We start from the raw sequence: 72089 nt of genomic DNA, 5'->3' as shown, positions 1-72089 counted from the left end.
CATTAGAGTGTACAAATCACCTAAGGATCTTGTTTAAATGCAGGTTCTGATTCAATAGGCATGGGATAGTGCCTTACTTTTTTTCCTTTGGAATTTCCAATGAGCACCCAGATGATGCGGATGATGTTGGTTTCTGCACGTTCCATTGGATAACCATAGTTTATTTCATGTAAGGATTTTTTTCTGACTTAAACTATCAATATCGTAGGTACCAATTAATTTTCATTGATTTTACTTACATAAAAATATCCCCACCTACCATAAAAACTTACATAATTTATACACACCACTCTAGCTGAGTTACTTATTTTTAATGAGAACAGTGTCCTTGGATAGCCATTCCCTAGCCCACTACAACTTGATGATGTCTATACATTTCTAACCTGCTTGCTTATATTTTTTTTCTTCTTAAAAAATCCCTGTGTTTTGATACCTTCTGGGTTATATTTAAATTAAGAAATAGATGTTACCATTTTTTTCTTGGAGAAGATGGCATGAAAAAGATGCTAGGGAAGACAATTACTGATTGCAATATTTCAATGTCTATGTGAAAAAGAAATGTTTATTCTATATACGTCTCAGGAACACTTGAGAATCCATAGTTCTTATAAGGCCCCATAGGGCTTTATTGATACCTAGTTAATTTTTTATTGATGCCAGATAAAGGCTTTCTAACATAAATCCTTTACCTCTGACACTAGCAAGACTCTTTCTTGGTGTTTTCATCAGAACATAAATCTTCTTACATATCAAAAAATGATGTAGTACTTACATTTGGCAGAACCAGATAACAAAAGTAGTTAATGTAGATGGGTGTTACATTAACTATAAATATGATTTGATTCTAGTTTATAGAATTGAATTTCTTTTATAATTTGAGCATGTTATGCACATGAAGAAAGATTGTCCTGAATCTTTTTTGCAACACTTAAGTTTTTGGTCTACCTTTGATGATGACTTCTGAGTACAAATTAATGCCAACTGATTATGAATACTTCTACTGATATCAGGTTATAAATACTTGTATTGATATGATTTACTTACTCTTGGTTCTGTTAAATTTTCTGTGGGGGGCATATTTTTTTTCATTTTTTTTGGCCAGATTAACAATGTCTTCTTTTGGATGTGACAAAATAGGACACATATATACTAAGTTACTTACTTTGAAAGTATAGGTATTTTACTTTAGGCTATCACAACAATTATAATCCATAATTTAAGCCTTGACATAATAAGAATACTTTACACTTATGTAGTGTTTATATTTCCCAAGTCAGCTTTTCTTAATCTATTATGTTATTTAACATAGGCATTCAGTATAGATTTACAAAAGCTTAAAAGGGTTTATATTGTTTCCTCTCACACTAAAGGTATTTCACCCACCCATTAGTGAAACATCAGGCAAAGAAGTTTTAAAAAGGATTATCCTATTGTCTAAACCTGTCCTATGTTACCAAAATACCAAAGATCCTGTTTCTTTCCTTAGTTTTATTTACATCCTTAAAGAAAAGATGCAAAGGTTAAAAGGGCAGTTATTACTGTTCTCACATTAAGAACATTGATATCTATCTGCTTTTGTTTTTACAAAGGGGAGTCACTGTCATAGACCAATAGTAAATAAAATAACTAGTTAATAGCAGAAAACAATTAAAGAAAAATTGTCTAACATCTCAGGCAATCAGTAGTCTCATCATTTTTACCCAATCATCTCTGGTTGTTGTTTTAAGTTTTTGCTTTACTTTCATTTATTGATTTAGTGAAAAATAAAATATATATGTATCATATGCAGCATGTTGTCTTGAAATATGTAGACATTGTGGAATGGCTAAATTAAGGTAATTAACGTATGTGTTACCTTACTTATTTTTTGTGATGAAAACATTTAGAATCTATGCTCTTAGCTTCACGTTTCAAGAATGCAATGCATTGTTATTAACTATGGTCATCATATTTTACAACACATCTCTTGAACTTATTCCTTCTAACTGAAATTTTGTGTCTTTTAATCAAAATCTCCCCAATCCTCTCCAAACCCCTTACCCCTAGTAACTTCCATTCTACTCTCTACTTATATGAGTTTAACTTTTTAAGATAATACATGGTGAGATCATGCAATATTTATCTTTCTGTGTCTGGCTTATTTCGTTTAACATATATCCTTCATGTTCACCATGGTTTAGCAAATGACATATTTCCTTCTTTTTAAGGGCTGAATAGTATTCCTTTGTGTATATATACACATTTTCTTTATCCATTCTTCCATTAATGGACACTTTGAGTAATTCCATATTTTGGCTATTGTGAATAATGTTGCAATGAACATGGGAATGCAGATATATCTTTCACATACTGTTTTGATTTCCTTTAGATATAAATCCAGTAGCAGGATTCCTGGCTCATATGGTAGTTCTATTTTTAACTTTTTGAGGAACCTCCATACTCTTTTCCACCATGGCTGCACTAGTTAGCATTCCCAGCAACAATATGCAAGTATTCCCTTTTCTCCACATCCTCTCTAAAACTTATTATCTTAGCCATCCTGACAAGTGTAAAGTGATATCTCATTATAGTTTTAATTTGCATTTCCCTGATGACTAGTGATATTGAGTATATTTTCATATGCCTGTTGTCCATTTGTATGTCCTCTTTTGAGAAATAGCTGTTCAAGCCCTTTGCCCATTTAAAAAATGGGGTTATTTGTTTTAATGCTATTGAATTGTTTGAGTTATATATTTTAGATATTAACTCCTTGTATATTTTGGGTATTAACCCTTTATGAAATGTATGGTTTGCAGATGTTTTCTCCCATACCATAAGTTGTCTCATCACTCTGTTATTTCCTTGGAAGTGAAGAAGCATTTTAGTTTGATACAATGCTATTTGTCTATTTTTGTTCCTGTCAACTATACTTTTTGGGTCACATTCAGACAGATTATTACCCAAACCAATGTCATGCAGCTTTCCCCTGTTTTCTTTTAGTAATTTTTGTGGTTTCAGATCTTTTTATGTTTATGTCTCTAATTCATTTTTAGTTGAGTCTTATGTGTGGTGTGAGAAAATGGACTAATTTAATTCTTTTGCATGTGAATATCCATTTGTTTCAATGCCATTTGTTGAAGAGACTGTCCATCCCCATTGTTTGTTCTTGTCACCTTTGTTGAAAATCAATTGACTGTAACTGCATGCATTTATTTCTGGGCTCTCTCTTCTGTTTCATTAATCCATAGGTCTGTTTTTAAACCAGTGCAATGCTGCATTGATTACTATGGCATATTTTTAAACCAGTGCAATGCTGTATTGATTACTCTCTAGCATATTTTGAAGTCAGATAGTGTGATATCTCTAGTTTTTTTATTTTGGGTCAAGATTGTTTTGGGTATTTGGAGTCTTTTGGGTTTCCATGTGAATTTTAGAATTTTTTTTTCTATTTCTGTAAAAGATATCATTGGTACTTTGATAGGGATTGCATTGAATCTGTACATAGCTTTGGGTAGTATGATCATTTTAACAATGTTACTTCTTCCAATCCACAAACATAGGATATCTTCCATTTATTTGTATCTTCTATTTCTTCCATCAATATTTTATAGTTTTCAATGCACAGGTCTTTCAATCCTTTGGTTAAATTCATTTCAAAGTATTTTTTGGCTGCTATAGTAAATGAAATTGTTTTCTATATTTTTAAGATTGTTTGTTGTTATCATATAGAAATGCTACTGATTTTTGTATCTGCTGTTGTTGTTTTAATGGGAATCTTTAGCTTAACATAAAGAAAAAAAACCTTTTATGCCATTTGCTAATTTTTAATATTATTACATAGCAAATCTGGCAAAGTAAAATAGTCCATTAAGCCTTGTTTTGACTTGTCATCTCAACTGATTTTTCCTATCTGAAAATATTGTCTATTAACATTTCATCTGTTTTATTTTCCTAAAAAAATCATTCATTAGCTCTTTTCCAAAATTTGTTCCCCAGAGTAAATTTCTCCTCTGTAGTCCTTATTTTTTCACCTCTGCTTCAAATTTTATTCTCTATCCTTTAGTGTTAGGACCAAATTTAAAACCTAGAAGAATAAGCTGAGTACAGTGGTTGCACTTGTAATCCCTACTTGGGAGACTGACACAGGAGCATTGCTTGAGCCCAGGAGTTTGATGCTGCAGTGAGCTATGATTGCACCACTACACTCTAGCATGGGCAGCAGAGTGAGACCTCAACTCTAAAACAAAAGAAAACAAAAATAGAAAATTTATCTAATGTTTTCAAATCTATTTTGATATAAAACACAATATATGATAAAAGACCTTTTGGAGATGGAATGTAACTTAGATTCTGTAACTAGGTCAAAACAGGAAATAAAGGCAAATCTAATAACATCTTAGCCTCACATTGGTTACCCAATCTTCTTAATAACCTAGAAAACTTGTTTAGGTGATTTTATTACAGTATTTCTAGGATTATAATAAAAATTATATCTAAAATTTAATAAAATTATTGTCATAATTGAAGTGAGAAAATAACCACTACATAATAATTATTCATTTAGAGATTTTTAAATGCTCCCAGGAATCAACTTTCAAGGGTTTATACCAGAAACTGTTCAATAGCAAATAGGAACCAAAAATGATACAGTTTTGATACGGCTGATAAAATGCAATGTATCAGATCAAGGAAGCAGCTAATAAGCTCTGAACTTCAACTCTGATCTTCTCCACAATAATCATTGTGAAGGCTTCTACTTCTGCTACTCTTTGGCCAGGCTGAGACTCTCGAAAATTTTATAACCAATGATAGATGTTTCTCTCTGTCTACAATTAGAATGCATAGCAGAGAACTGAGACAATTTTAAGTCTAATTTAAGCCTACTTTCCCCCCTATTAGGTTACTGATATCTAAAATAATTCCAATGAGTGATAATCCAGGGCATTTATAGATGCTTCAGATCAAACAAATCCTGAGCTATGCAAAGCAAGATCAACTTCCTCTTGGCTGGATTTGAATCTTTTAGAAAAGGGCTATATGCTGTTTGGAGTTATATATTCCTTTGCTAATCTGATAAAATCTGTAGGTCCTAAATGCAAATGCTCCCCAAACTGAAAATTGAACATAATTCAGTAAGAGTTTCTACACATCCCAAACCTACAATGCACAGACAGTGGTTTGAGAACAGCAGAGAACGGAAAGGAAATAAGTGATTCACTTAAATATCTCTGATATTTAACTTATGAATATATTTTCCTTAAATACAACTTTTTACTTAGATATGGTACACTTTATGGTTTCTCTAGATAAAAATTTCTCTATAAAACACATGGTCCATGCACAAGTCTCACTTTTTCCTACCACAGAAACAGGCCTTAGACTGATCCTGCTGGGAGACTTACTATGTGGAAAATTGAAGTTCAGTTCCGCAGGGATTTTTGTTGTGTTTTTTTAGTTGTTTTTGTTCTGTTTTGTTTTGACTACTTAATTCCTTCTGGTAAGAAAACAAACATAATCTAGAATTTTAAAGTAGGAAGCTTGTGGTTATTAAAAAATAAAACATACCTTTATAAGATTACAGAAGAAAAATTATATAACTTTGAATAGATACAAATCAGTATTTTATTATATCCCACATTTATTCATGGTTTTCAAAACCTCTCAGCAAACCAAGAATGGAACTTAATCTGAAAAAATGTACAGTGAACATCATATTTAATGGTGAACTGTTAAAATGTCTAAAATTTTTAATTTCAAAAATTGGAAATCAGACAAGGTATGCGTGTACTTTGTTTCTATTACATTTGACACTGTCTGTGTGGGTCCACTTAATGAAATGAGGCAAGAAAAAGAAATAAAAGACATAAATATCACAAAAACGAAGCTAAACTACTTTTATTCATAGATTATGTGACAGCATATGTACTATACAAGGGAATCTGTCCAACAAACAAACATACTTCTCACTAGATCCAGTGAGTGAATTCATGAAGGTCTCAGGATACATGATCAAATATAGTTACAAGTCGCTTAACAACAAGTGAATGTTCTGAGAAATGCATTGTTAGATTATTTCATCATTATGCAAACATCAAAGAGTGTACTTAACGTAAACCTAGATAATATAGCATGCTACATACCTAAGCTATGTGGTATAGCCTAGTGCTCCTAGGCTACAACCTGTAGAGCAAGCATATTATGCTAGATACTGCAAGCAATTGTAACACAATGGTATTTGTGTATGTAAACACTTGTAAACATAGAAAAGATGCAATTAAAATACTATATTAGAATCTTACGTGATCAGTCTCTTAGGTGTGGTCTGTCCTTGACCAAAATATGGTTATGTGGCACATGCTGTAGAAAAATTATTATTATACTTTAAGTTCCGAAAATACATGTGCAGAATGTGCAGGTTTGTTACATAGGTATACATGTGCCATGGTGGTTTGCTGTAGTCCTCAACCCGTCATCTACATTAGGCATTTCTCCTAATGCTATCCCTCCCCTAGCACCCCAACCCCTGACAGGCCTTGATGTGTGATGTTCCCCTCCCTGTGTCCATGTGTTCTCATTGTTCAACTCCCACTTATGAATGAGAACATCCGGTGTTTGGTTTTCTGTCCTTGCGATAGTTTACTCAGAATGATGGTTGCCAGTTTCATCCATGTCCCTGAAAAGGACATGAACTCATCCTTTTTTATGGATGCATAGTATTCCATGATGCATATGTGCCACATTTTCTTTATCCAGTCTATCATTGATGGGCATTTGGGTTGGTTCCAAGTCTTTGCTATTGTGAATAGTGCCACAATAAACATATGTGTGCATGTGTCTTTATAGTAGCATGATTTATAATCCTTTGGGTATATACCCAGTAATGGAATTGCTGGGTCAAATGGTATTTCTAGTTCTAGTTCCTTGAGGAATCACTACACTGTCTTCCAGAATGGTTGAACTAATTTACACTCCCACCAACAGCGTAAAAGCATTCCTATTTCTCCACATCCTCTATAGCATCTGTTGTTTCCTGACTTTTTAATGATTGGCATTCTAACTGGCATGAGATGGTATCTCACTGTGGTTTTGATTTGCATTTCTCTAATGACCAATGATGATGAGTTTTTTTTTTTTTTTATGTTTGCTGGCTGCTTAAATGTCTTCTTTTGAGAAGTATCTGTTCATACCCTTCACCTACTTTTTGATGAGGTTGTTTTTTCTTGTAAATTTGTTTACGTTCTTTGTAGGTTATGGATATTAGCCCTTTGTCAGATGGATAGATTGCAACAATTTTCTACCATTCTGTAGGTTGCCTATTCACTCTGATGATAGTTTCTTTAGCTGTGCAGAAGCTCTTTAATTTAATTAGATCCCATTTGTAAATTTTGGCTTTTGTTGCTGTTGCATTTGGTGTTTTAGTCATGATGTCTTTGCCCATGCCTATGTCCTGAATGGTATTGCCTAGGTTTTCTTCTAGGGTTTTTATGGTTTTAGCTCTTACATTTAAGTCTTTAATCCATCTTTAGTTAATTTTTGTATAAGGTGTAAGGAAGGGATCCAGTTTCAGCTTTCTGCATATGGTTAGCCAGTTTTCCGGACACCATTTATTAAATGGGGAATCATTTCCCCATTGCTTGTTTTTGTCAGGTTTGCCAAAGATCAGATGGTTGTGGATGTGTGGTGTTATTTCTGAGGCCTCTATTCTGTTCCATTGGTCTATATATCTGTTTTGGTACCAGTATCATGCTGTTTTGGTTACTGGAGCCTTGTAGCATAGTTTGAAGTCAGGTAGTATGATGCATCCAGTTTATTTCTTTTTGCTTAGGACTGGCATGGCTGTATGGGCTCTTTTGTGGTTTCATATGAAAATTAAAGAAGTTTTTTCTAATTCTGTGAAGAAGGTCAATGGTAGCTTGATGGGGATAGCACTGAATCTATAAATTACTTTGGGCAATATAGTCATTTTCATGATATTGATTCTTCCTGTCCATGTACATGGGATGTTTTTCCATTTGTTTGTGTCCTCTCTTATTTCCTTGAGCAGTGGTTTGTAGCTCTCCTTGAAGAGATCCTTTATCCCTTGTAAGTTTTATTCCTAGGTGTTTTATTCTCTTTGTAGCAATTGTGAAAGGGAATTCACTCATGATTTGGCTCTCTATTTTTAGTGTATAGGAATGCTTGTGATTTGTGCACATTGATTTTTTATCCTGAGACTGCTGAAGTTGCTTATCAGTTTAAAGACATTTTGGGCTGAAACAATGGGATTTTCTAAATATACAATCATGTCATCTGCAAAAAGAGACAATTTGACTTCCTGTCTTCGTATATGAATACCCCTTTATTTATTTCTCTTGCCTGATTGCCCTGGATGGAATGTCCAATACCATGTTGAATAGGAGTGGTGAGACAGGGCATCCTTGTCTTGTCCCGGTTTTCAAAGGGAATGTTTCCAGCTTTTGCCCATTCAGTATGATATTGGTTGTGGGTTTGTCATAAAGAGCTCTAATTATTTTTAGATACGTTCCATCAATATCTAGTTTATTGCAAGTTTTTAGCATGAAGGGGTGTTGAATTTTATCAATGGCCCTTTCTGCATCTATTGAGATAATCATGTGGTTTTTGTCATTGGTTCTGTTATGTGATGGATGACGTTTATTGATTTGCATATGTAGAACCGGCCTTGCATCCCAGGGATGAAGCTGGCTTGATCGTGGTGGATAAGCTTTTTGATGTGCTGCTGGATTTGGTTTGCCAGTATTTTACTGAGGATTTTCGCATCGATGTTGGTAAGGGATATTCTCCTGAAATTTTTGTTGTTGTTGTTGTTATGTCTCTGTCAGATTTTGGTTTCAGGATGATGCTGGCCTCAAAAAATGAGTTAAGGAGGAGTCTCTCTTTTTCTATTGTTTGGAATAGTTTCAGAAGGAATGGTACCAGCTCCTGTTTTTACCTCTTGTAGAATTTGGCTGTGAATCTGTATGAGTCCTGGGGCTTTTTTTGGTTGGTAGGCTATTAATTACTTCCTCAATTTCAGAAATTGTTATTGGTCTATTCAGGGATTCCAGTTTTTCCTGGTTTAGTCATGAGAGGGTGTAGGTGTCCAGTAATGTATCCATTGCTTCTAGATTTTCCAGTTTATTTGAGTAGATGTGTTTATAGTTTTCTCTGATAGTAGTTTGTACTTCTGTGGGATCAGTGGTGATATACCCTTTATCATTTTTATTGTGTATATTTGATTCTTCTCTCTTTTCTTCTTTATTAGTCTGGCTAGCAGTCTATTTTGTTAATCTTTTCAAAAAAACAGCTCCTGGTTTCATTGATTTTTTGAAGGTGTTTTTGTGTCTCTATTGCCTTCAGTTCTGCTCTGGTCTTAGTTATTTCTTGTCTTCTGCCAGCTTTTGAATGTGTTTGCTCTTGCTTCTCTAGTTCTTTTAATTGTGATGTTAGGGTGTTGATTTTAGATCTTTCCTGCTGTCTCCTGTGGGCATTTCGTGCTACAAATTTCCCTCTAATCACTGCTTCAGCTGTGTCCCAGAGATTCTGGTACATTGTTTCTTTGTTCTCATTGGTTTCAAAGAACTTATTTATTTCTGCCTTGTTTTCGTTATTTACACAGCAGTCATTCAGGAGTAGGTTGCTCAGTTTCCATATAGTTGTGTGGTTTTCAGTAAGTTTTTGAATCCTGATTTCTAATTAATTTGCACTGTGGTCTGAGAAACTGTGTGTTATGATTTCCATTCCTTTCCATTTGCTGGGGAGTGTTTTACTTCCAATTATGTGGTCAATTCTAGAATAAGTGCAATGTGGTGCTAAGAAAAACATATATTCTGTTGATTTGGGATGCAGAGTTCTGTAGATGTCTATTAGATCTGCTTGGTCCAGAGCTGAGTCCATGTCCTGAATATCCTTGTTAATTTTCTGTCTCCATAATCTATCTAATATTGACAGTGAGGTATTAAAGTCTCCCACTATTATTATGTGGGAGTCTAAGTCTATTTGTAGGTCTCTAAGAACTTACTTTATGAATCTGGGTGCTCCTGTGTTGGATGCATATATATTTAGGAGAGTTAGCTATTCTTGTTGCATTGATCCCCTTACCATTATGCAATAACCTTCTTTGTCTCTTTTGATGTTTGTTAGTTTAAAGTCTGCTTTATCCAAGACTAGGATTGCCATCTGTACTTTTTTTTTTTTTTTTTTTTTTTGAGACAGAGTCTCACTCTGTCGCCCAGGCTGGAGTGTAGTGGCCGGATCTCAGCTCACTGCAAGCTCTGCCTCCCGGGTTTACGCCATTCTCCTGCCTCAGCCTCCCGAGTAGCTGGGACTACAGGCGCCCGCCACCTTGTCCGGCTAGTTTTTTGTATTTTTTAGTAGAGACGGGGTTTCACCGTGTTAGCCAGGATGCTCTTGATCTCCTGACCTCATGATCTGCCCGTCTCGGCCTCCCAAAGTGCTGAGATTACAGGCTTGAGCCACCGCGCCCAGCCTGTACTTCTTTTTGCTTTCCATTTGCTTGGTGAATATTCCTCCATCCCTTTATTTTCAGTCGATGTTTTCTTTGCACATGAGATGAGTCATCTGAATACAGCACACTGATGGGTCTTGACTCTTTATCCAAGTTGGCATTCCTTGTCTTTTAATTGGGGCATTTAGCCCATTTACATTTAAGATTAACATTGTTATGTGTGAATTTTATCCTGTCATTATGATGCTAGCTGGTTATTTTGCCCATTAGTTGATGCAGTTCCTTCATAGTGTCGATGGTCTTTACTATTTGGCATGTTTTTGCAGTGGCTGGTACCGGTTTTTCCTTTTCCTGTTTAGTGCTTCCTTCAGGAGCTCTTGTAAGGCAGGCCTGGTGGTGATAAAAATCTCTCAGCATTTGCTTGTCTGTAAAGGATTTTATTTCTCCTTTGCTTATGAAACTTGGTGTGGCTGGATATGAAATTTTGGGTTGAAAATTCTTTTCTTTAAGAACGTTAAATATTGGCTCTACTCTCTTCTGGTTGTAGGATTTCTGCAGAGAGATCTGGTGTTAATCTGATGGGCTTTTCTTTGTGGATAACCCGACCTTTCTCTCTGGTTTCCCTTAACATTTTTTCCTTCATTTCAACCTTGGTGAATCTGATGATTATGTGTCTTGGGGTTGCTCTTCTCAAGGAGTATCTTTGTGGTATTCTCTGTATTTCCTGAATTTGAATGTTGGCCTGTCTTGCTAGGCTGGGGAACTTCTCCTGGATAATATCCTGAAAAGTGTTTTCTAACTTGGTTCCATTCTCCCTGTCACCTTCTGGTACACCAACCAAATGTAGGTTTGGTCTTTTCACATAGTCCCATATTTTTTGGTCGATCAATTCATCTATTGATACCTGTGTATGCTTCACGAAGTTCTCGTGCTGTGTTTTTCAGCTCCATCAGGTCATTTATGTTCTTCTCTAACTGGTTATTCTAGTTAGCAATTCATCTAAGCTTTTTTCAAGGTTCTTAGCTTTTTGCATTGGGTTAGAACGTGTTCCTGTAGCTCAGAGGAGTTTGCTATTACCCACCATCTGAAGCCTACTTCTGTCAACTCATCAAACTCATTTTCCATCCAGTTTTGTTCCCTTGCTGGTGAGGAGTTCTGATCCTTTAGAGGAGAAGAGGTGTTCTGGTTTTTGGAATTTTCAGAGTTTTTGTGCGAGTTTTTCCTCATCTTCATGGATTTATCTGCCTTTAGTCTTTGATGTTGGTGACCTTTGGATGGGGTTTTTGTGTGGTTGTCCTTTTTGTTGATATTGATGCTATTCCTTTCTGTTTGTTAGTTTTTCTTCTAACAGTCCGGCCCCTCTGCTAAAGGTCCCCTGGAGTGTGCTAGAGGTCCACTTCAGACCCTGTTTGCCTGGGTATCACCAGCAGAGGCTGCAGAAAAGCAAAGATTGCTGCCTGTTCCTTCTTCTGGAAGCTTTGTCCCAGAGGGCCACCTGCCAGATACCAGTCAGAGCTCTCCTATATAAGGTATCTGTCTACTTCTATTGGGAGGTGTCTCCCAGTCAGGAGGCATAGGGGTCAGGGACCCACTTGAGGAGGCTGTCTGTGCCTTAGCACAGCTAACGTGCTGTGCTGGGAGATCTGCTGCTCTCTACAGAGCTGACCCTCGTGGTGTAAGCAGCCTGGGGAATCTTCTGGTCTGTGGGTTGCCAAGACCATGGGAAAAGCATAATATCTGGGCCAGAATGCACCCTTCCTCAGGGCACAGTCCCTCACGTCTTCTGTTGGTAAAGGGAGGAAGTTCCCCGACCCCTTGGCACTTCCCGGGTGAGGCGACACCCCACCCTGCTTCAGCTGGCTCTCAGTGGGTTGCACCCACTGTCTAACCAGTTCCAATGAGATGAGCCAGGTACCTCAGTTGGAAATGCAGAAATCACCTTCCTTCTGCATTGATCTCACTGGGAGCTGCAGACCAGATCTGTTCCTGTTCAGCCATATTGCCACCCACTGTCCAAAAGTTATTTTTATTTCCATACATGAGTAACAAATAGAACGTGTAATTTAAAAAATTAATTTCATTCAGAAAAGCATCAAAAGTAAATAAAATATATGGGATAAATTTAGAAAAATATATAAAGGAACAAAGCATTGTTGAGAAAGTTTAGTGTTGTTGGAAGTTTCAATATTGTAAAGATGTCAATTATTCCTAAACTACTCATAATGCAATTAAGATAAAAATCCCAGCAGGCTTTTTTTAGATATTGACAAGCTCATACCAACATTTATATAAAGATCTATTGGTCTCAATTTGTCTAAACAATTTTGTAAAAGAAGAACAAATTTGGAAAACTTGTACCAATTAATTTCAATACTTACTATAAAGTTATAGTGATTCATAAAACATGGCATAAAGATAGATAATAAATAAATAGATCGATGGAACAGAATAGAAATGAAAAAGAAGCATACATATACAAACAAATGTTTTTCTTGCCAAAACTTCTAACATAATTCAATAGAGAAAGAAAAATCTTTTAAATGAGGGGTGGTAGACCACTAGATGTTGAAAACTAGATAAAGAATAAATAGAAACTTGATTCACACCTAATGTCATACACAAAATTAATGCTAGATGGCTTACAGACCTAATTGTAAAAACAAAAAATATACATGCTTCTAAAAGAAAACATAGGAACACATCTTTTTATCCTGGAGATGGGCAAAGATTTCCTAGACAGACACAAATATCTATAATTATAAAAGAAAAAAATATAAATTAGACTTCATTAAAATTAAAAACTACTATTAATTAAAACACCTTGAAAGAAATGAAAAGCAATCCCCAGACAAGAAGAAAATATATTCAGAAAAGCAACTCATATCAAGATTAAAGAAATTATAAAAATTATAATAAAAAGACAAGCAAATACAAAAATAAGAAAAAGTGTTATACAGACATTGCACACACAAAAAATGTATAAATGGCCAATAAATGCACATGAAAATGCTCAACATCATTAGCCACCAGGGGACTGCAAATCAAACCAGTTAGTTACTACTACATTCTTGAGAGAATGACTAAAATTTAAACAATAATTAAAAGAAATTTACAACACCAACCATTAGTAAAGATGCAAAACAGCTAGGATCTCTTATTCATTGCTGCTAGCAGGAGTATAAAATGTGTGTGGAAAAACTGGCAGTTTAAGTTAAATATGCGACTACCTTATGACACAGTAATTTCACTCTTGGCTATTTATAATTTTTTTTTAAATGTATGTCCACAAAAGCTTGTACTAGAATGGTCACTGTAGTTAATTTATATTAACAAAAATTGGAAACAAACCAAATGTCCATCAACAGGAGAATAAACAAATTGTGGTATATCCATACCATGGAATATTACTCAGCAATAAAGAGAAACAAACTACTGATACATCCAATCTCATAGATGAATCTCAAAAACATTATTCTTAGGGAAATAAGTCAGAATAAAAGACTGCATACTGTGTGACTTAATTTTCATGAAGTCCAATTATGGCCCAGACTAATTTATGGAACAGAAATTAGAGTAATTTCTGCATTCAGTGGAGAGCAACAATGTAAAGGGACACTATGGGACATTCTAAGGTGATGATGATGTTCTATAAATCAATTGACATGCTGGTTACTGGGGTACATACTTTGTCAAAACTCACAGAACTCTATACTGAAGATTTGTACATTTTGTTATGTAACTATATTTTCATTTTTAAAAATGAAGTTAAAAACTTATTAGGATGAGAAAGAGAAGCTTCCTGCACCTGGTAATTTTTTTTTCCTCTGTAAGTGGTAAAATTGGCAGCTGTAGTCCTTGTAGGGAATTTGGAAAACATAGGAAGCCTATAACACAGTGGTTCTTAAATTGGCTGCACATTGGAATCACCTGGGGAGTTTTAAAGAGCAGTGGTGTCTGGGTCTCACCCCTAGAGATTCTTTTTTAATTGCTTTTGGGGGTGGCCTAGGCATCAGATTTTTTAGAGCTCCCCAGATAATTCTTAAGTGCAGCCAAGATTGAGAATCATTACTAAAACTGTTACTGGAAGCATGCCGCACTGCCCCTTGGTTTGAATAAACATTTCCAAACATAGGATGGCATTCTTAATCATTTCAAAGTCTTTTATAAAACATATCAATTGGCATATTCATAACCATCATATCACCACCCCATTGTGATTCCCTTGCATGTATAAAAACAAGGAAGAAATCAAATAAAAATGAAAGAGGTAGCACTTGACTTAATATCTGGACTTAATATTCCTATGCTGGAATCTCCTAGCATAGGTTTTGCCCTTTGACATCTATTCACATAGCATCCTAAATTTTTCTGTCAACTTATTAGACCTGTACTATGTCTCCTCTACCACCTCAAAACTTAAAAAAACAGGGACCGTATGTATCATTTAAACACTACATACAGAACACCTGACATATTATAGAAGCTCAATAAATACATGTTGAATAATAAAAATAAACTCCTCCTTATTTGGCAACTTGCTAACAGGAATGATGATTGTTCTTCTCATCTTTGATACAGGAGAAAAATATATGTAATGCTTCTCTCCCCTCCAGTCAGGTCTCTGGTGAAGAAGAAAGAATGCTGTGGGAGAAATCTGTTTCAACACATCTGTACCAGACTCTTTGTTGTTTTAGGGATGTGTCAACCAACAATATGACAAGTAATGGCTTGTCATGAAAGAAAAAGATCATGGGGTCTCTGCAAGGGGGCAAATGGGGAAGACGAATTGTTTGGACTGCTGCTAATCGTAGTTTATTATGGGGCTGCTATTGACAGGGCTGCAAACAGCCCACCTCACAGAAGAACAGGCATACAGGCCATTCTTAGATTCCATAAATTGCCTAAGAACAACACAGTGCATGAGCCTTTAATGAGGAGAGCACTTGGAGCAGGCAGCATAATTTGACACCAGCAAATAGAGATATCTACCACAGTTTAACACTCCTTAATCTTCACTGCATTAGACAGCTGCCCTGTCATTTATCTTTCTATTTTATTGGTGTTACATTAGTAGCAATAGCCAAAAAATGGACATTGATGCTGAACCATGGATCTGCTTCCAATCAGCATGCAGACAGAGACAAAGCTCCTGTAACATTGTGAGTAGAATGCTCCAGGAGTCAGTCCTCGGGGCATTTCATGGAGTGAGAGATGCAGACATTTGAGCGTTTCTGCTCCTTCCCATACTGCACACTGTGAGTACCTTGTTACCAGAAATTATAAGTACTGAATGAAATACCTGGCTGAACCCAACCCGTCTCTCTTCCATACCCTCCTTAGCCAAAATGAAAACCAAAGACTACAGAGAAAGAGACTTTTGTTTCAGACCACATTAAATCTTTCCTTTCACTCAAACTAATGTTTAATTATAGGTTATTAAAGCTAGTTCCTGGCCATGTGTAGTGGCTCATGCCTGTAATACCAGCACTTTGGGAGGCCAAGCCAGTTGGATCACCTGAGGTCAGGAGTTCAAGACCAGCCTGGCCAACATGGCAAAACCCCATCCCTACTAAAAATACAAAAATTAGCCAGGCAGGTGGTACACGCCTATAGTCCCAGCTACTCAGGAGGCTGAGGCAGGGGAAATGCTTGAACCCAGGAGGTAGAGGTTGCAGTAAGCAGAGATCACAACACTGCACTCCAAGCACTCCAGCCTGGGTGACACAGCGAGACTCTGTCTCAAAAAAAAAAAAAAAAAACTAGTTTCTTCTACCATTATCAGAATGCTACTCACATAATTTTTTTATTAATGGTTTTAATTAGTTTCATGTTATTTTCCAAAGTAACTTTTACCTTCCTGGACTTGAGGGCTGATCATTTGTAAAACTAAATAGGTAGGCTCTGGTGATTCACAGTTCTATGGGAGTGTGTATGTGCATGTGTACACGCCTGCCTGTGTGCACACTCATACACAAACACACACACGTACACACGCACACCCACACACACCCACACACACAGATGTGTGTGTATGTTTTCCTTTGTTTTTGGAACAATTCTAAAGTAACAAGCCATTTCAGAAGCATTTTATATATATATATGTATGTATATTTGTGTGTGTGTGTGTGTGTGTGTGTGTATTCACTGGAAATAGTACAAAGAAAATCATCTCTCTTTTTCTAACATACATACTGTGATCTGGGCCTAACCCAAGAAAAAGAAAGGTGAAATAATTTATAGGTCAAGAAGGACCCATAAGAGTGAAGAAGGCATTCAGCATCTGTTTATAAGACTTGTATGGAAATATCCATGATATAATGATTAGAATAACATGAAAACAGGGACCACATTTTCTAAATATAAGAGTAATATTTTTGCTTTAAATCCATCATCACATAAAACATAATGAAATTTTAAGTAATAATAACACCTTAGCAAATGGCATTATTATTATTATTGAGAAACAGATTGAAGCAGTTAGGAGACTGTTGGCTGATCTGAGTCATTTTCTACATAAAATACAAACTTGGAAGCAGTGAACAACTTTAATTAAATATTAAACACTTTTAGTATAAAGTGAATACCTCTGTGCAAGGTTCTAGCCCAAAAAGTTAGAAGAGTTGTATTTGTTATCTATTGCTGCACAACAAATTACCCTCAAATTTAACAGGTTACAAATAAGAAACATTTATTAGCTCACAGTTTCTGCGTGTCAGGCAAGTGGGGACGGCTTACATAGGTGTTTGTGGCTCAGGGTCTCTTATTCTCTTTAGGCTGTAGACAAGATGTCTGCCAGGGTTGCAGACATCTGAAGGTTTGACTGGGGCTGAGGGGTCATTTTCAAGGCGGCTCACTCAACATGCCTGGCAAGTTAGTGCTGGTTGGTAGTAGAAAGCATCAGTTTCTCATCATGTAAACCTTTCCACAGGGCTTTTTGAGTGTCCTCGTGGCCTGGCAGCTGGTTTCCCCAAAGCAACTGATCCAAAGGAGCAAAGCAGAAGCTGCAGTGTCTTTTACGGCCAGCTTCAAAAATCACAAACTCTAATTTTGTCAATATCCTTTTATTACATAGGTCAACCATATTTACTGTAGAAAGGAACGACACGAGGTTGTAAATATCAGAAAACATTCAGAATTTTTGGGGGTCATTTGAAGGCTGGCTACCACTCCAGTGGACATGTAGAATAAAGAGTCATCTTAACTAGCAAGAATGGGAATAAATTTAGGCTTGTGCTAGTCTGTTATACATCAAATTACCATTCAAATGCATTTATAAGTTAATACACATCAAGCTGTTGTAGGCACTGTATTTATCTGAATGTGTCCTCCAATGTGTCACCTTTACGGGCATCTAGGCAAATTTCCCAAAATATACATGACCATCTTTTTCCAGGGGCCCTGATTCTGAATTTCAGTATTTATTCAAAAGGTTTCACAAGCTCCTATTATTGTACCATTTAGGACAGAATGTTACTTTATCAGAAATACTAACATTTAAATATAGGATTTGATATCAAAAATAAAGAAATGGTTTTTTTTTCCATATTTCTCTCTATATTGTCTAGGTATTGGAGCCTTTATACATTTTATTTTAAAAGTATTATGTTTAAATTTTTTCTAAGTGTTGCTCTGGAGTAAGAAAACGGGGAGGCAATAAATTTTGATGCTTTTATTATAAACTTTACCTGATATTTTCTCCAAAATATCAAACTTTTTCTAAGGAGTAGATTTTGGATCAATTTCCTCCAACTAAAACTATTTAAATATTTACAAAATGAGCATCAAAACTGAAACATTTGTTCAGTGTTTTATACATATATTTTTAAATAAAGATGTGACCTTTTCCTACTTGACTCTAAAATATCTTCTAGTTTACCCAAACATCCTTATCAAAATTATCTTCCCAGAAAGAAAATCTAGTCAAATCGACAGGCTTTTGGTTAGATAAACCTAACTTTTCAATATATCATTAAAACTTACATAAATTTAGGAAGTCCATCACTGGCCGGGCACAGTGGCTCACATCTGTAATCGCAGCACTTTGGGAGGCTGAGGTGGGCAGATCACCTGAGCTCGGGAGTTCGAGACCAGCCTGACCAACATGGAGAAACCCTGTCTCTACTAAAAATACAAAATTAGCCGGCTGTGGTGGTGCATGCTTGTAATCCCGGCTACTCGGAAGGCTGAGGCAGGAGAATCGCTTGAACCTGGGAGGCAGAGGTTGTGGTGAGCTGAGATCGTGCCATTGCACTCCAGCCTGGGCAACAAGAGTGAATCTCTTTCCTCCTCCCGCCTCCCAAAACAACAACAACAACAACAACAAAAATGAAAGTCCATCACTCTTACTGAATTCTGGCTTATATATCTATGCAACTGAGGCTAATGACTTTAAAGTGTTGGTTTGAAGATTGGAGTTACATGTAAATTTAAGTTTAACTGCCTTGATCCTTTACTGATCACAAAATGAAACAGCACATTACAGAATAATGCTCAAACTCCTTGGCTTGCCATCAAGACCATTCATGAATGTGTCACAACTACATTTGCATTTCCCACCATCTCTGCAACCCACATCCTCTAGCCACATTGGATTGTCTGATACTTCCCAAACATATCTTACAACATCATGCCATTCTAATTTTGTTTGTGGCATTTGTTATCCATGAAATGCAAAAAGACTTCTTTACCTAAAGAAATCCACTCCTCTTTTAATGATCTACTCAACTATCTTCTCCTCTAGGGACTCTGCTTGATAGTCTCAGAAAATTTTCTATCTCTGGACTTCCACTGTTAATTTATATGTATGTTACAACACTTGTCATTATTCCCTTTTGTTAGTTGTTAAAATGTTGTTGACTGTTTCATAGATGGTGTGGAAATAAAGACCCTGTATTAATTATCTTTTTCTAAAACCAAGCACTGAGCCAGGCATATATGTCAGTTCAGGAACCGACACTGGAAAAATACTGTAAGTAATCAGTGGAAATCTTTGAGAAATGAAAACTTACCAAAATATGGAAAGTGATTAAATATTTTCAGAAGATATAAAAGATATTTCTAGATCAGTAAATTCTGCATTAGTCCATTGGAATTCTGGAATAAACACCTTTAGGGTACTTCTAAAGAACACTGTGGTCACCAGGAACTTACAAGCTCACTACAAGAGAATGGTGTATACAAACTACATTTTATTATTACTGCTCTTTAAGAGGGGTAAACTCCACATATCTTGATTTTAGGAAGAGTTTGAAAAAGATTTTTAAGATGTAACTGACAAGAGGAAGAAATATGGCCAGGATGATGATGATACTGACACGGGAAGGGGGCAGGGAGGTGCTAGGTAGAGAAGAGCAGGGTCCCTAGCAAAGGCTCAACCCTCGAACCTGGGCCCATGGACCTAAGTGAGAATAGGCACTCCTGTTTTCATGTCCAAATGTTGCATTTTCCAAGATCACTCTGGCCCACCATGCCCCCATCCTGTGTCCATATAAACACAAGACCTTAGGGGGCACAGACACAAGTGGCTGAACATCAAGAGGAGCAGAGGAGCAGACCAGCAGACACCAGCTGACCAGCAACAACAGAACAACACAGCAGAGAAAGAGAGAAGAGGAAGGACATCTGAATGAGGGGAGTTTAGCCAGAGGCAGTCGGAGAAGAGCCTGGCAGCTGTGCGGCCTGACTCCAGGGGAAGACCACTTTCCCACTCCATCCCCTGCTTTACACCTCCCCATCCATCTCACTGAGAGCAACCTTCACCACTCAATAAAACCTTGCAATCATCCTTTGAGCCCATGCGTGATCCAATTCTTCTGGTACACTAGGAAAGAGCTTGGGATATAGAAAGCTGTTGCACTGGCCCTCTGTCCTTGTGATAAGGCAGAAGGTCTAGTGAGCTGATCAACACAAGCCATCTGTAGATGGAAAAGCTGAAAGAGCACACTGTCACACACACCTTCTTGGGCTTCAGGAGTCACAGACACCCACCCCTAGACATTGCTGTGGGTCCAGAGCCCAAAAGCGATCCCTATGGGCTCTGCACCTGCCTATCTGCATGCTACCCCCTGGGGATTTTAGGGCAGCAGGATGACCAAAGGAGCAGCCACACACCTGTCACAGGACCTGCAAAGGGTATAAGGGAACTCTTCTGTTTCAATACTAAACTGGGGTCTGATTGCAGGCACTGTCCTATGAGTATTGATTAGTGGAGAAAACTCAGTCAGGGGAATGAACTGTCTAGTGTTTGTCACTCAGTTTCGTGCTTATGGTTTTCTGGTAAGCATTTTTATCAGCTACTTGAGAAAAGACATAGGAGACAGGTCCATTATATTTGCCAATAAAATATAAGGAGGTACATTTTCCGAGACAAGCTACTGACATACATCACCTCCCCTCTCCTCTATTTTGATAATCAAAAATGTTCCCAGACATTGCCAGATGTCTCCTGGGAGCAAAATCTCCCTGAGTTGAGAACTTCTGGGCTAGAGTCAGGAAGTGAACCGAACCACATGAAACATGTATAAATGCTTCGTGAGGTAAAGAATGCACTATCTTTCTGGCTTAACTTTTTACGTTCTGTGCTTGAGACATAGTAGACATTTATTGAATAGAGAAATGAATGAGCGAATAATTGATTAAAACACCAGTTCTGAGCTTATATTTTGAAAAGCACAATAACATCTCTTGAAGATGAAGAAAGTCCAACTGATTGAATGCTCTTCCAAAAATACAAAATTTGCTACAAGATCAACATGAACCAAATAATAATATTGCTCCTGAGAACCAGAACAAACTAATAAATGCAAGGTTTGGCTTCATTCCTAATATTAATAGGAATATCCAGAACAAGGGATGTGATGTTACACTGACTAAAACATGGCATTCAGTTCTGTTGAAATATATTTAGAAAAAAATAATAGACTGGAATGATTTTAAGAGTAAATGTAGGTAAAGTTCCTGAAAAAAAAATACGTCACAAAATAAATGTCTGAAGTATAGATTATTAAGTTTAGGGGAAAATATCCTGGAGAACATGAAAATTTCAAATATTTGAAAATTAATCCTGTGATTAGATTCTGTGTATTCCAAAAGCTAAAACAGAATTAATGTATAAAGTTTTAAAGATAGATTTAGGCTCAAAGGAAATAAAGAACTTCTAAAAATAGAACTTTCTAAAAATTTAATAAGCTACAATGAAACCTCATGACTAGCTTCTGTTTCTGAGATTCTAAGAGTTTTCAATTATCAGATTCATAATATCTTGAAAGTGCTTTGATATTCAAACCATGATGATGCCTGCAGGACTATAATTATAGTCAAAATGTGATCAAAATAAAATGTTCAAAAGATATCTAGATTCAAAATTTATTTGCCTTGAATGTTTTTCTTTGGAACCAATTTGAAATGTTTAATAATTATCATTGATACAGTAAGTGAATCAAAAACCTTTTTTTCTCATTTCTATAAAGTGAGGGATGTTGCAGTCTACAGATGTCAAATGAACATTGGTTCAGTAACTAAGTGTCAGCAGCAAGTAACCAGAAGTGGTGAGCTAAGCTAAGAAACTATCAGCTGTGAAAACGCTGGGGGTAAAACAACCTGAGGGACAAATGAAAATAGAAGAAAAAGGAGTCCTCAGACAGTAGCTCAAAAGCAACAGGATTGGTCTTTATTGCCAGGGATTTTTCTCAGAGAGAAAAAACGGTGTAACAAGCACTTTTCTGCCTAATTCTCTCACAGTAGCTCAGAACATCCTTTGATTGCCTGAGGTCACATGGTCTCATCTAGTCTTAAAGAGAATTGGACCGTTGGAGGCAAAAGAAATGTTTTCTATGAACCAGACATTCTTCCTGTCTCCCTGGAGAGGATGATCTACTTCTGCAGAGTAAACCAGGGATTTCCATATGAGCCAATGGGAACTGTTACTCTGAGCTCTCCACGACTATTTCTATGATTGGCTCTCTGCAGCAAACTTCAACAGTGGTCCAATTCACTGACAGATTTTTATTTTTTAAAGAAATACCAGTGGCATAATAGGCTTATGGCAGAAGCATTGGTTTCTTCGTCATTATCTTAAGCTTTTTTTAGCTACCACCATTGCTATAACACCCTCGGCACTTCTACCACTGTCTGTTCAAACCCCACTACATTCTATCCTTTTGGACACTGGCCTCAACTCCTTCTACTATGTCACGGCTACCTTCTCAGCTACCTGAATCTTTACTGCTGGCCCATCTACCAAAAAGCTGCTGACCCTGCCACTATAGAGGGGCATTTCTCTCTTCACATTCTTCACATTGACCTCTGACCTTTCCCCACATCTAAACCACACATAAACTACCCGACCACCACAACTTTTCTTTCAGTTCTATTTATTTATTCATTTATTTGGTACAGTTTTACCAAAAAGAAACTATGGTCCTGGCAGACTGGTATCCCTATAGATGTTACAAAAAAGAAGCAATGTTGGATTTAATAAAACACAATTTTTAGTATGTTTTAATTTGAATTTTGGTCAAGAAAATGCCCAAAAGAAAATAAGCTAGTCATTTAAAAAAGAACACAGATGATTTCTGCCCACAAAAGCAAGATACAGAGGTCACATAACAATATGAATTAGAAAGAATCACATATGTTGAAAAACTCAGTGGGGCTCTGCTTCATAGATGAATTCTGTCCTCATTGTCATTCTAATCTCACTGATTCTTGAGCAAGGACAGAATTGTCAAGAAAACTTTAATTGTGCCTCAAGAGGTTCACTTTTTAAAGAACTTTAATAATACTTTGTGGACTTAGGAAGAAGCAGAAATTATTGCTTCATTAGATCAGTGTTAAGATAAAGAGTGCTAAATTTGGGGAGTTGTTTTTCAAGTGTAACCTCTGAATCTGTTGAAGTTGTTTATTAACAAGACAAATTAGTTCCTAACCAGACTTAGGAATGCATCCTGAGGCATTAACACTTCCTTTCAACTGACAAAGCTTACTGTGAATTTAGCATCATCCACCCTTAATCCCAAAGGATTCATCACACCTGGGCAATCACCCAAGTGCTATTTAAGTTCATGTATCAATTCGAGTAAGTTATATGTTATATGTAATGAAAACTAGCAGCCCACCAAATAATTTTACTTCATAAACATATCTAACAAGTGGAGAAAGGAATTTCTGCTTTTTATGACCCAAAGTTTCCATTCAATGTCTCAGACAAGGCTACTTTGACACGTACAAAAGGTGACTAGGAAGAACAGGACTCTCATAAAAAGCAGTGTAATATCAGAGTAAGTTTTTCCTTCTCTAGTAATGATATTCAGGTCATGTACTTGCCAAAATCCATTCATTTTGGAAACATTTTATCCCACTGTTCTCTCAACATACACCAAACAAAATACAGATTTGCTATAAACAGGATAACTTTCGTAGTGTAATATATAACAACAAAAAGGAAACTCCTCCCCACATTATACCGTTGGTATCCAAAGCCTTAAACCAAACTCAGCCCAAACTAGCCTCATTTTTTAAAAAAAAACTCATAACAAAAAATCAGGAAAATTTCTGAAAACAAAGACAGTAAATTTCCTAGTAGTACTGGCAATTTTTGTAATCAGTGATATAACATTCTCAGAACACACATGTGTTGATTCTGTGGGACATGGCAGCTCCCATAAGAGCTGAAAAAACCAACAGAAATACTTGTGTTAGCACAATGTGCTGAAGGTTGCATTGTGATGGCTACTTCAAAACAAAATAACTTCTGAATGGTAAAAAGTAATCAACTTTCAGGAAAAGTATGCAGTATGAGCCATATTCAGTTGCTGAAACTTCCATGGAAATATTTCTCTTCTCGCAAACACCATGCAAGGATAGAGAACCTACCCATAAAAGGCAAGTCCAGAAAAGTTGAAAACATTGTTCTACCTGGCAAAAAGTAAAGAAATTTTTAAAACCACTGTCAGTAGAGAAAAATGACAAGACTAGTCTTGATCATTTTAGGAGGTTTATTTGCCAAAGTTAAGGATGTGTGCCTGGGAGACAGGCCTATGCCTTTCTCCAAAGATAATTTTGAGGACTCCAGATTTAAAGGGAAAAGGGTGGCATATTGAGTAGTATACAATTTTCATGAAGAGGTGGGTAGAGAAAAATAGTCATTCATGCCGTTGTCTGGCTCAGTGAATCTGTATTTTTTTTTTTTAACATAAGATGATATAGACAAATGGGGCAGAGGAACAATCAGACATGCATTCGTGTCTGGTGGGCAGGGGGGTAAATGCACCTGTAAAGATAAGCTATCAATAATAATGCCGTGGTGAAATTTTAACAGAAACACCTTAGGGTAAAGGTCTTGGAGCTCACTAGTAACTCCCCTGTGGGCAAAATATGGGGGAGGCATGTAGCTTTCCATCTAGTAGCCATCTTATTTAGGAACCAAAGGGAGGCAAGTTTGTGTAACTCAGCTCCCAGCTTAACTTTTCCCTTTGGCTTAATGAGTTAGGAGTTCCAAGATTTATTTTCCTTTCACACTACCATTTCCTATAAGTAAGTCATAATTATTTCTTCTAACAAAGTAAATCATAATCATGTAATGTTCCTATGTTTCAATGTAATGTGCTTATATGTCAATGTGTAACTTATTTTTAACACTGTTGATCTGTGTTTGCAAATTCCTAATTAAATATTTTTTTTCAAACCCATGGCTGCCAAATATATTAAACAATATGAGTGCTAATAAATAATTTTGAGGGTCAAAACAGGAAAGCAAGAAAAAGCATACACAGTCTCAGGTTCACTGCCAAGGTTATCATCTAAATCTAATTTAGCGAGCCTCATTAAAGATAAGCCGCTCAGCAAATTTAATGGAACTCAGGAGAGGCAACCATTTCAAAGTTTTTGGAGAGCAGAATGTCGGTTTTTAATTGATAGTTTATTTTATTTCAGAACTGTTTTTAAACAGAACAGGTAAGGCATTATCAAGAATTACTTTATTCCGTGTCATTTGTGTTTTAGTTGAGTATATCTTTTGCACCTGTCATTGAGAAAATACAGTGTTTGAAAAAAATTAGATTTTGAAAAGTAACATAATTTTAGTAGGATGATTTTTATATAAAATTATCTGATAAATCTTTCCTGTGTTATTTAAAAATCAAAGGTTTATTCCACACTGTTATCAAAAAGATGAAAAATAACAAGTGTTTGTAAGGATGCAGAGAAAAGGGAACTCTTCTACATCCACTGTTGGTGAGAATGTAAATTAGTACAGCCATTTTGGAAAATAGTGTGGCGATTTCTCAAAAAACTAAAAATTGAATTACCATATGATCCAACAATCCCACTTCTGGGTATATATCTAAAGGAACTGAAACTGATATGTTGAAAAAATTTCTGCACTCCTATGTTAATTTCAGCATTGTTCAAAACAGCCAAGATCTAAAGGCAACATAATTGTCCACCAATGGAAGAATAGATAAAGAAAATGTGGTATATATATAATGGAATGCTATACAGCCTTTAAAAAGAAAATTATCTCATTTGTGACTATATATGACATTCCTTAGACTATCTGGCACATAATAAGCACCAAATAAAAAGTAGTTTTTTATAATCAATAATATACTGAATAAATTATGGTTATATTAACTGTAGTAACAGGTAAGCCTGAAAATTTAGTGGCTTAACATATGGAAGCTTATGTTGCACTATCCAATGCAAATTTCCTTGTTAGAGAGTGGATTTTCTCATTATGGTAACTTCATAACCCAAGTTATTTCAATTTTGTGGCTCAATTATTATACAGTTGATGAGTCCTCTGCCCTAACCAATCTAAAAGGAAAATAGTGGCTCATGACTGTAATCCCAGCACTTTGAGAAGCCAAGACAGATGGGTCACTTGAGGCCAAGGGTTGGAACCACCTGGCCAACATGGAGAAATCCTGTCTCTACTAAAAACACAAAGAATTAGCCAGGTGTGGTGTGCACCTTTAGTCCCAGCTACTCAGGAGGCTGAGCCATGAGAATTGCTTGAACCCAGGAGGCAAAGGTTGCAGTGAGCTGAGATCGCATCACTGCACTCCAGCCTGGGCAACAGAGCAAGAACCTATGTCAAAAATCAAAAAAGGACATAGAGAGTTGAAACGCCTTAGCCACTATTTTAAAAACCTGGTCTCATGGTAACAATGATCACTTTTATAGATATTCCCTAATATAAAACTAATCAGCTGACACACGTGGATGTAAAGGTACCTGGCAATGTAGTTCCTGGTGAAATACCTTTTTTTCTAGTGATAACTCAACAATATAGAAGAGGTAACAAATTCTATGTGGACAGCAATCCATCTGTGCCACAGTCACCTCCTTTGGCCATTAAATATCTTTGTGCACTCTTCTTCCCCACAATATACACTCACTCTTGCCCCAGACTGTATTCAAAAAGTTCCATCCAGTTATGGCATCCCTCTCAAAATCCAGGAGCCCTGAGTGATACACAGTTATTTCCTCTAGCCATATGTGGCACCTTATAGTCCAGTGACCCATGAACTAAAAGTCAAGTTGTCTTTCCCTGGCTCTTCTGACACCCAACGTACAATGTGGCAGCAGAAATAGAATAATCACCATAAACACTCCCTCTGGGAGAGGGAAAGAATAGGAAACATATGTCAGTCCCTGGTCCACAGCAATAATGAAATTCTGTCAGGCAGACATGGTGAAGACCTTTATTTACCCACACCATGATAGAAGCTCTCTTCTTAGACTTGGGATCAAAATTTCCTTGCCAATCAATTATTTCAAAGTTACGAGGCTTCTGAACTGTTTGCTGCTAGTGAATTCCATGTGTCAATAATGACACCCAAAGTTTTTTTTTTATCTTCATTGCAGAGTTGAGCCCACTGTTTAACTGAAGACTTAATGAGAATTTTTTTCAATCTCATCCAGTTGTGGTCCAGACCTTGAGCTTTTTCAACCTTGTGAGGCCTTACATTTAATCTACTTCCTTTTATTTATGCTCTCAAAGCAGCCAATTCTTGCCTAAATTCATCTCTTTCTTGTAATATCTTATAAAATGTAGCAAGTAACAATAAACACAAAATATAATGCTGTTTTCCAACTCCTGCTTCTAGAGTCACAGCCTTGGAAGCATATGGCCTAACTTCAAAGTTATCATTGGCAACTGGTTTATCGATGGTCTGCCACTGTAAAACATGGATCTTAATTTTCCCAACCTCCAATTTCTGTTTTATCATCATCCAGTCTTGAGGTCAATGTTATATATTTATGCTTTTTGGAAGCTGCAATCCCATTTCCAATGCCAATTTGGTTTGGTAATACTAGTAGCTATAACAAAAAATAATTTTACTGACAGTAGATATTCATTTCCCACTCTTTTCCCAATTCCTTATAGATGGGAAATCTTTATACTGATCTTATCAATCAAGTGGTTCTGTTAGCAGGCAGGACAAGACAATACGAAGATGCCCTACCAGCTCCTTACAACCCAGGCCCGGTATGGCACAAACTATTTCCTCTCATATTCCAACGGTAAGAACAAGTCACATGGCCATACCTGGATACAATAGTAAATGTGAATTACTGTCTGGGCAGCTATCTTCCAGTATAACCTACCTTATAGAATGAGGTGTATAAAGTTTTTGTAATCAAATGACTTCCTTTTTCACAAATAATTCATAGCACTAATATAATTATTATAAAATAACTTATTAAAACAAGAACTAGAAGGTTAGAGCAGAGGTCTATGTACTGGGGCCTTTCTAATCTGTGACTAAAAACTATTTTAATTTCCTTATGAAAACAATTAATCTCCTTTAATTTCTCCTTTAAAGAGAGAACCACTTCTGACTGAGTTTAATTATCAAATTTCATTTGATCTAAGCATAGCAACAATATAAGGCAAGATTGCAGTTTTTCTTTTCATTCAAGAAATACTGATTCAGTGTCAAACTACTCTGTACCAGGCACTATTCTAGGCTCTTGGGATTCATCAGAGAACAAAATAGACCCAGTGAGATATCTAATATCTTACAAATAGCACAGATTCAAAAACACAGTGTTAGTTTTTTAGACAATATATGTCCTTTATGACTATGGTCAACCAGTCTGGATTCTTACTCACACTCTGCCCATTATTAGAACTGTACTCTTGGGCAAGATGCATATTCTCTCCCAAATCTATCACCTTCATCTCCAAAATTGAAATAAAATATCTCTCCTTCCTGCTTTACACAGTTGTTTCAAGAGTCAAAAGTCGTATTATGTATGGAAAGTTATTGAATGTACAGCTGTGTTAAGATGCAGTAATGAATAATCGGTAGGCATTCAAGCTTTCAGAAATGGAGAGATACCTAATTTAGAGAAAATATTATCAATCTGTTAAGATTTCAACATCATTCTTTAAACAAAATTTTTGGCATGAATTTGATTCTATCTTTCACAGCCATTCCATCAGAATTCCTGTTAACACCCATTTCAAAATATAATTGCATCTGCATACTATTTACCATACTTATCACTAAAATCCTGATCTTTGTAACCTTTATTTCTCACCAGGTTAATCTCAGTAACTTCCTAATGAGTCATCCTATTTCACCTGTCTCTCTTAAGTCACTCTCCTCAGAGCAGCCATAGTGATTTTATTTATTGCTTGTTAAGAGTTTATCCCAAGTATGCCTCAGAAGAGGCATATTTTCCTCAGAAGTAGCACATAAGTAAAATAATCTTTGCATTCTCTCACATCCTCAAAATTACACTGGCTGAACCTTCAAAATCTATACAGATGCTATCACTTTTTACTGCCTCTGCTGCAGTCATCCTGGCCAATGTCCCTGTCATCTCTCATATGAATAATTATAATGGCTCCTACACAAGTATCTTGCTTTCGTTTTGCTTCATAGTCTATTTTTTACACAGCAAGGAGTTTGATCAAGTCACTCGTCTGTTCATAATTCTTCAATGATTCCAGCGCATTCTAAATAAACTCTAAAGCCCTACTCACTTCCTTTAAGGCACCTGTGATCTTCCTCCTGGCTCCCACCTGGCCTTAACTCTTTTAGTTCTCTCCTTTGCTACTTGACTCCAAACTTACTGGCCTCTTGGATTTTTTTCCAGAATACAGACTCAGGTATGCCCTCACTACTGCTTGCTGAAATCTTGGCCCCCAGATATTTCCAAGACTTTCATTTTCATCCTGTCCACAGATAGGAGGACACCTTCCCTGATGAAACCCATAGGAAAAAAACTATTCATTTGGTACCATAACTTACTACCTCCTTGTCCTGATTTTTTAATTCTTCATAGTATATATTACCACTGCACTTGACTTATATCTGTTTAATACCTGGAATCCAGAATATAAGCTACAAAGGACAGAGATAGTGTCAGTTTTGTTCAGTGACTAAAACAGCATCCAACATATAATACTGTATATGTAGGTGCTCAATTAATCATTTTTAAATTCATCAATGATCTTTAAGAATATCAGTTGTTATTTACATTCCTCTATTAAATAAATCAAGTATTGTTAGTTATGAGTATAATCTCCAACCCCCCTGCTAGGGTTCAGTTAAGCTATTGTTATTTTAAATTAATAAAAATGTTGCCTATATATTTTATTTTTCCTGATACAATACTCCTAGAAAGACTGTTTCTCATAATCATGCCAAACTGATGTATGTTATTAGAACAAGACTATCTTGATGAGTGTCCATAACTTTGCAGTCATACCCAAATGCATGTGTGAAGTTCTAGTTATATCCAAATGCATGGGACACTTTGATTTATATCATTCCATCATCTAAACTAAAAGTTGTTCATAGAGACAGAACTGTGCATGTGTACATGTATTATATATAGAGAGATGATAGATTAGTATAGATTTAAATATTTTCATTTTAAATATTAAGTAAATATATTATAATAAATATATTATAAATAATAATTAATAAATACATTTCTCCCTCTTCTTGGTCTTCCATTTCTGCAGGGGTATGGCAAAGAGGGGAATGTGTGCTTCTCTATTAAAATACAGATCTTTAAAACCTTGAAATCTCAGTATAAATTCTACATATTCCAGGAAAGGCAGAGTTTAACTTAAATATATTTTTCCAAGGCAATTTTTCCTCTCAGAAATTAGTAGTTAATTGCTATTGTTTCCTTACAAGCGTTATATAATTGCTGGAAACGCCTCACAAGATTTTGTTCAATTTAGCCATTTTTATAATTAAATTTTCTGTTGAAATTCTTGGGTTTTTGCTAATAGCTGCCAACTATACTGGATTTCAAGAATACATTATCAGTAAGAAAGCAAAACTGATCCTAAGATAATCACTACCCTCTTCCAAAACAAAACAAAAAAAAAATGTAAGAATGTATTACAGGGTAGCTCCCAAAATATACTCTTCACATCAGAATGCTAGGCCCTATGTGTTAAAACATAATACCCAACATCAATAGATTCCCCGAAGACATTACTAAGCAACAATGGACTTCTGGCTCTGGGAATCACATGGGCTCAAGCGTTATGAGACCATTAAAAGCACTACTTGAGGAATGAAATAACTCATAGATTCTAGATTATAGATAGTTGTCCTCTGAAACATTATTTTAAAATTTAAGAAAGTTAGGAAATATTTTATCCTCCAATAAAAACTAAACAAAACAAAAAATTTATGATAAAATAGGATGGAAAAAAACCCTTTATATTTATCTAAGTAATTTGATTATTTTGGAACTCATGATGTAAAAAACAAAAAAAAAAACACTAATAAAATAATTAAAGGTACAGCTGTTCTGGCCATACAGTTCCTAAGATTTCTACAAGCTGAATCAAAAACAAAAAACAAAAATTCTGTTGACATAGTCCCTTGCTTCCTTCCATCCCCTTTGATACTGTTTCCCCCAATATGTTTACTTATGGGGTCAGTGCTTCATTTTTTCTCCCATCATGTTCAAAATCACTCCTACAGGATTTTGTAGCATATCAAATTTAAAATGTTTCTATTTGTTTCCATTCATACTTTGCCTGTTTTCATTTCTTCCCAGTATATTTAACTATCTAGAAAAATTTTCCCAATATGGCTTCCTCAGCATTAATCCCATCTCCCTCATTGGGCTGATTTCAATATCCCCCACCCAGGACTTCTAAGGCAGAAGTTACAAGAAAGCCACATCAAAGAATCTTTGAAATAATAGAAAATGTTTTCCTTTTAATATATCTAATTCATTCAGGCATACATTCAACAAATGAGCCTACTAGGTATGAGGTTCTGTACTTTGCACTGTGAAGCATAATAAGCTCACAAAAGACATGGTCTTTTCACACAAGAGTTTATACTCATGTAGAAGAGAAAAATGTTTAGGCTCTATCTACAGGGCAGTGTAAGATAAGAGTTATACAACTGATACAAACTAGTTCTTTAAAAGGTGCAGAGGAAAAAAAATTTCTTCCAGCTGGGATAACTATGAGCAGTATCAAAGAATAGGCAGACTTTTAGCTTGGGCTTAAAAGAGGGCTAGACTTTGAACAGAGGACAGCACCTTATAGCTGAGGGATAGGTATGAACTGAAGAGACAATATGAGAAATTACCAATTTCAGTGTCCAAAGAAGGGTGATTAATCCGCAGTGATTCAGGCCTGAGTCATGATCTATGGTGATGGAATGAAAAGGATGGACAAGAGTGAAGCAAATAGCAAAACTCCAGGCAAGTTGATTGGAATTTAGTACAGAATAGTAGTACTCAAGCATTCTTTTGTTTATAAACCCCAAAGAATGTTGAAAACGGGATACCCCTTCACATATTTTTAAGATCTAAAGTAGTCATGATAAATTTAAATATTTGCAAAGAATATGATTTCTGGAAAATAGAATATGGTTTTTAAAATAAAGTTGTTGCATCACTCTTTTAAACATATACAATAGAACCTAGCATACTTTGTTCTCTACTAGAACCTATATACGCTTTGACAAATACCAACTATCATCTGTTTACATAAAGGTAGATAGGCTCATATTTAAGTTTCACATTGCTAGTGTTTTGCGTAGAGCTTATTTTGATCCCACTTCCACAACATAATTTTACCTCATCTATTTGTATGTTTGGAAGTCTCCTGTTACTATAACACTTCTTTGACAAAAAGTATATAAATAGAAAGTAATTAAATCTATTTCCCTTGTCTTTAAAGTCTCTAATATTAAAATAAATGTTATACATTGAGTTATTAATACTAAGAGTAGTATGAAATTTGGCAAAAATCATATTTATATTACAAATTTTAACAAAAAGTATTAAACATAAATCTTTTCTGGAAATGACTCTCTCCGTGTGATAGATAAGATAGGTTTTTTCAATTGGTATATTATTACATAAATAAACATCAGTTTTGCTAGGATAAAACAGGGAACATCATAATTCTATCTTATTTTCACTTTTATAAGTGTAGCACTAGGAAAAGTTGTTCCTAAAATAAGGACATGGGAAGGGAAGGCTATTTTTATAGAACTGTCACAAAATTCTCTGAACTCTGTCAGCGTTTCATGCCAAAAATCACATGGTGATCTATCATCAAAAACTATTTTTAATGATCCAGCAGCTGACAACAAGATTAGGTTTTCGTTCAGTTTTGTTGAAACATAGGAAACCACCTGCCTTGGGGGAGGGTGGGGAAGATGAGGGAGATCTAATCAGGTAAAAAAGTCTTGTGACCCACCACAAAAATTACAGAGAAGGAACCAAAGGATACGTTCATTTATTTATGCTCAAACTGGAAAGGAGATTCTCCAATCTCTTTCCCTCAAACAAATGAAAAATAATGTCAGCTGCAGCAATAATAACAGCAGCAGCTGCACAGCCATTGTAAATATAAGGGACAACACTGAGAATTTGAATGCTTAAAATAATGGCAATTAAATAGCATATTTGAACCATCTTTATAATTCCATATAAAACCACTTATATATTTTTATAACTTTTAACTTTTTTTGCAGTTTTAACTTAGGTCTCTTCTTTTCTGGGAAAACATAAATCACGCAACTACTTTTTGTTATAAAAAGGTAGCTTACAATGTGCAAACAAGATTCCTTTTGTGAAATTCATTCTTTCCTTCGAAACTACCATGAGAATTGAATGTAAAAGCAAACCAAAAGTCACATAGCTGAGTTGAGCCAAAGTAATTCTGAGATGTGCTCCAAATCTAGAGCTGACAATTTTTGAGTGTACTGTATTATAAAGTTGGCAAAATTACTTCTCTCTTCTTCCAAATAGAGAACAATGAAATTTGACTTGGACCAGTAGTCTCACAGACTCTTATTTTTTTTTTTTTAATTCAGACTAGTTTCCCACCACCTAACTACCAGAATTATCTTATTAAGGATTAAAAGGTATCATATTTATTTGAGTACTTTTATAATATTTTAAGTAAGACATAGATTCACCAGAAAAAGTAAAGTGAAGCAATATAGGAAAATTCTTCCAAAAATATAGCAAAGTATGTGAAAGAAATAAAATCATGAAGACATGTGGCAGCATGCAAACTGATTTACATTTTCTTCTATGCCAGTGTGCTAAACTTTCCAAATTAAGAGCCCTCTGTGTTATCTTCCAAGGAAGTGCTCCCAAATCTACCAACATGACCAATTTTATTGAATTTTCCTTACAGAAATCTATTAGGATTCATATTATAGACTCTTCTAGATCTCTCACTAACTCTCAATATTCATGAGTAAGGAAATATGGGATGAAAAGCTAGAATTCACTTATTATTAATTTGTGCTTATAGAATCCATATTTTAGAAAATTGAAACTTCATCTGAACCAAAAAAGCAATACTCAGTTGGTAATTTGGGACAGTAGTAGCATGTTTCTTAAATTACTTTTTTACTCCTCTGTATTTAATTTCTCAAAAGAAATAAAAGAACATTTAACTAAAAAGAAAGAAAGAATAATACATTACCTTCCCAATACCTGCATACATCTAACACAAAACACACACATTACACACACACACATTTTAGTCACTGATAATTATGCAAGAAGGACAAAAGAGTATGTGTAATCATATATTGGGGGAGATAATCAATTTGAGTTGATCAATTTTAAAATACTTTATCATAAACCATATCTAGGTCTGCATCTGTCTATCAATTCATTTGACAAAATTCTAATTGCAGCATTGATTGATGTTATATTATTAGAGACTCAAAATTGTTATTCTTGGTTATACGTGAAGAAGATGTTAAATAGATCAATATACGGGGTGCTGAGAGAGATATTGGAATAATATATCTCTGGAGGATTCCGTCTTTAATTAATCTGTCTCTTTGCAAAGCAAATTCTGAAGAAATAAAAAGGTCCAAATATCCAGCTATTATTCATTTGACTTGTGGAAAACTAAGAAAAATAAATTTGCCTAAAACTAGTTTTAGATTAAATTCTAGCTGTTGAAAAACATTCAATAGTCTTAAAGTACTCTGAGAAATGAGAAACAAAGGAGTTACCTGTTACAAAAATTATATTTTTCCCAGAGATATTTAATATACAAATTCTGAACAAAAGTATGAATTAGACTAGAACAGAAAGAGTGGCACAAATGTAACTAAATTTTGGGTCTGATTTCAGCATAACCTCCAACAGATTACCCAATTTCATTTTTAAATTTCACAGCCTTACTTCCCTTTAAAGATACATATGCTATGAAAAAAACAGTTATAACTTGTCTTACAATGAAGGAAATAAATATACCATACCACAAAAGAGACTGCAAGGACTTTTCAGTGATTACTATGTTTTAGAAGCCTTAAAAAGAGATATGAATTTAATTAAGCAAAGACACCCTACATATTGACTGGCTCCACTGTCCTCTGAAAGTAGCCAGAATTCTTCTTTAATAATGTTCTTAAAAAAGAAAAAATCTGTTTCAATCTCCATGAAAATACATTTAGTCCTGTGTGTGTATCTTGGTTAGCGCTCTCAAAACATTCAGGCTTGGTGTCCTTCCAAATACTTTTTTAAACTGCACTGCTCCATGACATTGATGGATTTAAACACGGGACTGGAAGCAAAAAGGAAGGTGTGGTGATTGAACACTATGAATAGAATTTCAAGGTGATTCAAATAAGAGCCTTAAACTAACCAATCTGAGATATTCAGCATCTCAGAATTATTGCCAACAGTAAGGTTTGATTTCTTTCAACTATATTCATTTTTGTTGTTGTTCATAGTTTTTCATTAGTCATAATATAGCAAAAAAACAACTCTGATCATATTTTACTGCAGAGTTATAATTCATGTATTTAATAATTCAAATCATGTGAATAGAACATATGCACTAATTGAAAAATAACTCGAACAATAAGGTTAAATTTTTATGTGGGAGTAATTTCTAGCTGATAGCACACACTTCATGTATAACTCCAGACTCCCACAAAATCAAAGAGATGTCCCAGCAGGGGATGCTTGCTTAACAGAGAAAAGAATACTTTAATGACAGCACATAATGCATACCCCATGCACAGCCCACAGGGAAGTCTGATTTCTTTTAACCCCTTTAGATAACATTCACTGTCAAAGGATTCATTGTTCTTGTATTCTTCTGAATTCCAAGAGTTTTCTTTTTAATTTTTATCCCTTTATGGACCTCAAATTACAAATTTTATGTATGTATAGCCTATAACTCTACAGCAATTCTGAGCACTTAAATAATGAAAATATTTTGCCATGAGTTTTAACTCATAATAATGTTTTGCTATCTATTTACTATTCAAATCTAAGGCCTGAAGTGAAGTTGAGGGTGGAAACTAAAATGGTCATTCTATACTGAGGAGAGTTCAGTTAAGACTATATTCCTAAACCAGATTGGTAAGGGTAGCCAAGCTGCAAAAGTTTATTTAAAATGCTAGAATTATATAATACGTTGTCTTCTGTACCAGAATGACACCACTCACCCACCATCAGGCCATGTTAGCTCTGATCTGGGGCCTCCTTGAGAACCATTTCCTGATTTGTAAAGTAACCGACTTGGAGATATGGATTTCCTTTGTTATAACAAATCAAAACTATTTTATCTTCAGTGAAAACTGGCAAGTAATGGAGTTTTATATTTTAGTCCACCTTTGACACTCACACTACACTTTTTATCTCAGTATTGAAGCACTTGTGAAAATACATCATAGACACACCCCTGGTGTGAGGCAAACAGTACAGTCATCTGGCAGCCCTGTGAAAAAAAGATTACAAGAAAATTGGAAGAAGCTTCTCCTTTGCATTTATCTTTCTTCCAAGGAAAGACTTTTAGGTGCTTTCTGTCTTGTCCATTCTCATTGTGTTTGCCATAATAGGGAAAAAGCATTATTTTGTGTGTTTTGCAGGCAGACCTATAAAATCACTCCACTCAAACCAGAAATATCATATGACATTTTTAAGCCACCTCCTGCTGTTAGTACTATGTACACTTAATTGAACAGACATACAGCCTTCAGAACTTAAAGTTAGATCCTTAAATGGTGGCATATTGCTGAGAATTTTGGATTTACCAAGGGTGATTGTAGGATATATCTGTCAGAAACATCCTAAGTGTGATCCTGGTTGATGTTAGGGGATGACCAGGCAAACGAGCAATGCCACTGTGGTAAAATGCCATGTTTAGATGACTTATCTTCACTATTATTCCTATTGCCAAATGCTGCGAACACCTTCCTAGAGACTATGTCCTTTGAGAACACCCCCTCTCCTTTCTCATACATCATCTTTCAAAGTAAGAATAGGGAGAAATCAAAAAGTTGCTACATGAATAAAAATATATCTGAGCACACATTTTATTCCAGGGGAGATTGTTTTAAAGAATTGAAAGAAAATCTAACTAGGTCCTGGGTGTTGTGAAGTATAACTCAGAGCAGTTGATCACTTTCTGGGTTCAACCCGTTCTCAGTACTGACTTGCTCTTGTGTGGCTATCTCGAAACTTCTAATTCTTGTAAAATGGACCTTGTTTCAGTTCTTCACTTCAGCTCAAGTCATCTTCCTACCTCTCCACTCCCTCTTCCATAGCACCTCTGCATTAAGAACATAAATATTTCCCTTCCTTCTTTATTTTCCTCCTGTCTTTCATCCTTCTCCTTTTCCTTCCACGGTGTGATAGATGAAAGTCTAGGTTCCACTGGTAGAAAGATTAATAAGATGGAATTTGCCATTTTCTTCCCTTGCTGGTGTCAAATGACTCCTCAAGACTTCCATAGATTTCCATAGCCATAGACTCTAAGGCAAAGCTAAGATGTTGAACCACAATTCTATTTGACTCACCATTGTTTTTATGCCTTTGTTGAGTACTAACTATGTACTAACTATATAACCTGTCTCTCCATGATACCCTGAGGATACAGAAATTAATACAATATATCTTTTTCCATTTAATATAGTGGGAGAGGTAAGTATTTAATTAAAACAAACACAGTAGGTGCTATAGAAAATTTACAGAAACATGTAGGAAATAAATAGGGATCATGCATGGATTTTTGAAGAAGATGACTACTATTTGGTTTAAATCTTAAGTAAGGAGAAGTGGTAACTTGAGAAGGATGAGGTAAGTGGGGGGAAACATACTGTGGATGAGCACTACCCTCAAAGGAGAACAGCATGGGCAAATGACTTGTGGAAGGAAAAAGAATACCATGATGCCAGAGCAGACAAATATTTGATACTACTAGCACAGGTCATAAACAGCTAATCCAGGGCCCACGTGTCCTGAAGACTTGTCTTATTGCCCTAATACAAATAAAGTTGAATTCTTTAGGTGGGCCTTATATATTTCAGAGTGGCACAGTTCCCACAACTCCTGGTTTCTTCCACCCAGCCCACTTCAATTATTTATCTATCTATGCCCTGTGGAGAAGTGTTTTGCAAGCAGGGATGTTTGAAGGCAGGAATAGTCAGAGATGAGGCTAGAATGATTGGCAATAACCAGATTATGGAGGGCCTTAAAATATAATAACAGAGACTGGATTTTATCTTCTAGACAATGAAGAACTATTTTAGAAAAGAAAGTGACAGGGACGGAATAGATAGAACATTTTGTCTGTTGCGTAGTAGATAGACTAAAGATAGGGAGAAGAGGCTGGGCATGGTGGCTCATGCCCATAATCATAGCACTTTGGGAGGCTAAGTTGGGTGGATAGCACTTGAGCTCAGGAGTTCAAGACCTGGGCAACATGGTGAAACTCCATCTCTACTATATATATATATATATATATATATACACACACACACACACACACACACACACACACACACACACACACAAATTAGCCGAGAGTGGTGTCACATGCCTATAGTCCCAGTTACTCGGAAGGCTGAGGTGGAAGGATCACTTGAGCCTGGGCAATTGGGGCTGCAGTGAACCATGATCATGCCACTGCAGAGCAGCCTAGGTAAAGAGTGAGACCTTTCGCCAAATAAATAAATAAATAAATAAAATAGGGAGACTAGGGCTTAACTAACTTTGCCTAGACAAGAACAGAAAGATGTGACTGAATTAAGGCACTGAGAGAGGAGTTGGAGATGAGTACAGGGATTCAAGGAATGTTTTAGGGGTTAAATCTGGCAGAACACGGATGAAGAAGGGAGAGTAAAGGAGAGCCAATGGGAAGAGAGAGTGGGAGAATATCCTGGAAGTAGTGGTATCGTGGATAAGCTCATTAACAGGAAAAATGCAAAAGATGATACAGAAGCGAAGATAGTACAGGTCAAAGAGTGAAGGAATAAGTGGGAGAGGCAAGGGATCATGTTTGCACACATCACTCGTGTAATGGTTAATAGTATATTTCAACTTGACTTAGCTAAGGGGAGCCTAGATAGCTGGCAAACATTATTTCCTGGTGTGTCTGTGAGGCTATTTCCAGAAGAGATTAACATTTGAATCAGTAGACTGAGTGAAGATCACTTTCACCAATAAGAGTGGTCATCATTCAATCTGTTGAGGGCCCAAATAGAACAAAAGGTGGAGGACATGTGAATTTTGTTCTCTCTCTCTCTCTCTCTCTCTCTCTCTCTCTTTCTCTCCTTAAGCTGGGATATCTATCTTCTCCTGCCCTCAGAAGACATCAGAACTCTTGTTTCTCAGGCCTTCTGGCTCAGACTGAATTGTACCAGCTTTCCTGGATCTCTGACTTGCAGATGACGTATCATGGGACTTCATTGGCCTTCATATCTGTAAGAACCAATTCCTATATTTTCTCTTATATATCTATATATCTTATTATCTCTGCTTCTCTGGAGAACCCTGACTAATACAATCCCTTTGGGACTTATCAAAGCTAGCTTCCTCCAATTACTCTATGCTAACTTTCAGCTTCCCCTTTTAATCTCTTTGTTTACCAGTTGTTACACATAAACCTTGTGTCTTGCCTTTATTTTATTGTCAAATTGCCAACCAGAATTCTGGCCAAACATATACCCATTTCAAATTAGCATATATAAACACATTCACTTTATAGGGCAGTCTTCTTCAGAATATAACCAAGGACAGCACCCCAGAGACTCTCACTGAATAAACTAAAGCCAGTCTAATATTTAAATAATTACTGTGAAAAGTTTTCTAAAGACCTCCACAAATATCCTACAATATTTTAACAGCTGAGGAATATGTAACAGCATGAACCTAATGCAACATTCTACAGTGACAAAGTGCTCACTTAACTTATAATGGTAATAATTTGCCACATCTGATTAATATTACCACCCTACTAAAGAATCTGTTATGGTGTTAGAACAGAAAGTCAAATAGTTTCTATTTTATATTGAAGTTTCAATCCTAGCCAAAAAAAAAAAAAATTGAAAGGGAGGTATTCACAAGTTCATGTTGAATATAGCTTTATTTAACCATTACAAAGTTCATGGAAAGTACAGGAAGTGAACTACTTATTGCTTACACTGAAAGGAACACTTGATGTACTCAGCCTCCTCCCAGATAGATGTCTAAGCTCCACAGAAAAGGAAATAAAGCAGATATTTCTAATACTAATTAGCTTGTGCTATATAAACACTTTATACTGAGAAAGGGCTTTATCATTTGCATTTAGGGACTTTTCACAAATCTATGGTTCTTATTACAGGGGATAACATTTGGCCATATCATTGTTTGATTTGTACTTTCAATGTTAATTTTCCTGTACTGGGTTTCATGACTCTTGATTTCTGTACCACTCTCAGTGAGTAGGCATGTTATTTATACTATATATAATGTTATGTGAAACTATCATTAATATCCAGTTCTTTGAACCATGATTATCCCTAGGAATTCTAACTAATGGCCCTCAGAAAGTGGAGGCACCCTCCTCATATTGCTAAACAAGCTTATCGTCTAGTGAAGAATGGCAAAATGTTGATTAGTATGACCTATAAAAGATCAAATTGTCCAGCCCTAAATTATTCAGAAAGGAAAAATATTTTCAAGACAGGAAGGTCAGCCTTTTTCTTTCACAGACAGTTCTAGCAGTATTATTATAAATTCACAATTATTTATAAACTGTTGATACAATTTCATGTTTCTCTCAAAGTACTGGATATCTCTAGAGATAGTAGTTCAAGCTTATGTAATGCTAATGTTAACTACTGTCCTTTTATCTAAGCCAATGTCTTCACAAACTTGATCCTTAAATCTGTGAACTCTGGGCAGCCCTTGTCTTGTTACATGACTCTCAGTTTCCAGGTCAAGTTAGAAAAGCTAACATGAACAAGCATCTCTGTGTTTCCCTCATTTCTGGCAAGAGTTTAGGAGAAAAAAAAATGAGTAGGGTAAGATTAGAGTCCCTTTGAACCCCAATATGATCTGGGACTCTGCTTGAGTGGAAGTGGCTTTGGGTGATGATGTCATTTACACATCAATGTCCATCTCTCCTGTTATCATTGGTCCACAGGGACTGTTTCTGCTGCGACTTCAAAAGATCCTTATGGCATACAAGTGTGTGCAAGCTATCAACAGCCAGTTTCCTTACTTGTCCTTTCTCCCTTGGTGCTTTTTATTTCCTTGCTTATTACATTAACACAGACTTAAGCTTACTGTGTAGTTTGGTTCTAATCATGCTAGCACACTCTGCTGTACAGTGGTAACATCACAACATGCTCAGTACTCTCTTTGACATTGTTGTGCATCTCAACATAGTGTCCTGTCCCAGGTAATTAATCTGGAGGTGACAGTCATCCTTCACTTAGCCTTGGCAGCAATTCATTCACCTTTCTTTTTTCTAGCCAATTGATCATTTCCTATAACTTTTTCTAACTTGATTTTTGGATAGTTTTCCCAACATGATTCTTTAGCATCAGACAGATGTCTTCAAGTCATTTTGGTCTTTTTAACCACCTTACTTATTTTGTCTTATCTTTTTTTTTTTTTTTTTTTTGGAGATAGAGTCTTGCTCGAGTGCAGTGGCATGATCTTGACTCACTGCAACCTCTGCCTCCTGAGTTCAAGCAATTCTCCTGCCTCAGCCTACTAAGTAGCTGGGATTACAGGCATGTGCCACCATGCATGGCTACTTTTTGTATTTTTAGTAGAGATGGGGTTTTACCATGTTGGCCAGGCTGATCTCGAACTCCTGGCCTCAAGCAATTCACCCGCCTCGGCCTCCCAAAGTGCTGGGATTACAGGTGTGAGCCACCGTACCTAGCCTATTTTGTCTTCTTAATGGGATATACTACAACCAACTCACTTTCAGTTTCAAATCTTATTCTGTCCTCTTATTTTGTAGATTCCCCACCCCATCCATCCCATTTAAGAAACCATTACTAGAAGAATGCCATAGCTGGATGCTTTGGAAAGTTTTTAAAACAAAATTTTCTTATAATAATATCGAGAATAAAATTGAAAATTTTCCACTGAAAAGAGTAAGGTCTTAGAAATTCTGCCTGCTAGAGGGTAATAAGAAGGATAACCTGACCTATTGATAGAGTTTTGTTGCAAAAAAATAAAATGTTACTTATTGAGAATACATATTGCATCTCTGAGATATATTATTATTTGAATATTAGAAAATAACTAAAATGAAGAATACAGATCTTTCATTTGAAGTTACTATAAACCACTAATAAATAGCTCTAAAAATAAAGTCATTCAGAGATATCAAACAATGCATCAGTCTTCCTCCGTTTTATTTCTATAAGATTGTGAGGAGGAGAAAGAGGATTAAAGAGATAAGATGCTATAAGAAATGGTAGGGCAATGGAATCATCATTCTGCATTTCCAGAGTACATTTCCTAGACCCAACATTACCAGAATCTCGTAATAGGGGTGGAGATCTTTTTTAAGGATTTTTTAATAGGACAGAACATGAGATAGATCCCTCTAGAATAAGGTAAGCCTACATAGAACAGGAGCATGTATATGTTTTATACTGAACATTTTAAACAAATGGTCTTCAATGAGTAACTCTCAAAACTACTTATTTTGAAGATGTAAAATATATAACAAAATACAGTGCATCAAAAATTATTATATCAAACATCACAAATAGGCAAGAGGCATTGTTGCTGAGTGAACTAGTGGAGGCTTCTGTGCTGAGTCTGACTATACCAGGTGAAACTAATCTGAATAGGAGACAAAGATGTTTCCTTTCCTCCTCCTGGAAAATCATTACAGTCCATCTGCTAAGCTTTCTCATCTTTAGTAGAATAAATGTGATTTCCAGTTTTTCACTTGCCCTGTTAACAAAACATACAGCATTAAAGAACTTCTTGTTTTTGAAGTCGCAAAACCAAGTATAGTACAATTATTTCATTTACCAGCATAACCTCAAATTTTGAGCAGAGATATTAATATAATTATATACACTAAAAAGGTTAATATCAAGTCACTCATAATAAAAAAGAAGCAATAAAAATGATAGCAATACTCAGACCTAATCAGAACTATCTAAGATAATACACATGCAGAGGCTGAAAAGATTGTTGGCTCAAAATCTGACTAACCTCTCCCCTCCTCCATTTGAAACAGCTCTCAAAAATATGTATTAAACTAAGAAGAGATTGAATATCTTTTCTTTCTTCTTGGCTTGACAAAATTAAATAGCTTTCATGTTACCAAAGAGTCCTTTTCAATTATTCTGCAAACATATAGTTTTTAATTAAGGCATTTAAATCAAAATAGACAACTGAAGGATGATCTGAATTATAGCTGGGAATATCTCAGATTCAAGAGGCAGTTAGAATACAGTTTACCTACCTACAAAATAATTATAAACTTCTCAACTGACATGATTTATTCTTCACCTACAAACCTGAATTCAAATGCAAATATTCCTCCAAGTATAAAAATAATAATTAATAAAGTAGGAAAGATTTCCAACACTAAAACAAAAGGAGGAAGAGTAAAGAAATGAGAGAGAAAGTTTAATAGAAAGTTAGATATTTCTTAAAACTGCAGTGGCACTTTACATTAACAGAATACATTTCGATTAGAATCTTGGCCCCAGGCAAATTGAACCATGAAAAATCAGCTCCCTGAGTGTTCCTGTCAGAGGCCAGTGATGGAGGGATCCCTGTAAATTCTTAATCTGCCTTTTTTCAGAGCAGGACAATATAGCTCTACTGAAAGGAAGGTCGAGCTGCTGAACCTCCACAGTAGGTAACCCAGAAAGCAATCAAGCTGAGCTGGCAGGGAGTAGATTCCAACTGAACTCTGTAGTGAGGTCTTTTCTCTTCCCCTGCAGGTACCATACAGAAAGGAAGATTCCTAGGACTTGTGGCTTAATTTCTCTGGCTACCGCACTAATCGCACGCATCCCATAATTATTGTCTTCTTTCTTCCTCCAGACTGTCATTCTTCTGTCTTTTAGCTCCATCCCACAGGCAGACAGTGTCTACACAAAGGGCCAAGCTAGTTAGCCAGCCACCTGAGGGAACTTCGTGGCTCCACTGTGCTCCCCGTGTCTTTTTTTTCTTTTTTCTCCTTCACTTGTCACCCCTCCCATTCTTTCTAGTAAAGAATATTTAATTTGCATTCTTTCCCAGCTAAACCATAGTTAACAAAATTGCTTCATTAAATGAGATGCCTATGCAGAAAAGCTGAAGAAATCTGTGAACTAAGTCTGGGCTCCTAAAAAAATTAACCACAGATCTCTCAGGTATCACCAGGATACCACAAAGAGGTGCCTTAGGCAGCCCACAGTGGCATCAAAGCTGCCCTGGCCATGCTTTAAACATTTTTACAGGTGTGTGACCTGTAACTCTCTCCCTGGACGGGGCACTGGAATACTTTTCATATGGATTTATGGCTTTTCAATGGTCACAAATGAGGTTATTGAGAAATCTCTAGTCGAACTAGCTAAGAAGTGATAAACATATGTGTGACTATAAAATTTAACAGGAGTGGGGCTTGTGCCTTGTGCACCAAGCTTGATTTGCTTTTCTGTGTGTCATGAGTATTCTTCTCAGTCATTGTAAATACATGAAGAGCCAAACAAAAGAATATACAAAAAGTTCTGTCTTGGAAAGCTATACGGATCTTTTGGTGTGTCTTTCTAGGACCCTAGGGTAGGTGTACTAACCACTTATGTAAAAGATTGATTGGTTTCCAGACCTGGAGCATCTGGAGGCATTGTGGAGACAGTTTATGGTCGCCCTGGAGGTGCAAAGCACCTCCTACCATGCTGAGGTGACCCCATTGGTAAAGTGTTAATTGGCTCTGAAGGGAGCCTCATCTGGTCAATCCAGATGGAGATGCAGATTTATTTCCCTAGATTGAAAATACCACAAAAATGCCAAGCCACCTTCTGAGAAGGATGGGATTGATGCTAGGCAATAACAGATTGTCGATATGATGAAAGGTTAAAGAGCAATCAAATGACTTGTACTTCCCCCATTTGCTATAATGAACAAAGCTGGAGTGTTCACAGAACATAAAAACAATTTAACTTATCTGTTTTGTTTAATTGAAAAAAATATATGTGTGTGTGTGTGTGTGTGTGTGTGTGTGTGTGTGTGTGTATATATTTTTTAAATGCCCAGGTCAATCAATTCTTGGGTTATGGGCAAAATAATCGAGTATATTTAATCATTATAAATAAGTCAGAAAAATGATGTTCAGAAATGTAGTTTAATTCACACTAGACACCTCCTATGTGCTTTAAGTCTCTAGAGCTCTCTTACAACACATATGTACCACAGGAAGACTTATTAAAGTACGTTAACTCTGTTTCCCCTAAAACCAAGCCTAAGAATTAATGATCAATTGTTTCTCAATTATACATGTTGCTTTTTTTGTTAAGTATCTGGATTCTCTGGTGTGGGGAATTGTATTATAAGCTATCTGTCACAACATCATGAATGTAAAGCAATAACAACAAAATGTTAGACATGGGCGTTGCTCATATAGAAGTTGTCATCCTTATGCTTAAGGAGAAATTAGAAAATAGATAAAGATTTTAGAAAGTATAAAAATATATATCCTCTCCCATTGAAAGCAGCTTTCTTCAGCTAATGAATCTTATTATGGCCTGAAGTTCAGTAATGATCATTCATAAATATTATTTATTGTTTGTCATTCACTATACTCAATATTTTCTGCAGGTTGATGAAACCTCCAGCTTCATAACCACCCTGCAGAGTAGCTTTTATTTGCCTAATTTGGCTACCAAAATCTCTAAAATCGTTAGAAAGTATAAAAACATAAAATATCTCAAATATTCATATATTAAATTTAAATAATTTATTCTGTATTACAGATTCACATTATTTATGACTCTGTGCTTGTACAAATAGATAGCTGTTTTTACATTTTAACACTGGACTGAACATATGGGAAAGGAGCCACAAGTTTAATCTTTACTTATGTGACTTGTAAACAACTCTCACAAAGAATAAGCTACAATCAGCTCTTGGAGACAGATGGGATCAGCTACCACAAAAAGAATAGGGACAAGTTGGGACACAAAAACCCCTACTACCCCTTTGACCCCTTTGATGTTCTCTGAACTACAGCTTGAATTTACACATTGAAAGGGCTGGTACAATCATTTCTGTTACTGCTCCTTCAGTATGCTCACAGAAGGCTGGCAAGGAAATTTTCCTTACCTTGACTATTTCGCTCAAAAAAAATTTTGGGGGAAGGTGCTCACTTAAAAAATGATGTGAAAACTTGATCTGTGTGCAAGGCTCACCACAGAGGTTTAATTATTTGGTATACTGGTTGTTCATATGGAGAAAAATTAAATATGTTTGACATATTTTCTCATTAGACAGTCTCAAAAACAGCTTAATGACTAAGAAATGGGATCAACATTTTCTCTTCATTCTTGCAAACAGGAATTCATTTTAAGAAACAGTTTTGTTTTTGTTACCCCCGCCCTGCGCCCCGGCCAGGCATAAAGTATTGCTTCAGTCTCCCAAGCACTCCTGGAAAAATAAGTGTTTAATATCTAGTTGAGTTTTCTATATAACTGAAGCTTATACCTGATGAAGTCAACATTTTTAAAGGCAGTTTTGATCAAAAGAGTCCTCAAATGTCCATCTGAATAACTAATTTTAAAAATTAACTTATTAAGAACAAGATAATGTTCACATATAATCAGTCATCTCCCTTGTAAAGGATTTCTAAATTCAAACTGTATAAGTTGAATCTAATTTTATGAATGAAATAATTCAGTTTTATGTCTTTTACCAAAAGTCTGATGTTGATTGAGGGAGAATTGTAAACATTATGTTTCACTATCTTCGATCCATCCATAGTAGAATTTAAGCAATCATTGTCACTCACAAAATGAAACCAAACAAATTAAATGTGTTACAGTTACATAAACTTATAACAATGTGCACCATATGATTTAATATTCAGCATTTAGTGGGTTAAGCTGTTATTGTTTTGTCTGTAAAAATATAATATGAAATAACATAATTCCTTCATTTTGTAAGAACAATGTTTGGGACATGACATAGCAATCATTGAGCAAGGTTTTACCAAAGACATGGCAGTAATTACAACACTTTTAAAAACAAGTCCTGGGGCAAGATGGCCGAATAGGAACAGCTCCAATCTCCAACTCCCAGCGCGAGCAACACAGAAGACCGGTGATTTCTGCATTTTCAACTGAGGTACTGGGTTCATCTCACTGGGGAGTGCCGGACGATCGGTGCTGGTCAGCTGCTGCAGCCCGACCAGCGAGAGCTGAAGCAGGGCGAGGCATTGCCTCACCTGGAAATAGCAAGGGGGAAGGGAATCCCTTTTCCTAGCCAGGGGAACTGAGACACACAACACCTGGAAAATCGGGTAACTCCCACCCCAATACTGCGCTTTAAGCAAACAGGCACACCAGGAGATCATATCCCACACCTGGCCGGGAGGGTCCCACACCCACGGAGCCTCCCTCATTGCTAGCACAGCAGTCTGTGATCTACCGGCAAGGCAGCAGCGAGGCTGGGGGAGGGGCGCCCGCCATTGCTGAGGCTTAAGTAGGTAAACAAAGCTGCTGGGAAGCTTGAACTGGGGGGAGCTCACAGCAGCTCAAGGAAACCTGCCCGTCTCTGTAGACTCCACCTCTGGGGATGGGGCACAGATAACAACAAAAGCAGCCGAAACCTCTGCAGACGCAAAGAACTCTGTCTGACAGCTTTGAAGAGAGGAGTGGATCTCCCAACATGGAGGTTGAGATCTGAGAAGGGACAGACTGCCTGCTCAAGTGGGTCCCTGACCCCTGAGTAGCCTAACTGGGAGACATCCCCCACCAGGGGCAGTCTGACACCCCACACCTCACAGGGTGGAGTACACCCCTGAGAGGAAGCTTCCAAAGCAAGAATCAGACAGGTACACTCGCTGTTCAGAAATATTCTATCTTCTGCAGCCTCTGCTGCTGATACCCAGGCAAACAGGGTCTGGAGTGGACTCAAGCAATCTCCAACAGACCTACAGCTGAGGGTCCTGACTGTTAGAAGGAAAACGATCAAACAGGAAGGACACCTACACCAAAACCCCATCAGTACATCACCATCATCAAAGACCAGAGGCAGATAAAACCACAAAGATGGGGAAAAAGCAGGGCAGAAAAGCTGGAAATTCAAAAAATAAGAGCACATCTCCCCCGGCAAAGGAGCGCAGCTCATCGCCAGCAACGGATCAAAGCTGGACGGAGAATGACTTTGACGAGATGAGAGAAGAAGGCTTCAGTCCATCAAATTTCTCAGAGCTAAAGGAGGAATTACATACCCAGTGCAAAGAAACTAAAAATCTTGAAAAAAAAGTGGAAGAATTGATGGCTAGAGTAATTAATGCAGAGAAGGTCATAAACGAAATGAAAGAGATGAAAACCATGATACGAGAAATACGTGACAAATGCACAAGCTTCAGTAACCGACTCGATCAACTGGAAGAAAGAGTATCTGCGATTGAGGATCAAATGAATGAAATGAAGCGAGAAGAGAAACCAAAAGAAAAAAGAAGAAAAAGAAATGAAAAAAGCCTGCAAGAAGTATGGGATTATGTAAAAAGACCAAATCTATGTCTGATTGGGGTGCCTGAAAGTGAGGGGGAAAATGGAACCAAGTTGGAAAACACTCTTCAGGTTATCATCCAGGAGAACTTCCCCAACCTAGTAGGGCAGGCCAACATTCAAATCCAGGAAATACAGAGAACGCCACAAAGATACTCCTCGAGAAGAGCAACTCCAAGACACATAATTGTCAGATTCACCAAAGTTGAAATGAAGGAAAAAATCTTAAGGGCAGCCAGAGAGAAAGGCCGGGTTACCCACAAAGGGAAGCCCATCAGACTAACAGCAGATCTCTCGGCAGAAACTCTCCAAGCCAGAAGAGAGTGGGGGCCAATATTCAACATTCTTAAAGAAAAGAATTTTAAACCCAGAATTTCATATCCAGCCAAACTAAGTTTCATAAGTGAAGGAGAAATAAAATCCTTTACAGATAAGCAAATGCTTAGAGATTTTATCACCACTAGGCCTGCCTTACAAGAGACACTGAAGGAAGCACTAAACATGGAAAGGAACAACCGGTACCAGCCATTGCAAAAACATGCCAAAATGTAAAGACCATCGACGCTAGGAAGAAACTGCATCAACTAACGAGCAAAATAACCAGTTAATATCATAATGACAGGATCAAGTTCACACATAACAATCTTAACCTTATGTAAATGGACTAAATGCTCCAATTAAAAGACACAGACTGGCAAACTGGATAAAGAATCAAGACCCATCTGTATTCAGGAGACCCATCTCACACGCAGAGACATACATAGGCTCAAAATAAAGGGATGGAGGAAGATTTACCAAGCAAATGGAGAACAAAAAAAAAGCGGGGGTTGCAATACTAGTCTCTGATAAAACAGACTTTAAACCATCAAACATCAAAAGAGACAAAGAAGGCCATTACATAATGGTAAAGGGATCAATTCAACAGGAAGAGCTAACTATCCTAAAGATATATGCACCCAATACAGGAGCACCCAGATTCATAAAGCAAGTCCTTAGAGACTTACAAAGAGACTTAGACTCCCATACAATAATAATGGGAGACTTCAACACTCCACTGTCAACATTAGACAGATCAACGAGACAGAAAGTTAACAAGGATATCCAGGAATTGAACTCATCTCTGCAGCAAGCAGACCTAATAGACATCTATAGAACTCTCCACCCCAAATCAACAGAATATACATTCTTCTCAGCACCACATCGTACTTACTCCAAAATCAACCACGTAATTGGAAGTAAAGCACTCCTCAGCAAATGTACAAGAACAGAAATTATAACAAACTGTCTCTCAGACCACAGTGCAATCAAACTAGAACTCAGGACTAAGAAACTCAATCAAAACCGCTCAACTACATGGAAACTGAACAACCTGCTCCTGAATGACTACTGGGTACATAACGAAATGAAGGCAGAAATAAAGATGTTCTTTGAAACCAATGAGAACAAAGATACAACATACCAGAATCTCTGGGACACATTTAAAGCAGTGTGTAGAGGGAAATTTATAGCACTAAATGCCCACAAGAGAAAGCAGGAAAGATCTAAAATTGACACTCTAACATCGCAATTAAAAGAACTAGAGAAGCAAGAGCAAACACATTCAAAAGCTAGCAGAAGGCTAGAAATAACGAAGATCAGAGCAGAACTGAAGGAGATAGAGACACAAAAAACTCTCCAAAAAATCAATGAATCCAGGAGTTGGTTTTTTGAAAAGATCAACAAAATTGACAGACCACTAGCAAGACTAATAAAGAAGAAAAGAGAGAAGAATCAAATCGACGCAATTAAAAATGATAAAGGGGATATCACCACCGACCCCACAGAAATACAAACTACCATCAGAGAATACTATAAACACCTCTACACAAATAAACTGGAAAATCTAGAAGAAATGGATAATTTCCTGGACACTTACACTCTTCCAAGACTAAACCAGGAAGAAGTTGAATCCCTGAATAGACCAATAGCAGGCTCTGAAATTGAGGCAATAATTAATAGCCTACCAACAAAAAAAAGTCCAGGACCAGATGGATTCACAGCTGAATTCTACCAGAGGTACAAGGAGGAGCTGGTACCATTCCTTCTGAAACTATTCCAATCAATAGAAAAAGAGGGAATCCTCCCTAACTCATTTTATGAGGCCAACATCATCCTGATACCAAAGCCTGGCAGAGACACAACAAAAAAAGAGAATTCTAGACCAATATCCCTGATGAACATCGATGCAAAAATCCTCAATAAAATACTGGCAAACCGGATTCAGCAACACATCAAAAAGCTTATCCACCATGATCAAGTGGGCTTCATCCCTGGGATGCAAGGCTGGTTCAACATTCGCAAATCAATAAACATAATCCAGCATATAAACAGAACCAAAGACAAGAACCACATGATTATCTCAATAGATGCAGAAAAGGCTTTTGACAAAATTCAACAGCCCTTCATGCTAAAAACGCTCAATAAATTCGGTATTGATGGAACGTACCTCAAAATAATAAGAGCTATTCATGACAAACCCACAGCCAATATCATACTGAATGGGCAAAAACTGGAAAAATTCCCTTTGAAAACTGGCACAAGACAGGGATGCCCTCTCCCACCACTCCTATTCAACATAGTGTTGGAAGTTCTGGCTATGGCAATCAGGCAAGAGAAAGAAATCAAGGGTATTCAGTTAGGAAAAGAAGAAGTCAAACTGTCCCTGTTTGCAGATGACATGATTGTATATTTAGAAAACCCCATTGTCTCAGCCCAAAATCTCCTTAAGCTGATAAGCAACTTCAGCAAAGTCTCAGCATACAAAATCCATGTGCAAAAATCACAAGCATTCTTATACACCAGTAACAGACAAACAGAGAGCCAAATCAGGAATGAACTTCCATTCACAATTGCCTCAAAGAGAATAAAATACCTAGGAATCCAACTTACAAGGGATGTAAAGGACCTCTTCAAGGAGAACTACAAACCACTGCTCAGTGAAATAAAAGAGGACACAAACAAATGGAAGAACATACCATGCTCATGCATAGGAAGAATCAATATCGTGAAAATGGCCATACTGCCCAAGGTAATTTATAGATTCAATGCCATCCCCATCAAGCTACCAATGAGTTTCTTCACAGAATTGGAAAAAAACTGCTTTAAAGTTCATATGGAACCAAAAAAGAGCCCGCATCTCCAAGACAATCCTAAGTCAAAAGAACAAAGCTGGAGGCATCACGCTACCTGACTTCAAACTATACTACAAGGCTACAGTAACCAAAACAGCATGGTACTGGTACCAAAACAGAGATATAAACCAATGGAGCAGAACAGAGTCCTCAGAAATAATACCACACATCTACAGCCATCTGATCTTTGATAAACCTGAGAGAAACAAGAAATGGGGAAAGGTTTCCCTATTTAATAAATGGTGCTGGGAAAATTGGCTAGCCATAAGTAGAAAGTTGAAACTGGATCCATTCCTTACTCCTTATACGAAAATTAATTCAAGATGGATTAGAGACTTAAATGTTAGACCTAATACCATAAAAATCCTAGAGGAAAACCTAGGTAGTACCATTCAGGACATAGGCATGGGCAAAGACTTCATGTCTAAAACACCAAAAGCAACGGCAGCAAAAGCCAAAATTGACAAATGGGATCTCATTAAACTAAAGAGCTTCTGCACAGCAAAAGAAACTACCATCAGAGTGAACAGGCAACCTACAGAATGGGAGAAAATTTTTGCAATCTACTCATCTGACAAAGGGCTAATATCCAGAACCTACAAAGAACTCAAACAAATTTACAAGAAAAAAACAAATAACCCCATCAATAAGTGGGCAAAGGATATGAACAGACATTTCTCAAAAGAAGACATTCATACAGCCAACAGACACCTGAAAAAATGCTCATCATCACTGGCCATCAGAGAAATGCAAATCAAAACCACAATGAGATACCATCTCACACCACTTAGAATAGCGACCATTAAAAAGTCAGGAAACAACAGGTGCTGTAGCGGATGTGGAGAAATAGGAACACTTCTACACTGTTGGTGGGATTGTAAACTAGTTCAACCATTATGGAAAACAGTATGGCGATTCCTCAAGGATCTAGAACTAGATGTACCATATGACCCAGCCATCCCATTACTGGGTATATACCCAAAGGATTATAAATTATGCTGCTATAAAGACACATGCACACGTCTGTTTATTGCAGCACTATTCACAATAGCAAAGACTTGGAATCAACCCAAATGTCCATCAGTGACAGATTGGATTAAGAAAATGTGGCACATATACACCATGGAATACTATGCAGCCATAAAAAAGGATGAGTTTGTGTCCTTTGTAGGGACATGGATGCAGCTGGAAACCATCATTCTTAGCAATCTATCACAAGAACAGAAAACCAAACACCACATGTTCTCACTCATAGGTGGGAACTGAACAATGAGATCACTTGGACTCAGGAAGGGGAACATCTCACACAGGGGCCTGTCATGGGGAGGGGGGAGGGGGGAGGGATTGCATTGGGATTTATACCTGATGTAAATGAGAAGTTGATGGGTGCAGCACACCAACATGGCACAAGTATACATATGTAACAAACCTGCACGTTATGCACATGTACCCTACAACTTAAAGTATAATAATAATAAATAAATTTAAAAAAAAAGAAAAAAAAACAATTCCTTGAATGGAAAGATCTCCTGTATTCATGGATTGGAAGAATTAATATTTTTTAAATGGTAATACTACTCAAAGCTATCTACAGATTTAATGTAATCCCTATCAGAATACCAATGACATTTTTCACAGAAATAGAAGAAAACAAACCTAAAATTTGTATAGAACCACAAAAGATTCCAAAGTATCCAAAGCAATCTTGATCAAAAGAACAAAGAGGCATCACACCACCTGACTTTAAAATATACTACAAAACTATCGTAATCAATATAGCATTATATTGGTGTAAAAACAGGCACATAGACCAGTGGTACAAAATAGAGAGCCTATAAACAAAACTATGCATTTATGGTCAATTGATATTTGACAAAGCTTTCAGGTATACATATAATGGGAAAAGGACATTTTCTTCAATAAATGGTTTTTGGATAAATTGATATCAACATGCAGAATGAAATTAGACCTTTATCTCACACATATATAAAAATCAATTCAAAATGAATTGGAAAGTTAAACATAAGATCTGAAACTGCAAAACTCCTAGAACATAGGGGAAATCTCCATAGAAAGACAAGTATCACATGATCTCACTTATATGTGGAATATAAAAATATTAAACTCATAGAAGCAGAGAGTAGAATGGTGGTTAGTAGAATCTAGCAGAGGGTTTTGGGGAGATGTTGGTCAAATAATACAAAATATTCTTATGTAGGAGGAATAAGTTCAAAAGATCTATTATATAACATAGATACTATAGTTGATAACAATGTATTATATTCTTAAATATCACTAAGAGGATAGGTTTTAGATGTTCTTATCACAAGAAAATGATGTGTGTGAGGTGATACATATGTGAATTAGCTTGATTTAGCCATTGCATAAGGTATACATATTTCAAAACACCATATTATACATAATAAATATATACAATTGTAGCTTGTCAATTAAAATATTTAATTAATTATTTTTAAATAATATAACCAAGCTCTGAAGCACATGCTGCTTTTAAAATTTCTCATTGTACATTTCTCTGTCAAGCATGGGAATTCAAGGTAAAGCTCATTTTTCTTTTACCTTTGAAATAAATGTCCTTTTAAATTTTTGTACTTTCTATCAATACAAACAGCTTTAACCTTTTGTCCTTGTGAAAGTGTATACTGTATTTTAGAAACGATTATTTGCATTCACTTCTTTATCATTTGATCACTCATTATTGAATTGTCTTCTATAGGGAACCCAATAACATGTAGTATTTAATTTAATCATAAGTTCACAGAATCAAATATCATTATCTCTTAGTCATTATCTCTTATCATTATTTCAATATCTATCTTATCATTACCTCAGTATCATCATCTTTTAGTCATGCATTTTGCACAGCTATTAAAGAATTATTAAAGTTTAGTTATAGTGTGTCATTCTAAAATACTGAACTATTATGTATGATCCAACCAGTCTAGCAGCCCAGAGAGAGACATTAAGAGAAAATAGGATGTAGGGTTTTTTTGTTGTTTGTCTTTTAACATTCCAGTTCAGATGTTAGTATGTTTTGTGATTGTGATGGTATAATTTGAAGAGGATTCTTTATATATGGAACTAAGGTAAATGCATATATCTAAAAATATTTGGGGGCAGAGCAACATGGCAGAATAGAAAGTTCTACCTGTCATCCCCCCATACCAAGACACTCCAATTTAACAACTATCTACACAGAAAAAAAGAACCTTCATAAGAACCAAAAATTAGGTGAGCACTCACAGCACCAGGTTTTAACTTCATGTTGCTGAAAGAGGCACTGAAGAGGTAGGAAAAACAGTGTTGAGTCTCCAACACCACGTCTTCTCCATCCCTCTCAGCATCAGTGGCTGGCGCAGAGTGTTTTTGTGCACTGAGGAGATGGAGAACACAACAATTTTAAGGCATGAAACTCCCCTGTTGTAGTAGAAAACAAAACCAGACCAAACTCAGCCAATGCCCTCCTAGGGAGGAAGCATTTAAACCAGCCCTAGTCTGAGGATAATTGCCATCCCAGTGATCTGAACTTGAGTTCTGCAAGTCTCATCAACATGGGCTAAAGTGTTCTGGGGCTCTAACTAAACTTGAAAGGCAGTCTATGCCACAAGTACTGCAATGCCTAAGTGAGTCCTAGTGCCACTCCTAGCCAGTGGACTGGGGCAAGCTCAGCCTACTGAGACACCAGCAGAGGGCAGCTAAGAGAGTTGTGGCATTACCTTTCCCATAACCCCAAGCTACGCAGCTTGTGGCTCCTAAAACAACCCCTTCCTTCCACCTGTGGAGAGGAGAAGGAAGAGTGGGGAGGACTGCATCCTGCATCTTGAATATCAGCTCAGCCACAACAGGATAGGGCACCAGTCAGAGTCATGCGGTTTTCCTTCCAGGCCATTGCTTCCAAACAACATTTTTAGACATGACCTGCACCAGAAGGGAATCTGCTTCCCGGAAGAAAAGAACCCAGTCCTGGCAGGATTCATCACTTGCTAAGTGAAGAATCCTTAGGCCCTGAATAACCAGCAGCAATACCCAAGTACTATGTAGATGGCCTTGAGGGAGACTTTGAGACTTGCTGGTTTTAGGTGAGACTCAGCAAATTTCCAGCTGTAGCTATGGGGTGAGAAAACTTCCACTTGAGAAAAGTAGAGGGAAAAGTAAGAGGTACTTTGTCTTTTACCTTAGGTACCAGCACAACCACAGGTGAATAGAGCATCAAGTGGGCTTTGAGGGTTTTCAATTCCGGGACATGGATCTTGGATGGCATTTCTGGACCTGCCCTGGGCCAGAGGGGAACCCAATTCCCTGAAGGTAAAATCCCAGGACAGAAAGCATTCACCACAAGCTGACTGAAGAGCACTTGGGCCTTAAGGGAAATCAGCTGTAGTCTGGCAGTAATCCCCATGGGCCTGTGGTAGAGGTGGCCACAGGGTGAGGGTCCTCTGCTTTTGGAAAGTGGATGGAAGAATGAGAAGAACTACATCTTGTGGTGTGAGTCCCAGGTCAGACTAAGTACACTAGAACATCAGAGGGACTTCTAAGGTTTTTTGGTCTAGTCCCAGGCTCCCAGACAGCATCTCTGGATGTACCCAGGGCCTAAGGAACCTTGCCACCCTGAAGAGAAGGACACAGCACTGACTGGCTTTGTTACCTGCTGATTGTAGGGCCCCAAGGCCTTGAGTGAACATAGGTGATAGCCAGGGAGTGGTTATAGGAGACTTTGGGCAAGACCCAGTGTTCTGTTGGATTCAGGCCTAACCCAGCACAATCATAATAGTGGTGGCCACAGGGGTGCTTATGTCACTTCACCACTTGATCCAGGTGGCTCAGAACAAATTCCATTTGTTTGGGAGAAAGTAAGGGAAGAGAACAAGAGTCTCTGCCTGGTAATCCAGATAATTCTTCTGGATATTGTACAAGACCATCGAGGTGGTATTTCAACAAGTCTTCAAGAACCACAATGTTAATGAGGTTAGGGTGCTCCCAAAAGCAGATACAGCTTAGATCACAAGACTCAACTCCTTTTGCATATCTGGAAAGCCTTCCCAAGAAGGATGGATACAAATAAGCCCAGACTGAGAAGACAACAATAAATACCTAACTCTTCAATGCCCAGACACAGAGAAACATCTACAAGTATCAAGACCATCCAGGAAAACATGACCTTAACAAATGAACTGATTACAGCACCAGAGACCAATACTGGAGAAACAAAGATAAGTGACCTTTGGACAGAATATTCAAAATAGCTATTGTAAAGAAATTCAAAGAAATTAAAGATAACACAGAGGAGGAATTCAGAATTCTAGCAGACAAATTTAATAAAGAGATTAACATATTTAAAAATAAGCAGAAATTCTGGAGCTGAAAAATTCAATTGGCACATTGAAGAATGCATCAGTCTTTTAATAGCAAAATTGATGAAGCAGAAGAAAGAATTAGTGAGTTTGAAGACAGGTACTTGAAAATACACAGTCAGAGGAGATAAAAGAAAAAAATTAAAAACAATGAAGCATGCCTACAGGATCTGGAAAATAAACTCAGAAGGGCTAACATAAAATTTGTTGGCCTTAAAGATTGGGGAGTAGGTACAGAAAGAGATGGGGTAGAGTTTATTCAAAGGGATAATAACAGAGAATGTCTGAAACCAAGAGAGAGATATGAATATTCAAGTGCAAGAAGGTTATATAGAACAGCAAGCAGATTTAACCCAAGAACACTACCTCAAGGCATTGAATAATCAAGCTCACAAAGGTCACGGATAAAGAAAGGACTCTAAAAGCAGTAAGAGAAAATAAACGAATAATATACAATGCAGCTTCAATACACTTGGCAGCAGACTTTTCAGTGGAAACTTTACAGGACAGGAGAAAGTGGCATAACATATTTGAAGTGTTAATGGAAAATGTGTTTTACCCTAGAATAGTATATCTGGTGACAATGTCCTTCAAATATAAAGGAGAAATAAAGACTTTCCCAGACAAATAAAAGCTGAGATATTTCATCAACATCAGACCTCTCCTGTAAGAAGTGCTGAATGAAGTATTTCAATCAGAAAGAAAATGACATTATCAGCAATAATAAATCATCTAAAGGTACAAAACTCACTGGTAATAGTAAATACACAGAAAAACATAGGATATTTTAACACTGTAACTGTGGTGTGTAAAATAAGAACCCTTAAGTAAAAATAATGAACCAGTAAAAAATAACAACTACAACAACTTTTTAAGAAATAGAAAGTAGAATAAGACGCAAATACAAACAATAAAACTTAAAAAGCAGGGGGATGAAGTAAGGCATAGAGTCTTTATTAGTTTAGTTTTCTATTTGCTTGTTTGTTTACATGAATAGAAAGTTGTTATCATCTTAAAATGATGGGTTATAAGGTAGTATTTGCAAGGCTTATGGTAACCACAACCAAAAATCATAAAGCACATAGACAGGAAATAAAAAATAAGAAACTAAACCATATCACTTCCACTAAAAGGAAGACAGGAAGAAAGAAAAAAAGGAAGAGAAGACCAGAAAACAAATAATAAAATGGCAGCAGTAAGTCCTTACTTATCAATAATAATATTGAATGAAAATTGACTAAACTCTCCAATCAAAACATACACAACTGAATGAATTTTTTTAAAAAAGACTCAATGATCTGTTACCCTGTTGCCTACAAGAAAACCACTTCACATATAAAGACACATAGATGAGAAATAAAGGAATGGAAAAAGATATTTCATGCCAATGGATCCACAAAAGAGCAGGAGTAGCTACATTCATATCAGATTAAATAGATTTCAAGACAAAAATGGGTTGGTACAGTAGGAATTGCAGTTTTTGCGTTGTTGGGACTTGCTGTTTGATATTGGAATACATTCTTAAATAAATGTGATTATGTTATACATTATTTTAATGGCCATTTCTTGCTTTTCTTCTAATGACTTATTACTTGCTGTTTATTTTAGACTATTGAAATTATCTTAGATAAGAAGCAAATTCGAGTGATTTTCTTATTCAAGTTCAAAATAGGTCATAAAGTAGAGGAGTCAACTAGCAGTATCAACAATGCATTTGTCCCAGGAACTGCTAACAAATGTACAGTGCAGTGGTGGTTCAAGAAGTTTTGCAGAGATGAGAACCTTGAAGATGACAAGTATAGTGACTGGCCATCACAAGTTGACAACGACTAGTTGAGAGTAATCATCGATGCTGACCCTCTTACAACTACACAAGATGTTGCCAAAGAACTCAAGGCCAACCATTTTGCAGTTGTTTAGCATTTGAAGCAAATTGGAAAGGTGAAAAGGCTCAATAACTGGGTGACTCATGAGCTGACTGAAAATTTTACAAATTGTCCTTTTGAAGTGTCATCTTCTCTTATTCTACACAACAACATGCCATTTCCTCAACCAGATTGTGACATATGATGAAAAGTGGATTTTATATGAAAATTGGTGATGACCGGCTCAATGGTTAGACTGAGAAGAAGCTCCAAAGCACTTCCCAAAGCCAAACTTGCACCACAAAAAGGTCATGGTCACTGTTTGACGGTCTACTGCCAATCTGATCTACTACAGCTTTCTGAATCTTGGTGAGACCATCACATCTGAGAAATATGATTAGCAAATCAATGAGATGCACCCAAAACTGCAATGCCTGCACTGGTATTGATCAACAGAAAGGGCCCAATTCTCCAGGACAATGCCCGATCGCACATCACACAACCAACACTTCAAAAGTTGAACAAATTGGGCTATGAAGTTTTGCCTCATCTGCCATATTCATCTGATCTCTCACCAAGGGACTATCACTTCTTCAAGCTTTGCAACAACTTCTTGCAGAGAAAATGCTTCCACAACCAGCAGGATGAAGAAAATGCTTTCCAATAGTTTGTCAAATCCTGAAGCATGAATCTTTATGCTATAAGAATAAATAAACTTATTTTTCACTGGCAAAAATATGTTGATTGCAACGGTTTCTATTTTGATTAATAAAGATGTACTTGAGCCTAGTTTTAATGATTTAAGATTCATATTCTGAAATTGCAATTACTTTTGCACCAACCTAATAACAAGAGACAAAGAAGGTTACTATATAATGATAAAGGGGTCAGGTCGGGCATGGTGGCTCATGCATGTAATCCCAGCACTTTGGGAGGCTGGGGTGGGTGGATCACCTGGGGTCAGGAGTTCGAGACGAGCCTGGCCAATGTGGCAGAACTCCATCTCTACTAAATGTACAAAAAATTAGCTGGGCGTGGTCGTGGACACCTGTAATCCCAGCTTCTTGGGAGGCTGAGGCAAGAGAATTGCTTTTGCCCAGGAGGCGGAGGTTGCAGTGAGCCAAGATCATGCCATTGCACTCCAGCCTGGGTGACGGAGTGAGACTCTGTCTCAAAAAGAAAGATAAAGGGGTCCATTCAGCAAGAGGATGTAACAATTGTAAATATATATGCACCCCAACATTGCAACATCTATATATTTAAAGCAAATATTATTAAGTTAAAAAGAGATAAATCCCAAAACAATAATAGTTAGAGACTTCAACACTCCAATTTTAGAATTGGACAAATCGTTGAGAGAGAAAACTCAACAAAGAAACATCAAACTTAATCTGCACTATAGACCAAATGAATCTAACAGATAATTACAGAACATTTCATTCAATGGCTGCAGAATACACATCGTCTTCCTTAGCACAAGGATCATTCTAAAGGATAGACCATGTATTAAGTCACGAAATAAGTCTTAAAACATTTTAAGAAATTGAAATAATACCAAATATTTTCTCCAACCACAATGAACTAAAAGTAGAAATCAAAAACAAGAATAATTTTGGAAAATACACAAACACATGGAAGTTAAACAATGTCCTCCTGAATGACTAGTGGGTTAATGAAGGAATTAACAAGAAAATTGAAACATTTCTTGAAATAAATGATAATGGGCATATACCATACCAAAACTTATGAAAAAGAGTTAAAGCAGTGCTAAGAGGGAAGTTCATAGCTAAAAGTGCTTACATCAAAAAAGAGGAAAAGTTTCAAAGGATCAACCTAACAATGCTAATGCATCTTTAAAAACTAGAAAAGCAAGAGGAAACCAAACCTAAAATTGGTAGAATAAAATAAATAATAAAGATCAAAGCAGAAATTAAAATTTATTTCATTGAAATAAATGAAATTGAAATGAAGAAAACAATACAAAAGATCAACGAAAAAAACCTTGGATTTTATGAAAAGTTAAAATTGACAAAACTTTAGCAAAATTAAGAAAAAAGAAGGTCCAAATAAAATCAGAGATGAAAAAGGAGACATTACTGCTGATACTGAAGAAATTCAAGGGATCACTAGTGGCTACTATGAGGAACAATATGCCAATAAAATGAAAAATCTAAAAGAACTAGACAAATGATTAGACATATACAACCTACCAATATGAATCATGAAGGGAAACTTGATATATCCACATGCAGAAGAATGAAACTATATCCCTATCTCTCGCCATATACAAAAATCAAATCAAAATGGATTAAAGACTTAAATCTAAGACCTCAAACTATGAATCCACCAGAAGAAAACTTCGAGGAAGCTCTCCAGGACATTGGCCTGGGCAAAAATTTCTTCAGTAATATTTCACAAGCACAGACAACTAAAGCAAAATGGGACAAATAGGATCACATTAATATAAAAAGCTTCTTCACAGCAAAGGAAACAATAAACAAATACTAAAAGTATTTGTCAAATGTCAAAAGACAACTCACAGAACTGGAGGAAATATTTACAAACTACCCATCTAACAAGGGATTAATAGCCACAATATATAAGAAGTTCAAACAACTCTGTAGGAAAAAGTCTAATAATCAGATTTTAAAATGGGCAAATAATTAGAATAGATGTTTATTAAAAGAAGACACACAAATGGCAAAGAGGCCCACGAAAAGGTGCTCATCATCATCGATCATCAGAGAAATGCAAATCAAAAGTACATTAAGATATTATCTCAGCCCACCTAAAATGGCTTACTTCCAAAAGACAGGCAGTAACAATTACTAGTGAGTATGTGGAAAAAAAGTAACCTTCGTATACTGTTGGTGGGAATGTAAATTATTACAACCACTATGGAGAAGAGTTTGTAATTTCCTCAAAAAAAAAAAAAAAAAATACAACTATCATATGATCTAGCAATCCCACTGCTGGGTATAAAACCAAAGGAAATCAGTATATTGAACAGATATCTGCATTCCCATGTTTGTTGCAGCACTGTTCACAATAGCAACAATTTGGAAGCAACTAAGTGTTCCCCAACAGATGAATATATAAAGAAAATGTGGTACTTATACACAATGAAGTACTATTCAGTCTTAAAAAAAAAAAAAAGAAAAGAAAGAATGAGATCTTGTCATCTGCAACAACGTGGATGGCACTGGAGGTCGTTATGTTAAGTGAAATAAGCCTGGCACAGAAAATCAGGTATCACATGTTCTCATTTATTTGTGGGATCTAAAAATCAAAACAATTGAACTCATGGAGATAGACAATAGAATGATAGTTACCGGAGGCTGGGAAGGGTAGTAGGGGTAGGGGGGTAGGTAAGGATGGTTAATGAGTACAAAAATAGTTAGAAATAATGAATAAGACCTAGTATTTGATAGCATAACAGAGTGTCTATAGTCAATAATAATTTAATTGTATATGTTAAAATAACTAAAAGAGTATAATTGGATTGTTTGTAACACAAAGGATAAGGATAAATGCTTGAGAAGATGGGTACCTCATTTTACATGATGTGATTATTAAGCATTGCATTCTTGTATCAAAACTTTCTAGGTACTCCCTAAAAATACACATCTACTTTGTAGCAACAAAAATTAAAATAAAAAAATAAAAATAAAAATAATTCACAGAAATTGTCAAGAATAAAGAAGGAAATAGACCAATTAACTTAAAGCTGGTATTCCTGGGAATCCCTAAAAAACAAAGTGTCCCACTGTAGCACCAAATAAATTAACCATTTAGCCACCACAGATTGGCAGGGATTTTTCCTAAGAAGAATTACAAAGGTAATTTCTTTTAAAGTTATGAAAGTATTGAAATTAAAGTACTGGTCCTGTGCACTGCAGATATATGCTGTTTCAATTCCTACACAAGCCATCAAATAAACATTTGTTAAATGCTTTAAAAAATCTTTATTGTTGAAGATAGTACAGTAATTTGGAAAACATCTTTCTAATCTTTGTTTTGAGAAAACAAAGCATTTTTAAATACAAATGGAAAAACAAACCAAGAAGGAAGTCAAAGAGCAGAAAATTCAGAGGCAGAAAGAGAAAATAATCAAAGCCAAAACATTTGTAAGTGGAGAAATGTGATATTATGATGAAGATTTATTTAAAAATTGAGGATCAACAAAGTTCAAGGAAAGGTATGATGGAAAATTCCTAGTTTCCATTTCTGGCAAAACAGAACTGTCCCTAAAACTATTCTGCTAAAACTACATAAAAATGTGAAAAACAGTAATATAAAAAGGATTCTAAGTATTTTACAGAGTTTTCAATAAATAAAGGGAAATAAGTTGGAGATTTAGAGGAAAAGAGACCTGAACGCAATAGAAATTAGCTAAATCTGTGACTTCTGTGAATACAAGGTGAAATGCAGGGTGAAAAGGTTAGCTCTGAGGGTGCAGCCAGTATTTATAACCCAAGGACTCTAGTTTTAAACTCTGTGTGGAAATAGAGGGGAACGTCTCCTCTCATAAGGGGGCAGTTGGCACAAACGAATAAAGTCAGGACCCTCAAAAGGCCATGCTCTTGTTTTAGGAACAGAAAAATTCTGTCCACCACCACGGAGAATTCCTGATGTAAATATTTCTGTCAGAACTCTGGACGAGCAAGAACAAACGAATTTTTAAAAGCTTCCCTAAAGATTCTACCTTTTGCCTCATGTACATTTTAAATTTTAACCTGTTTATGATCTGAAAGCCCTCAAGTCAAGAAATAAATTTAAGAATTTATCTTGGGTTGATTATTCCATGAAGCGCGTGGCAGAATGTGCAACCACATTGGCAGGGTAAACCATTAACTTAAATCACAAATTCTACTGATAAAGTCACCATGAAGATGAGTTCACAATCAAAAGTTACAAAATGTATGAAGAAACAATTTATCAGAAGCTAGAGTTAGCAGAAAAAACAAACAAGAGGATTACACACCCAAGAATTTAAGGAGGCAAAATAATCTGATATAAAATATGTTTTAAGTAAGTAAATAGCAAAATAAAGTACACACGCATAACGTGAGTCAGACATTGGTGCAATATGATGTGAAAAGAACTAAGAAAACTCTACAAAAGAAAGATATGGTCATTGAAATGTAAGGACAAATAGAAGAATGGATGTGGGTAAAACGAGGGTTAAAAAACTAGAAAAAAAGTATCAGAAAATTTACACAGAATGAAGTATAGAAAGATTAATAAATGATAAGCAAAAAGAAGAGTTTGCGAGATATAAAGGGTAAGACAAGATGGCCATCTTTGGATAGGACTTACAGAAGGAGAGCATAGACAAATGGTAGGAAAGACAGTACACAATTAGATAATAGCCTGGTTTTGAGAAGAATCATAAGCTCTAAATAAGATAAATACAACTAAATTTCTTTCTAGACATAGTGTAATAATAAATAAATTTCTTTCTAGACCAAAAATAAAAAGGTCTAAAAACAAGCCCAAGATAAAAGAAGGGTTATACATTAAAAATAACATTTAAACTAATAACCAATTCCTTATAGCAACACTATAGAACAGAAGATTATAAAAGTAGCTTTATAGCAATGAAATAAAATCCCTACCAACCTAGAATTCTTCATCCAAATAAATTATCATCCACTATTGAATGCAAAATTAAAATATTTTTAATAAAGACTGTTTGCCATTAATTACAATCACTGAAAACTAAACAATGTACTTTAGAAATAGAGAACAAAATAATCCAAATTAACAAAATACAAAATGAAAAACTAGAAGATGTCTACAAATACAGCCATTAAAAGAATAATAAATCTAATGAAACAAATACAAGCGAAAGTTGATTTGGGGAAATTAAAGTGAATCAACAGAGATAGTGCAGATAGCTTAAAAATTAATCAAGTCACAATTATTAATGCCCCTTTCTATCACCTAAAAATAGAACAGAAATAATAGAAAATATTATGCCACTCTCTAGTGCAACAAAAAAATCTGCAAACTGATCTAGCAAAAATATTAATAGAGAAAAAATTTAAAATCTTAAAAATGGCATAGAAGTGGATCTGAATAAATGGAGGGATATACCAGTTACACAGAGTTATTTGCACTTCTCAGCCTAATAGTGTGACCCTCTGCATGCTTATACATTTGTGAATTTTCAGTAAACTATATAATTTCTTCAACTTTATTTTGTAATTTTTGTACATGTTATAATTTTATTATTTTCCAGGTTGAATCTTACATCTTGAATATATGAATTCTAACTGATACATGACATTTTATTTCAGAAAATAGTTGTAACTATATGCCTTAGCTTCAACTCAAAATAACAAAAGGTACAAGCATATTAAATTAGTGTCCTAATATTAACTTCAGAAAAACTGACTTATTTCTGTGTATATTTGGTTTCTTAAATCAGAATCTTACTCTGAGTGTGAGATACTTTATATTTTTTACCAATACGTGAAGTTAATGGACATATTAGTCCCACCAATCATTTAAATTAGTCTTTTCCTGATTACCAATGAAATTAAGCATATTTTAATATAATTATTAGCTATCCAGATTATCTTTTTTGTTAATTGCTTGCTCATATACTTTTGCCCATTTAAACAAAATCTTTTTTAAGTTACAAGACACAAATGCAGAACATGTAGGTTTGTTACATAGGTATACGTGTGCCATGGTGGTTTGCTGACCTATCAACCCATCATCTAGATTTTAATCCTCACATACATTAGCTATTTGTCCTAATGTTCTCCCTCCCCTCCAGCCTCACCCTCTGAATGGCACCTGTGTGTGTTTTTCCCCTCCCTGTGTCCATGTGTTTTCATTGTTCAACTCCCACTTATGAGTGAGAACATGTGGTGTTTGGTTTTCTGTTCCTGTGTTAGTTTGCTGACGATGGTGGCTTCCAGGCTCATCCATGTCCCTGCAAAGGACATGATCTCATTCCTTTTTATGGCTGCATAGTATTCTATGGTATGAATGTACCACATTATCTTTACCCAGTGTATCATTGATGGGCATTTGGGTTGGTTCCATGTCTTTGCTGTTGTAAATAGTGCTGCAGTAAACATACGTGTGCATGTGTCTTCATAGCAGAATGATTTATATTTCTTTGGGTATATACCCAGTAATGGGATTGCTGTGTCAAATGGTATTTCTGGTTCTAGATACTGGAGGAATTGCCACACTGTCTTCCACGATGGTTGAACTAATTTACATTTCCACCAACAATGTACAAGTGTTTCTATTTCTCCACAGCCTCGACAGTATCTATTGTTACTTGACTGTTTAATTATTGCTGTTCTGACTGACATGAGATGGTATCTTATTGTGGCTTTGATTTGCACTTCTCTAATGATCAGTGATGCTGAGCTTTTCTTCATATGTTTGTTGGATGCATAAATGTCTTCTTTTGAGAAGTGTCTGTTCACATCCTTTGCCCATTTTTTGATGGGGTTGTTTACTTATTCTAAATTTGTTTAAGTTCCTTGTAGATTCTGGATATTAGCCCTTTGTAATGTGGGTAGCTTGCAAAAATTTTCTCCCTTTCTGTAGGTTGTCTGTTCACTCTGATGATAGCTTCTTTTGCTGTGCAGAAGTTCTTTAGTTTAATTAGATCTCATTTGTTAATTTTGACTTTCATTGCTATTGCTTTTGGTGTTTTAGTCATGAAGTCTTTGCCCATGCCTATGGCCTGAATGGAATTGCTTAGGTATTCTTCTAGGTTTTAATGGTTTGGGGTTTTACATTTAAGTCTTTAATCCATCTTGAGTTAATTTTTGTATAAGATGTAAGGAAGGGGACCAGTTTCAGTTTTCTGCATATGGCTAGCCAGTTTTCCCAGCATCATTTATTAAATTGGCAATCCTTTCCCCATTGCTTGTTTTTGTCAGGTTTGTGGAAGATCAGGTGGTTGTAGATGTGTGGTATTGTTTATGAGGTCTCTATTCTGTTTCATTGATCTACATGTCTGTTTTGGTACCAATACAATGCTGCTTTGGTTAGTGTAGCCTTGTAGTATACTTTGAAATCAGGTAGCATGATCCCTCCAGCTTTGTTCTTTTTGCTTAGAATTTTCATGGCTATATAGGCTCTTTCTCGGTTCTATATGATATTTAAAGTTTTTCTACTTCTATGAAGAAAGTTAATGGTAGTTTGATGGGAATAGCATTGAATCTATAAATTACTTTGGGCAGTATGGCCATTTTTATATTGATTCTTCCTATCCATGGGGATGGATTGTTTTCACAATTGTTTGTTTCCTCTCTTATTTCCCTGAGGAGTGGTTTGTAGTTCTCCTTGAAGAGGTCCTTCACATCCCTGTTAGCTATATTCTGAGGTATTTTATTCCATTGGAAGCAATTGTGAATAGGAGTTCATTCATGATTTCACTCTCTGCTTGTCTATTGTTTGCGAAAAGGAATGCTTGTGATTTTTGCACATTGATTTTGTATCCTGAGACATTGCTGAAGTTGCTTATCAGCTTAAGGAGCTTTTCAGGTGAGACCATGTGGTTTTCTAAATATGGAATCATGTCATCTGCAAATAGAAACAGTTTTACTTCCTTTCTTCCTATTAAATACATTTTAGGTCTTTCCCTTGCCTGTCTGCCCTAGCCAGAACTTCCAGTACTATATTTAATAGGAGTGGTGAGAGAGGACATCCTTGTCTTGTGCCAGTTTTCAAAGGGAATGCTTCCAGCTTTTGCCCATTCTGTATGATACTGGCTGTGGGTTTGTCATAAACAACTCATTATTTTGATATATGTTCCATCAATACCTAGTTTATTGAGAGTTTTTTTTTTATAACATGAATGGATGTTGAATTTTATCAAAGGCTTTTTCTGCATCTATTGAGATAATCATGTGGTTTTTGTTATTGGTTCTGTTTATGTGATGGATTATATTTACTGATTTGTATATGTTACCCAGCCTTGCTAGGGATGAAGCCAACTTGATCGTGGTGCATAAGCTTTTTGATGTGCTGCTGGATTCAGTTTGCCACTATTTTATTGAGGATTTTCACATCAAAGTTCATCAGGGATATTGGCCTAAAGTTTTCTTTTTTGTTGTGTCTCTGCCAGGTGTTGGTATCAGTATGATGTTGGCCTCATAGTAAGAGTTAGAGAAGAGTCCCTCCTTTTCAATTGTTTGCAACAGTTTCAGAAGGAGTGGTACCAGCTCCTCTTTGTACCTCTGGTAGAATTCAGCTGTGAATCTGTCTGGTCCTGGGCATTTTTTGCTGGTAGGCTATTAATTACTGCTTCAATTTCAGAACTTGTTATTGGTCTATTCAGGGATTCAACTTATTCCTTAGTCTTGGGAAAATGTTTGGGTCCAGGAATTTATTCATTTCTTCTAGATTTTCTAGTTTATTTGCACACAGGTGTTTAGAGTATTCTCTGATGGTATGTTGTATTTATGTGGGACCAGTGGTGGTATCTCCTTTATCATTTTCATTGCATCTACTTGATTCTTCTGTGTTTTCTTTTTTTATTATTCTAGCTAGTGTCTATTTTGTTATTTTTTTCAAAAAACTAGCTCCTGTATTCATTGATTTTTTGAAGGGTTTTTTTGTGTGTCTCTCTGCTTTAGTTCTGCTCTGATATTAGTTATTTGTTGTCTTTTGCTAGCTTTTGGATTTGTTTGCTCTTGCTTCTCTAGCTCTTTTAATTGTGCTCCTGTGTTGCATGCATATATATTTAGGATAGTTAGCTCTTGTGGTTGAATTGATCCCTTTGCCAATACGTAACGCCCATCTTTGTCTATTTTTGTGTTTCTTGGTTTAAAGCCTGTTTTGTCAGAAAACAGGATTGCAACCCCTGCTTTTTTCTGCTTTCAATTTGCTTGGCAAATTTTCTTCCATCCTTTTATTTTGAGCCAATGTTGTATTTGCACATGAGATGGATCTCCTGAATACAGCACACCAGTGGATCATGATTCTTAACCAATTTGCCAGTCTATATCTTTTAATTGGACCATTCAGACCATTTACACTTAAGGTTAATATTGTTATGTGTGAATTTGATTCTGTCATTATGATGTTATCTGATTATATTGCACACTAGTTGATTCAGTCTCTTTACAATATCTTTGGTCTTTATACTGAGGTATGTTTTGGCAGTGGCTGGTAATGGTTTTTATTTCCATATTTATTGCTTCCTTCAGGATATCTTGCAAGGCAGGGCAAGAGGTGATGAAATTCCTCAGTATTTGCTTATCTGAAGAGCACTCTTAAAGAACACTCTTAAAGAAAAGAATTTTAAACCTAGAATTTCATATCCAGCCAAACTAAGTTTCATAAGTGAAGGAGAAATAAAATCCTTCACAGATAAGCAAATGCTTAGAGATTTTGTCACCACCAGGCCTACCTCACAAGAGACCCTGAAGGAAGCACTAAACATGGAAAGGAACAACCGGTATTAGCCATTGCAAAAACATGCCAAAATGTAAAGACCATCGAGGCTAGGAAGAAACTGCATCAACTAACGAGCAAAATAACCAGTTAATATCATAATGGCAGGATCAAGTTCACACATAACAATCTTTACCTTAAAAGTAAATGGACCAAATGCTCCAATTAAAAGACACAGACTGGCAAACTGGATAAAGAGTCAAGACCCATCAGTCTGCTGTATTCAGGAGACCCATCTCACATGCAGAGACATACATAGGCTCAAAATAAAGGGATGGAGGAAGATCTGCCAAGCAAATGGAGAACAAAAAAAAGCAGGGGTTGCAATCCTAGTCTCTGATAAAACAGACTTTAAACCATCAAAGATCAAAAGAGACAAAAAAGGCCATTACATAATGGTAAAGGGATCAATTCAACAGGAAGAGCTAACTATCCTAAATATATATGCACCCAATACAGGAGCACCCAGATTCATAAAGCAAGTCCTTAGAGACTTACGAAGAGAATTAGACTCCCATACAATAATAATGAGAGACTTCAACACCCCACTCTCAACATTAGACAGATCAACGAGACAGAAAGTTAACAAGGATATCCAGGAATTGAACTCATCTCTGCAGCAAGCAGACCTAATAGACATCTATAGAACTCTCCACCCCAAATCAACAGAATATACATTCTTCTCAGCACCACATCACACTTATTCCAAAATTGACCACATAATTGGAAGTAAAGCACTCCTCAGCAAATGTACAAGAAAAGAAACTAAAACAAACTGTTTCACAGACCACAGTGCAATCAAACTAGAACTCAGGACTAAGAAACTCAATCAAAACCGCTCAACTACATGGAAAGTGAACAACCTGCTCCTGAATGACTACTGGGTACATAACGAAATGAAGGCAGAAATAAAGATGTTCTTTGAAACCAATGAGAACAAAGATACAACATACCAGAATCTCTGGGACACATTTAAAGCAGTGTGTAGAGGGAAATTTATAGCACTAAATGCCCACAAGAGAAAGCTGGAAAGATCTAAAATTGACACTCTAACATCACAATTAAAAGAACTAGAGAAGCAAGAGCAAACACATTCTAAAGCTAGCAGAAGGCAAGAAATAACGAAGATCAGAGCAGAACTGAAGGAGACAGAGACACAAAAAACCCTCCAAAAAATCAATGAATCCAGGAGGTGGTTTTTTGAAAAGATCAACAAAATTGATAGACAGCTAGCAAGACTAGTAAAGAAGAAAAGAGAGAAGACTCAAATAGACGCAATAAAAAATGATTAAGGGGATATCACCACTGACCCCACAGAAATACAAACTACCATCAGAGAATACTATAAACACCTCTATGCAAATAAACTGGAAAATCTAGAAGAAATGGATAATTTCCTGGACACTTTCACTCTTCCAAGACTAAACCAGGAAGAAGTTGAATCCCTGAATAGACCAATAGCAGGCTCTGAAATTGAGGCAATAATTAATAGCCTACCAACAAAAAAAAGTCCAGGACCAGATGGATTCACAGCTGAATTCTACCAGAGGTACAAGGAGGAGCTGGTACCATTCCTTCTGAAACTATTCCAATCAATAGAAAAAGAGGGAATCCTCCCTAACTCATTTAATGAGGCCAACATCATCCTGATACCAAAGCCTGGCAGAGACACAATGAAAAAGGAGAATTTTAGACCAATATCCCTGATGAACATCGATGCAAAAATGCTCAATAAAATACTGGCAAACCAGATCCAGCAGCACATCAAAAAGCTTATCCACCATGATCAAGTGGGTTTCATCCCTAGGATGCAAGGCTGGTTCAACATATGCAAATCAATAAATTTAATCCAGCATATAAACAGAACCAAAGACAAAAACCACATGATTATCTCAATAGATGCAGAAAAGGACTTTGACAAAATTCAACAGCCCTTCATGCTAAAAATTCTCAATAAATTCAGTATTGATGGAATGTATCTCAAAATAATAAGAGCTATTTATGACAAACCCACAGCCAATATCATACTGAATGGGCAAAAACTGGAAGCATTCCCTTTGAAAATTGGCACAAGACAGGGATGCCCTCTCTCACCACTCCTGTTCAACATAGTGTTGGAAGTTCTGGCTATGGCAATCAGGCAAGAGAAAGAAATCAAGGGTATTTAGTTAGGAAAAGAAGAAGTCAATTTGTCCCTGTTTGCAGATGACATGATTGTATATTTAGAAAACCCTATTGTCTCAGCCCAAAATCTCCTTAAGCTGATAAGCAATTTCAACAAAGTCTCAGGATACAAAATCAATGTGCAGAAATCACAAGCATTCTTATACACCAGTAAC

The 72089-nt window shown here is 36.2% G+C and overlaps 1 pseudogene; it reads left to right on the top strand.

The window, feature by feature from the left end:
• Positions 1-27903: 27903 nt before the first annotated feature.
• On the top strand, positions 27904-60082 carry LOC141410238 (histone-lysine N-methyltransferase SETMAR-like; annotated as a pseudogene).
• Positions 60083-72089: the final 12007 nt, after the last annotated feature.

Source organism: Macaca fascicularis, chromosome 4 (genome assembly GCF_037993035.2).
Source record: "Macaca fascicularis isolate 582-1 chromosome 4, T2T-MFA8v1.1".
NCBI lineage: Eukaryota > Metazoa > Chordata > Mammalia > Primates > Cercopithecidae > Macaca > Macaca fascicularis.
This window is presented reverse-complemented; position numbering and strand designations above follow the sequence as displayed.